The 72,089-nt window shown below is 35.9% G+C and overlaps 5 protein-coding genes and 1 long non-coding RNA gene across 7 annotated transcripts; 2 read left to right on the forward strand and 4 right to left on the reverse strand.

Annotated features, from left to right (window-relative positions):
- Positions 1 to 3,567: 3,567 nt before the first annotated feature.
- LOC139777300 (uncharacterized) lies at positions 3,568 to 6,707 on the reverse strand. The gene is made up of 5 exons (XM_071714633.1): positions 6,483 to 6,707; positions 6,261 to 6,412; positions 5,491 to 5,612; positions 4,641 to 5,386; positions 3,568 to 4,398 (listed from the first exon to the last, which is right to left on the reverse strand). Exons 1-5 carry the CDS (start codon positions 6,575 to 6,577, stop codon positions 3,993 to 3,995), a joined length of 1,521 nt encoding a protein of 506 aa, XP_071570734.1. The 5' UTR covers positions 6,578 to 6,707; the 3' UTR covers positions 3,568 to 3,992.
- A 438-nt stretch (positions 6,708 to 7,145) lies between these two features.
- Positions 7,146 to 10,775, forward strand: Exd2 (Exonuclease 3'-5' domain-containing 2). Its single transcript, XM_071714632.1, has 7 exons — positions 7,146 to 8,038; positions 8,619 to 8,760; positions 8,847 to 9,146; positions 9,232 to 9,356; positions 9,443 to 9,855; positions 10,021 to 10,391; positions 10,467 to 10,775. The coding sequence occupies exons 1-7, from the start codon at positions 7,761 to 7,763 to the stop codon at positions 10,665 to 10,667; spliced, it is 1,830 nt and encodes a 609-aa protein (XP_071570733.1). The 5' UTR covers positions 7,146 to 7,760; the 3' UTR covers positions 10,668 to 10,775.
- A 238-nt stretch (positions 10,776 to 11,013) lies between these two features.
- On the reverse strand, positions 11,014 to 11,779 carry Blp (mitochondrial import inner membrane translocase subunit Tim16). The gene has a single exon (XM_071714634.1). The coding sequence runs from the start codon at positions 11,517 to 11,519 to the stop codon at positions 11,106 to 11,108; it is 414 nt and encodes a 137-aa protein (XP_071570735.1). The 5' UTR covers positions 11,520 to 11,779; the 3' UTR covers positions 11,014 to 11,105.
- A 1,302-nt stretch (positions 11,780 to 13,081) lies between these two features.
- On the forward strand, positions 13,082 to 46,234 carry Dsd (attractin-like protein dsd). 2 transcript variants are annotated; one of them, XM_071714630.1, is made up of 12 exons: positions 13,082 to 13,918; positions 31,445 to 31,792; positions 32,976 to 33,157; positions 33,766 to 34,163; positions 34,657 to 35,255; positions 35,344 to 35,815; positions 36,064 to 36,487; positions 36,575 to 36,718; positions 36,807 to 36,956; positions 37,059 to 37,446; positions 37,645 to 37,882; positions 38,178 to 46,234. In XM_071714630.1, exons 1-12 carry the CDS (start codon positions 13,476 to 13,478, stop codon positions 38,421 to 38,423), a joined length of 4,032 nt encoding a protein of 1,343 aa, XP_071570731.1. In that variant the 5' UTR covers positions 13,082 to 13,475; the 3' UTR covers positions 38,424 to 46,234. The 2 variants fall into 2 exon arrangements, with proteins under 2 accessions (XP_071570731.1, XP_071570732.1); XM_071714631.1 differs by having other exon boundaries at positions 13,085 to 13,918; positions 37,666 to 37,882.
- Positions 21,307 to 24,022, reverse strand: LOC139777289 (uncharacterized). Its single transcript, XR_011719307.1, has 3 exons — positions 23,169 to 24,022; positions 22,508 to 22,684; positions 21,307 to 21,675 (listed from the first exon to the last, which is right to left on the reverse strand). It is a non-coding gene; the product is annotated as an uncharacterized lncRNA (long non-coding RNA).
- A 2,988-nt stretch (positions 46,235 to 49,222) lies between the features above and the next one.
- On the reverse strand, positions 49,223 to 55,039 carry LOC139777288 (F-box/LRR-repeat protein 4-like). Its single transcript, XM_071714620.1, has 8 exons — positions 54,899 to 55,039; positions 51,797 to 52,024; positions 51,578 to 51,704; positions 51,033 to 51,486; positions 50,747 to 50,948; positions 50,265 to 50,631; positions 49,853 to 50,186; positions 49,223 to 49,700 (listed from the first exon to the last, which is right to left on the reverse strand). The coding sequence occupies exons 2-8, from the start codon at positions 52,013 to 52,015 to the stop codon at positions 49,340 to 49,342; spliced, it is 2,064 nt and encodes a 687-aa protein (XP_071570721.1). The 5' UTR covers positions 52,016 to 52,024; positions 54,899 to 55,039; the 3' UTR covers positions 49,223 to 49,339.
- Positions 55,040 to 72,089: the final 17,050 nt, after the last annotated feature.

Here is a 72,089-nt window from a genome sequence, read left to right on the forward strand (position 1 = left end):
GAAGAAAATATTTCTGGATTTATCTTTTTATTCATTTCTATAATAATGATGCACGTGTCATCTATTATAACTTTATCAAAACCGAACGTTCTCCATAAACATATGAGAATGTCCACGTTGAATCGAGAATACGCTCCCCGACGGCGAATGTTGGTTACTTTGACGCGTAAATTGTATATTGCTGACTTTGTGATCGAACAACCCTTTCCACAAATATCGGGAAAGTGCCGTGCAAATTTATAAGTATCGCCTTTCGGAATTTTTTCCGAAAATCTCTTATATAATATTCCACCAGAAGATCGCTTGTTTCTTTACTGTACTCATCCACTTAAAAAGTACGATTTAAAAAGTATCGTGCTTTTTTCAATAAATCAGAAAAAAAATTATAAAGACAATATCTCGCAGCTCGCTACAGTTAGATAAAAGTTAGTGATACTGTGTGTTACGCCTTTATAGATGGAAGAGATAAATAATTAATATAGTCGTTTTTTTATGTGTAGAAAACAATTTTCAAATCTGAAAATTAATTAAGATTCAGTTTTTGTTTTTCCTAAAACATTCTTCATGATCAGCTTTCGTTATAAATCGTATGAACTGAACAATACTTGCGAAAGTACATTAGATACTAAATGGAATCAAATTGAGAGATATCCCCCGAACCTACATTTCGAGGCCTATTTTCACGAAGTGTCCATGGCGAATTACGTGATTTGTCACGCAACGACCCTATGTCGCTCTTAATCCTCTGATTTTGAGTCCCGTGTGTACGCACACCTCGACGCTTAAACGAAAGGAACCATATCGAATTAAAAACCCAAACTTTTTCAGGGATGCCTGGCGTCTTGCTAGCCGTTATTCTAAACGTAACAAAGCGTTGCTAAACGCCATCACGCATTCTATAATACAGGACTGACAGTGGGATTTGACAATATCTCGAGCTTGTGAAGAAATGACAAAGTCATAAAGAAACTACAGGAAGAATAAGTATTATCACTTAATTCATAATAAATTAAGCTTTAAACATAACATCTTGTAATTGAGCATTTACATCTGATTAACTCTTTGCAATTTCGTAAAAACTGTTACTCTATTCAATAATTTTGATTTAATTCAATTTACTGTCGTACATGTTATTCTTTAGTTCAAAAATATTTTACAAACTTGTTTTATAATATAGATATAGAAATTAGAAATTATATTTTATAAAATATTAAAATTTATATAATCCCTAAGTTTTATTCCCTATATTTTCAATTAATTTTATTAATACTTCGAATTTAGATAAATTTATAAGTGTACGCAGATTTTTTAATATTTAATGTATCTGCAAAAAAGAAGCTATAGCTGTGGTTCAAAAAAAATCTATTTCTATGTATTCAAATCATTTCAAATGGCTGCGTAATTATGTAACTTGTAGAGAATGTAAATCTAAGAATTGCCATGGATACATAAAAAATATTTTGAGAGTTATGTACACAATATAAGAAATATACAGAATTCGAAGACCTTGACACTTAATTAGCCAGGCTACCAATTTTCGATTTTGATTTGGAATGATCAAGATAAATGTATATATGCATATACGTACATTTATTTATCTACCTATTTATTTGTTAATTTTTTTATTTCAAATGATCACCAATTTTCTTAAAATATTTCACACGCTATCAATTCTATATGTTTCGTAACAAAACAAATACCTCATTTATTTTAATGTGCAAATATACTTCTTTATTCTGACATTTTTCGTTCACCGCTTCGCACGAAATCAAGTACCTAAACAAGTCGAAGCATATAATTCTTAGAATATAATAACAATAATTAATCAGAATAAGATTGAAGAATGCATTATTTATATTTATGGAATAACAAAAATGATATGAGTTTTCGTAATTGAATGTAAATGATGTTCTATTCGTACGTCAGATTTATACGAAACCTCGCAAGACGAGAACTCGCAATCGTTCCACGGGACCTTCCGATTCTTACCGTTGCAATAGACCGACGGCAATCGGATTTTATCGGATTACTACGCCCGTGCTCGATTTAAACTCGGCGAAAGTCAAGAGCTTACAACGGGGTTACACGAGCCACGCCCCGTGACTGCGGGGCGAATCCCCCGCGATACAAAACGATCGGCTCTCTGTCTTCTCGGGCGACAGGGAAACAGAACGGCGAGATGCTACCGCCGTGTATACCCGCGGCCGGCGCGGCGCGGCGCGGCGCGGCGGCGGCGTATCGGTTTCGAGCTCCCCTTTTCCACGAGTAAATTTGACGTTGGCCAAATAAACACATTGAGGCCGGCTACGTTTGAAGTGGTCCGCGTTGACAGTGGGCGACCCGTGAACATCGGCGCGATTGTTCCGCAGCGGGTTGCCGTCGTCGGCACCTTTTGGGCCCTAGGCACCGGGGGCGGTTTCCCTTCTCCCAGGTGCCCCCTTACGCGCTGCCGGTGACTTCTGGACGTTCCTTTCGTTTGTAAAAATCAGGATCATTCTGCGCGCGTTTTCACCAGAGCATCGCGGCACCTCAAAGGACACTATTATCGCCATTCGTTCGCTCATCCATTCGTTCATTCATCCGCGGTTGTATCCCTCTTCACGGTCCCGAGTCTCTCTATCACTCGTCACTCGTAACTTGTCATTCCGACTAATATCCTACGAAAAAAATAGACGAATAATTCAACACACGGTCGCTAATACGAATAATTAGAAATCGCTTTTGAAACGCTTATAACTTTCTATTGTTTTAGAAAAGGATTGGTTCGTCCGTCAAAAAAAAAAAAAAAATCGAAAAATGCTGTATTAAAATTAAAGAATTATCGCATTATCGTGAATTAAATTTCATAATTTTCCTTATACGACACACCGCGCACCGCGCACGTGCTTTAAGATTTATAATTTATAAACCAAAATTACTGACACAATATTTCTTGATTCTTTCATTATTTATTTTTATATTATCATCTTGGCTCTTCATTATTTCGAAAACTGAAGTAGCAAAAATTGATTCCTTTTTGTTCATAAAAAAAAGGTTTAATCAGAAAAAGTTTAGCAAACTGCTAGAAACGTCTACAATATAAAAATTAAACTACTTATTCTTTAAAATTAGTATCTATAAAAAAATAAATATAAACGTATAACATATAAAAAATTAATAAAATAACTTTCGACAAGTAACAAAAATTCTTGCTCGTCGCGTCGCGTAAGAGTCACGGTGCGTGTACTTGGCTCGAGACACTACCGTGTTTCTTGATAATTACGTTCGGAAATATCAATAAGTACAAACATATATAGTTATATAATACTTATTTATTTATTTCTTGAATAGAATAATACACATATACACTATGTATGCTCTTAAGTTTTATTTTATATAGAATGTATACAATATACACACATTAAAAAATACTAATATGACTATTAGAGAAATTGTAAAAAAAAAAAAATTTATTTATCTAATATAATTTTGATATTTACAGGAATATGTACTTTACATATTCTCTTTCTGGTGGCATAGTTAAATCATATTTCAAACGTATAGTTATGTAAAAAAAGATAAAGACAATTCTATCAAGGAAATTTATTCACTGCATACATAATCTACATAAAACTAAATTTCTTAAAACTTATTCACACATGCCAATTATTATTTTAAAATAGGCGATGTTGTATATCAGTTAATAAAAATGATTTTAACATGAAGAATCCTGTTTGCATTTAATTATTGATTTAATATTAACGAGCAAACATTAAATGTTTAAATTTTCGTAATGTTGCATGACTACTAAAGTTCGATGTAAGTATCACACATAAGTGACACACTGGTTGATAATAGTCGTTGATAATAATCCTTGATAATAGAACATTACTTTTTAAACATAGTTCTTTAAACAAAAATAGTTCTTCAAACATTGTATTTTATATGTAATAGCCTTGTCAAGAATACGTTTACGAAAAATATCCATGATGAAGTGTCAACATGAAATCGTATTACTGCGACGACACAGGATGCGTCTTTGACGACACAGGATGCGTCTTTAAGTGTATGTTTAAAGTAGTTTTATTGATAAAGGCTTTCGAGCAAATTGGGCAGGGATGTGCGAGCGACAAGTGATGTTTTAAATGTTCCTGGAACGCCGCGCTGCTCTTGAAAAGCTTCTTACATATATTACATTTGAGATCTTCCTCAGGTACCTCCAAGTGAGTCCTTGTGTGCAAGTCAACTTCCCCAACGTTGTCAAATTCTTTAGAGCACACTCGACAACTAAACTTCACCGCTTGAAGAAAACCTATTTGACTCCCGGTTAAAGGATTTGGTACAGGTATTATGTTGTTACCCTCGCTTGCAATGTTACATGTAAAGCCCTCTTTCTTTCCATGAGAACTTATGTGATTCCTGTAATATTAGCACAAAAATGTATAAAGAAACACATATGTAATACATAAATATTTCGTAAAATAAAATCTTAAGTGTTATTTATTATTAGACTGTTATTTATTAAATAATTATTATTTACTTTGTACTATATAAGCACATTTTGCATGCTTATATAATTATGCTTTATATATATACATAACATTTACAACAAAATTTTCTTAAAGACCAATTATATTCTTTCTGTGAAAATATAAGCTCACCTGTAAGCTTGATCGCTTGTGAAACTAATATTGCAGTTGATACAGAAATAATCACTTTTTTGAGGGACTATTGCAGTTACAGAAGGTGGAGTAACCTGAAGGACAGTGTTTTGTAAACTAATTTTAGGATGCTCTAGTAGGCAATGCTGCTTAACACCATCTTTCACCTCAAATGTCTTAAGACACTGGTGACATTTGTACGGACATTTCGGATCGGTACTGACGTGCAATCTTATATGTTTGTCATACGCCATTTGAGAGCTACATTCTGTTAGGCAGATATCGCACATAAAATGTTTTCTGATGTGTAAATATAATGACTGCGGATTAGGGAAAGTCGCGGAACACTTAGTGCAAGAGTAGCTCTTGGCATCCTCTTTCTTGGTTGAGTAGCATTTACCACACACATCACATTGAAATGCTAGTGCTGATTTATATAGGCATCTTTTCAGCTTGCAACTACCCATAGCACAGGGCTGTCTAATCTGTAACGGCCGAAGTTTCCTCCCCGTTCTGCTTTCACTCACCTTTGTCTCTTTCGTCGTGTCATTATCAAATTTGCTCGAAGGCGGTATCTTTTTACACTTCGGGCCTGGTTTACTTCGTATTTTATCAATCTGTATTATCAAACGATATGTTTTTACACTAGAATTCTGTGTTATGGATGTCGATTTGGCAGAACCATTTATAGCTATTACATGATCTATTGACATATCTGCTTTATTTCCGCCAAATAAATCCTCAGTCTGCAATATAACAAGAGGAACATGAATGTAAATACATATCAATGACTTATTAACGTTATATATAAATATATATTAGTGTCGTTAAAAGTAAAAAATAAGCTTACATTATCCTGCATGGATGGACTCTGCGGTGGTGTCACTAAAGCATGCGAATGTTCATCTAACTTTCTCTGTTTTGGTGGTGTTGTCTGTGATATATTCTCTGCTTTCTGTTCTTTCGGTGTCTCTGCAAAGAGATACATATATATATTATTATGAGGCTATACAATAAATTATAAAAATCTTATTATAAGAATAAAGAAAGCTTTGTTTGCTTTCCTTTTCGAAATAGAAAGTTTGAAATATAGCTTTGAAATAATTGTAAGCTAGGTCTATAAACCATTACAAGTATTTTTACTGTTAAATCATTACTTGGAAAACTAATAGAGAAAAATGTATATGATTGTTAAACGTCTGAATACTCTGGTAAAAAATTTTTTTTATTTTTTCAGTTATTTTATAAGAATTGGGACTTATGAAAAATTCTGAAAAATATATATACTTTCTCAGATACTTTCAGAAATAATTGGATGAAGATTTTTGGAATATTTCAGTATCCGTATATATAAAAATTTCTGATAAATTGCACAGATTTTCTCATATTTCAGATTTCCGCAAATATTGGCAAAAAAATATTTTATTCTTATTTTGTCTGAGTTTTTCTGAAAAACGTTCCAATTTGTATGAGAAATCTGAAAAAATCTGAACATTCTGAGAAAATTTTTATAAAAATTCTGATTAATAATATGAAAAATTCTGAGATTTTTCCACCAGGGTAATAATCATTAATATTTTCATAGAGAGAGATGTATACGTTCGAGCTAGGCTCACAAACCTTTTATTCTACCGAACAGAGTGGGAACGGCGCTAGGCTTCAAATCTCTGGACGCGGTGAAGTGGACCTTCTCAAAGTGAAGCTCGCAAATGTGCAACGGTTCCTTGTTACTGGACGCTAAGTCGCAGTTACGAAGCCACTGATTCTTTCTCCTAATATTCAACAGAGAAACATTAGCGGTTGCCAATTGCGTTGATCGTCAATGGTAGAGGAATCACTCACAGATCGTCCTCCGGAAAGGGGAAGAACGTGATCGAGTTGCCGTCTATCCTCGTACGTTCAGTGGAGGTACAGCTTTTGATCACGCAGGTTATCATTATCCCACGGAAGAGGATCTCACGGAAGTTATCTCTTTACCTTCGGGATCATATACAAATACTGCTCATAACCTAAAAGCGAAATTGGAGTAGCGCCGAAATTGACGTTGACGCGCGGAAACAAGGTTCACGAGCAACGTAGATTGGAAACCGTACGAGAATATCAGCCGGAAATACAGAGCGCAACGCGGGAAATCGCGGAGATCTCTTCCTCGCATCTGCACCTAGTTGCACTCGAAGTGAAACAGACGCGCAGCCTAATGTGCTAATTAGCGGGAAAAATGTAAAATATTTTATTATTATTTTGTCAGAGTTTTTCTAGAAAATCTTTCAATTTATATTTAAAAAATCTGAAAAATTCTGAATACATTCTGAGAAAGTTTTTATAGAAATTCTGATTAATATAATTTGAAAAATTCTGACACTTTTCCCACCGCGGATGCGAACTTACGATTATTCTCGATTGCAGAAATCGATCCTCTAGAATCGAGAGAAAGAGAGAAAGGGAGAAATCGAAAGAAGTCATCGTACCACCACACATATGAACAATACCGGTGATTCGTGATATCGCACCAGCAGAATCCTACCGGGTAGATAAACGTAGCCGAGCGGGAGGCGGTTAGTCGTGCGTGATACCCGTAGCCGCGTGCGCCGGTCATTCTTTTAGCTACGGGGTCCCTTGAACCTCGTTCGCGTCGAACATTTCAATGGGATCGGAGCTGGTCACCGAGATGATTGTTTTATACGGAGCAGTTTCGAGCAGGAGCGACCGCGACTTCAGATAATCGTAGATTTATCTAGCTAGTCGAATGATTCCGCGCTTCTTGCCCGGTTACGTTAATTTTATATAAATGCCTTCGAGACGAATCTGAGAGAAAGAGAGAGAGAGAGAGAGAGAGAGAGTTTATCACTGTGATCGCGATCAATTCTGCCGAGTGCCGCGAGTTGCCTGAAAAATCGTTACAATCGGTGCGGATATAGTTCGATCGCTCGTCCGAGCGATCGACATTTATTTGAGAATTGTATAACGCGAAACTGGAGTAACTCGCGCGCGCGTGTATATATCTATATATGTATATCGTGTAACGAAGGAATTGTGTATATATATAACGTTGATTTTTTTAATCGAATTTTTTGCGCGTCTCCAAAGCGTTCCTCCCCCCCCCCCCCCCTCCTTGGATTAATGGTTCCCGCACGTAACAACATGTTTCTCGTTTGCGTGACCGTGGGGCTTGTTTTTCTGGCGTCGAAGTATCGCGACAACGTGCTTCGCAGCGTCAAGAATCTGTATAAGAATATAAAAAATCGGGATGGCAGCAATAAGGCCAAGCGCGATAAGCAAGATACCGATGATAATAATAATGAGGATGCTAACGACAAGGAGATTAAAATTGTATTAGACAAGATTATTCTGGCGGACTCTCCGGAAAAATGCGATTACGCCATACAGCGTATTCGTTGGTAAGCGCAGCGAAATTTTATCGTTATTACCGGGTTTTAAGTGTTTATAACAGTAGCACGTCAACATCTTATGAACCCTGAGGCATCACAATAACGGACATACATTGTCGTCTCTTGTGACTTTCCCCGTGATGGAAACGACCGTTTTCACAATTACTGTTTACATTTTTTTCTCTGGAGGGACTACATACCGAATACCAAGGCGATTATCATTGTATTTGAAAGACGATGTATAAAGTGTCCTTGGGATTCTCCTAATACCTATTACAGTGGCTGGCAAAATTAGCGATCGTTATAATATGAAAGAAAATATGCCTTAATCTATGTCTTAATTACCTATCTTATAAAGGAATTTTCTTCCCGCAATAAAATAAATCTTGTTACAATTGATTAGAAGGGATAAGATAAATTTCTTTCTCAGTTTCCCCTTGCAACAGAAATTTACACTCGCTCTGCTTCTATACGTTGATTGTTTCTCAAATCTGCTTTATGAAATATATTTTCTAGAAGAAGTAGGAACGTTATTTGTGATTTCTTATTCAATAAAGTTATTAATTTGTTCTATATGCTTCTTTGATAGTGATCTGTCTGATGGCGTTTTGGGTTTTGATTGCGAATGGGTCAAAGAGGGACCCGTCTCTCTGTTACAACTGGCTACTTTCAATGGAGTAGTTGCTTTGTTTCGCATCGGAAAGATTGGATACATTCCGCTTAAACTTAAGGTAACGTTTCAAATAGTTCATAATCAGATTATCCGCAACTGTGCAATAATATTGAATTTTAATGACGTTACATTTATGCGTTCTAGGAATTATTAGCTAGTAAGCACATTCTTAAAGTGGGGATCTCTTCATTCGAAGACGGACAGAAAATTGTAAAGGATTATGGATGTAGAGTTAATGGAACTCTTGATTTAAGAACCTTAGCTGAAAGTCTCGATCTACCGAGCCGGAAAAGCTTAGCTGCCATGAGTTTAGAATATCTTAACATTGAGATGGACAAAATGATAGAAATCAGATGTGGTGACTGGGATGCTAGCACCTTAACCGACAAACAAGTTGCGTATGCTGCTTGTGATGCGCTTGCATCTGTTATCATTTATCATAAGGTAAGAAATTTTTGTATGTCCCTTTTATACGCGAATTGTAAATAATTTTAAGTTACGCTTCTCAATATCTGGATTTTATTTGCAGATAAGGCAAAAAGAAAAAGAAAAATATTCATTATGGCAGAGAGTAGGAATTTACTTATATAATATATTTAGTAGCGATATAAATGTGCGGATTCATGGTGTACCTGCTAAAACAGTCGATACGAGGTATAAAAATTTATAAATTACAGTTTAGAATTTCACATATATGTATGTAAGAGAAAAATGTACACATAAATATGTGTCTGTTTAAGGTTCAAGGTTCAGCGATCACCAAGTGCAGACAGTATTACTAGTAATAATGTTTTAAATGCCAAGAGTAAATCAGTAGTAGTAGATAAAAACACTATTAACGATCGTAAAAATGCGATACCTACTAGAATCAAGCCGTTATATCATAATTGTTATTTACAAGCGCCTGATGGAGATATATTGTGTACATGCGATCGCAAGAAGGCGGAGTGGTATATTACGAAAAATTTAGGAAAACTTGTGGAGACAGATCCATATACAGTGAGGTTAAACTTCGAGCCATCCGGCCGAGCATTGGGAGAGGTTGGACAATATTATACACAGGTGAAACTTAATCAATGTGTAGTCTGTGGATGCACTGAGAAATTTATTAGGAAAAATGTTGTGCCGCGAGAATATCGGAAGTACTTTCCACGTAAGCATTTTTATAATAAAAAAAATTTATTCATGTAATAAACATAGCAAAAGTATAATACTTGCATTGATTAACGAATTACAACATTCCAAGATAATACATGTATAAGAATATAGTTCTCTCCATGTCTACATTTATAATCTGAAATGTGTTTATTCTTTTCAGTGGTAATGAAGGCACATCAATCACATGATGTATTACTATTATGTCCTGCCTGTCACGAAATTAGCAATAACCATGATCTGCAGCTCAGAAGAAAGTTAGCAGACATGTGTGACGCACCACTAATTGGGCCGATAACACACGTACGAGACAACTACTTGCAAAACCGTCGAAAGTTGCATTCGGCTGTCAAAGCGTTGAGGGAAAAATTCACGATGCCTCAGCGGCAACGCGAAGAGTATGAAAATTACATACTGGAACATACGGGACAGCAGAAAATTACGCCGGATCTGCTCAATGCCCTGACCGAGCAGCTGAAGAATGCACTGATCCAGAAACCGATACCTAACAAGTATCAGCCGCATGGCTTAAAGGTACTCGTTTTGAAAGCATTAAGACAAATCTGTGAAATCTTTGTACTACTTTGTTTTTCGATCTTTATTCGACAGGTTGTGCAATTCTTTCAAAAGCAAGAAAGTGGACTCATCGAGTTGGAACGTATGTGGAGAGAACATTTTCTCTTCACGATGAAACCGAAGCATCTGCCAAGTTTATGGTCTGTACGCCACAATCAAGAGCGATTGATTATACGCCAAGCACAAAATAGAATTGATGAGGACGATGCGAAGGCAGCTGGATTAAAACAGTAGCGCTAGAATTTGAATATTATAACTGAAAAGTCTCGTATAAGAGCGAGAACTTCGAAAGACTGTTATATGAACCAATATATCTCCTGAATATATATACATATATATGAATATTTCTACTTTTATTTACCGTCGTACTCAATATAGAATGATGCAACAGTATAAAAACCCAACAGTATGCAATGATGCAACAGTATATTCCTAAATATATGTAAACTATTCTATTCTCACAAAAGTCAACATTGTATGCTCAAAATATACATTTTAAACTCGATGTTCTCATAGATCATATTACATATTTACAAGTTTTTATGTATATTGGACAAAAAAATGCTATACTTTGAAACCATTCTATAATCGATATCAGAATCTAGTATTTATTATGACGTTATGTACAGTTGTCTAGAATTAGAGTAGGTAAATTTAGACTAGGGGCGAATCTCATGGCTGCTTGGAAGCTTCCTGACTGCTCGTCGAGCCTTCCTGCGGCGTCGGTGGTGTCGTTCCTTTCTGATTTTTCAGCTCCTCGTCGATGCGTTCCTTGGCACGAACGATCTTGGACTGCAGGTAGAACGAGCCGCCCTTCACCCTGTCATTAGCCTCCATGAGGTACTTGTAATTTCGCTCGATCAGATCCGTCTGATCTGTACGCTCCGCGTTCAGGATGCGAAGGGCCTCCTCCAGGGTGAGACCGGTCCTGGTGTTGGCGGCGACGTGTTGCGCTCCTTGCCTGCCGCCGCCCGCCCGCCGCGCCGCCTCCTGGCTCGCCGCGATCTCCTGGCGCAACGCGCGCGCGAACGCCTTGCCGACGACCTGCGTGCCCATCACGATGATCTGTATCAGGTACTTCGCCATGGCCTAACCTCACCGCGGCACCGTTCGGCACCTCGTCGCGCCAACTGCGCGGACGGCTGTCACGATGTCACGCTGATGGATTACGGATTATTTTCTTCTCGTGTCTGATCGGTCACTGCTCCAGAAGGTCCCTTACGTTCGCCGGCGTAAATCTGTATCTTTGTCCGCGCATTTAGCAACACGACGTCTCGCATACCATGAGGAACCTAACCTAGCCGCTACGCATGGCGCTCGACGGCCGGCGGCGCCGGCGCTTTACGAAACATGTCGCAAGTCGCAAGTGGAGTGAATTCCGTGAATTCGCTTGTGGAACCTGCGGGTGGGTGGGTCGGGTGGGATGAACGAACATCAGGGATCACTCTCTGCTTCCGTGACTTATTCAGAGTCTTCCATAACTTGTATTAGCTTTCGTCAAATATACAATATTGTTCTTCTTTAAGTTTAACTTCTTTATAATAAAATTACAGTAAATTTTATTCTGATTTTATCTATTTATTTCGTCTGCGGTCTTCATTTTTTTCACATGCATTATTCAAGTCTATCGCTCAAATTTTCTTATTTGCATATAACTCTGCAATTAAAGGATATAAGTGGATATTGCCGTGGTACAATCATGAAAATTCTCTTATAAATTATTTTCTATTTATTTTTAACATATGTTTTATTAAATTATTAAATAGTTAATTTTAAGATTTTATATATATAATATTTATATAGAATATCGTATAATTTAATCGCTGCAATTAAGTTTACTGTTTGTAAAAGAATATAAAAGTTATTTTTCTAATTATCTTTTAATTCTTATTATTTTCTTTATAAATAATTTGAACAGAGATTATACAAGAGAATGAAAACATATGGACATATTTTATATATAATTATACAGGCCTCCGGTGGCTCATTTTTAGAAGGAAACTTTTTGAACAAAAATGTTATGGAATGACGCCCTCCAAGATCTAACTAATAATATAATATTCCTATCTTTTTTCCCCCTCAGAACCAAACAATTTTTGTTTAAAAAGTTTCTTCTAAAACTTACCTAGGTTTTGAGATACTTGAGTGGATAAATTAAAATGAGCCATCCTGTATATATACAATTTTTTTCCGTTAACTATATTAACCGCTAATTTTAATGAGTGAGATAACAATTATATTTATTCTCACTTCAAGTACAGAAAATATATAGCAGGATATCAATAAAAAATAAATCGTAGGCGGTATTCATAATTCTTACATTTAAGATCGAAAGGAATAGGGAACAGGGAACAGAGAATGGGGAACAGTTTAATATTAACATATTCATTGTGCATATGGCATACAGAAATAGAATAAAATTTCATCACTGTTCCTTAGCGCTATTCCTCTGTTCGTTTATTCTGTGTTAATAAATTACATATGTTAATGAATTTAATATATTAAATAATTTCGGATCGTGAATAATATGTTGTTCCTCGTGTTCGCGCGAAATGGCAAGTCGGACGGTGGCGGTCCCTCCCGAGAAAGGAAAGTTCCGTCGACCCGTCGAGAAAGTGTAGCGCGCACCGCGTGGTGCAGCGTGGCGCGGCGGTGGCCGCGCGCCGCGCTCCCCCTCGATTCTCGAGCAGCGTGTACGTGTAGTCGCGATGTGCGGTGCGCGGTGCGGCGCGTAGGCAAGCACGGCGACCACGGCGTGCAACGGAGCAGCGCGGCGCGAGCAGTAGCGATAGCGAGTGGTAGCGAGTCGCCGTCGCGCGAGTTCGCCGTAGGGCGAGTCGAGTCGAGTCGAACCGAGCCGAGCCGAACCGACCCGAGTCGAGTCTCGAGTCTCGAGTCGCGCGAGAACAAGTACGGGACGAGGGACAAGCCTTGGTCCCGGTGTCTCTTGCCCGTCGGTACTTCGTCGTCGTCGTCCCGTATTCGCGTCCCTCGTCGGCGCGTCGCCGTCGGCCATTGTCCCTGACATGGAAGCCTACCAAAATGGCAGAGATCGTGCAGATGTTTTTGTTTCTATATAAGTCCAAGTACCGTCGGAAACGTCGTCGCAACGGTAACGACAGCGACGGCGACAGTGACGGCGGCGACGACGGCGGCGGCGGCGGTGGCGGCGACGGCGGCAGCGGCAGCGGCGCCGCATGGCGCGGTCAGGATCGCGATCGGCGGTGGCGGTGTCGGTGCGGCCATGGCAGCGGCGGCAACGCGACCGCGACGGCCGTGCCGTGGGCGCCGTTCCTACTGTGGGCGGCGCTCGTCTGCTGGGTGGTCCACGTAAGCGCCGCCACCTCCGCCTCCTCGTCGTCGCCGACGCTGGACGCGGGCTGCGACCCCAACACCTGTGAAAACGGCGACTGTGTCAACGGCACCTGCGTGTGCCGCGAGGGCTGGCAGGGCGCGCTCTGTCAATTCTGCGGCGGGAAGGTCAGGTAAGACACGTTCGTCCGTCACGGCCGTCAATTCGGGGAACCGCCGCGCCGGGGTTCCCCGAAACACCCTTCTTTACTCCCTTTTCATCCTTCTATTTTTCCCCTCTTCTATTTTTCTTTTAATTACGCTCCGTTCGGTCTAGCGACGCGCCGCGCTCCTTGGAGCGCGAAACGGAGCAACGCAACGCGCGCGTATCGTCCTCCCGGAGAGTGTTCCGAAAAGCACGCGTGCATACGGGAGATATACTCGAAACTCGATACTCGTGCGAGAGCTCTTGTATATTTCTCGCGCGGACGTACGCAGTGTACGCACACGCACGGCGTCGTCGCGTCGCGTCGCGTCGTGTCAAGTGCAACGGGATGCCGCCGCTTTCTAGGTCGTCCTCATCGGCTTCGATCGCGCGTTCCGGATGAGCGGGCGACGCGACGGAGGGTCCCGTCCGCCCCCCTCGCGCGCGACCGACGTAAATAAACGCCTGCATACGTGCGTACTTGCTTTCGGTCGCCCTCTCTTCACGAGAGAACTCAAAAACTCGCTCCCGGCCTCCCGCTGGCCACGCCGCTCGACCGCCTTCCGAGCTTCTTTCTCTCGCTCGTCTCTCCCGCTTCAAGTTCAATCGAATTTCTATTCGACTAGTCGAACGACTACTTGTTATTGTTTTTGTTTGTTTGGACTGTTACGAGGAGAAAGCAGCGGTTTTTTCCCCTTTTTTTCTTTACAGTGATTTAATAAGGATGCTTATTAGCATCAAAATTTAAATCGATTAGCGATTTAAGTATGTGGATTTACTGTTCCAGCTAGGAGCTGTTTTTCAAAGGCCGACAAAAAATCGGCGCGCAGTTTACTGAGTTTGGGAAAAGTATATACATATATAATTCACACAATATTATTATTATTAGGCTACTAATTGTAAGATTCAGTCTGGACCGTAAATGACGTTTTTCTCTCTAATTGATCAGATAGAAGGTACTCGTCGAATTATACCGGAGCAGATCGTCGGTGACACTGACCGAACGCCGCCGAGAGGCAGGTCCGACAGCCTCTTCGTAGGAGGATCTGAGATTAGATTCCCGTGTTGGCCGGCCGACCGACCGACAGACCGATCGATTTGATCGTCGCCGGCGTTGAGCTCTCGCTGCCCCGACGACGCGTCGGGGAAAGTGCTCTCTGTCAAGGATGCCGATTACGCCGCGTCGTGACCGGTCGTGAAACTTTGCCCGATACTCGGAAAACAAAAATATCCCGCACGCTTGCGTACGAAAGGGCACGACCCGCTTATCGTTCGGGGATCGTTCGATTTGGATGCACTGTTAAAGGATGAAATTTAAATCAGTACCTTGAGTTAGATAATATTTTGTTAATTTTTAACTACCGCGTGTGTCGAGATTTATTATTTTTTAACGCAAAGTAGTATTATTTTAACACTGCGCGGACACCGTGGGCCTTTTGAAGCACACGATTTTTTATTCATGATTCCCAGGGGAACGGGGGAAAAAAAAGTTGCAACAGTTCCAACCTACGTAAGTATAGAAATCACTTTCTGAAATCTCAAAGATGATACATGAATTTTTATAGATTTTTGTGTAACACAGAAACCCTTTCAAAGACTCTTTTGGACTTGAAAAGTCCCAGGGCGTCCGGGTGAGTGCTCCAAAAACACGGTGTCCGCGCAGTGTTAATATTTAAAGTAACAAGACCGTTATGACATACAATCAATTCAGAAGAGAATGCCATTTCTAGTCTCAGAGTTGGATCTTGGTAGCCTACACTGTTAAAAGATAAAATTTAAACCGATACCTGGAGTTAAATAGCATTTGGATATTTTTAACTACCTTGTGTGTTGAAATTTATTATTTTAACTTAAAATAGTATTATTTTTTTAACTGTATTGGTTTAGTTAAATTAACGACGTATTGAGTAGGAGCAGTGGCGACCTACAGCTAAGAATAGTTAAAAATGACTCAAATTGAGTATAATTTGACACTACGAATTTAATAATGATAATAATATTTCTATTATATGTATATTTATATGTACAGATATTTTCAACATAGTAAACTGCGCGCCGATTCTTTGTCGGATTTGAAACACACAGCTTCCGTTGGAACATTTAAAATCCTCTTTCCTCAGTTTAAATAGTTATCGATTTAACTTTGATGCTAATAATCAGTATTATTTTAACTTCATTGGTTTAATTAAATTAACGACATATTGAATAGGAGCAGTGGTGACCTATAGAAATGGTTAAAAATGACTCAAATTAAGTATAATTCGACACTGCGAATTTAACAGTGTGTATCAATCAGAAATACCAGTGCCAATATTATCGCGAAAAAACGCGGGACGAGAAGGAAGAATCACTCGTCTCTCTCGTAATATGCGAAAGATATATCGTTTCACTTTATTCCTAAATTGATAGCGCGATCCAGCGTTCAGTCGAGTTCGCGCTCCAGCAAAATTTACAACCTTAACAGGCGCGTCGATTCAATATGGGAATCCCTGCCTTGAAATTGACGCTCGTTCTCTTTAAACGCGTTTAAGATAGACGTTTCGGTCATATTTACATTCGAAGCGCTTCCGCGCCGTATAATTATGAGAAATTGACATATAGAAATCTGCAGGTAAAATATTTCCATTCTGCACATTGGGTAAATTTTACACTTACGTGATCGACGCGCCTCGGCTTCCGTTTCAGAGTAGTCGCCGAATGCTCGGTCGGAGTTCCTCGTGGAAAATGTCAAAGGTACATTCGTACATTTCGCCCGATCGTCACGGTATTCGTATCGTGAGCGTACTCGGAGCGATCGGAGGTATCCTGCGAATATATTCGTGGATATTCTTAGATATGTAATGAATATTCCACATCGCGTCGGGAATATGCAGATATCAGGCGGATTCATTCCGTAATTATTTCTCAGCCCTCCTCTTAGATCTTTATCTGATACTTATAAGGATGATTCAACGAATCACACGAATGTTCCGTCGACAGTCCAGTCTCGAATATTTATTTTGAGTGCTCGCATGCCTCGCGATATCCGATTTCTGGACATATTTTCACCTTTATTAAGCCAGCAGGACGAAATCAACAAAATCAAACTGGACCTATCAGGTTATCTAGTACTAATCCACTTTGTACTAATTTGTACTATTAATAGTAATTTTTTATCCCGTCATTTCGGGGGAAAAAAAAACTGGCGCTGCTACCTTAATATTAAGCTAGCAAGGCCACAATAAAAAAAGAGAAAAAAGGGAAAAAAGAAAACTAAGGGCAGAAATGCTAAAGATTGAATTTGGTCATATCTTTTAGCGTTTGTAATGTTATTTAATAACACGTTGAATAATAACCCCACGAGCCCATGTTGAATAAAAAGAATCTTTCAATTTCCAAGATTACTATAAATAGCCACGAATTAGCTTATATATGAATAAAACGCTGAAACTTTAATTGCTTAATACTTAAACAGAAACATCTCGGATTATTTAGACTTTAGAAGCGACGACTCGAGATATCATCATCTTGTTTTCTTTTCTTTTTTTTTATACGTCGCTATAAGTCGAAATATTTATAGATTCTGACTTCAATACCAGGTTTCGTCTCATATGTGTCGCGAAAATTGCGGCAGGAGTTCTACTCCAAACTACGGATAAGACGAATCCTCTGGTCCTCTCACCGGTTTGTCGGTTAGGTGAATATCGACTTTCGAGTTTCGCGATATTTACCGGGAAAGTTCTCGTTGAAGAGAACCGCGCAGTCACTTGCACGCGAATAAGACGGTGTCGGACTTTCGCGTGAGATTTTCTGCCCGTCTGCGAGAAGCTTAATGTCAGTTCGGAGCGTCGCGGTGTCGGTGACAATGATTAATAGACGTCGCGAACGTGAGAGTAGGATCGCAAGGTATCGTCATCTTCTTTTATTTCGCTTTATGTAAACGCTTTATACAATATAATTTCGATATCGCCGCACGTTAAAGTTTTTGGCGACAGTAAAAAAATCCGGAAGATCGAATCGCCACGCGGGTGACTTCAGACAAACGAACCGCATTAATATCCGCCGGTTATTTATGTGGCTATAACTATATAGTCTTAAAAACGCGCGAAAGAATGTTATAAATTAGGGTGTTTTAGAAACGATTGCAATTGGAGTGTTCTTTTCCCATCTTCTTTTAAGTTGAAAAGTTCAAAAGTATAAATCCCTGACAGAGAATCCCGATCAATTAATTACAAATAAAACTCGCATTTTACAGACGATTTAATTCGAGATAATAAGTATAACATTTACATATAATATTTACAATGAATATGCGGTTTTTCCAAACGTGTAGTATTAACTCGTTACCACTGTTATAACGTCGCGGGAAAACAGTTTAGCTTCGAATAAAAATGGCGAATTGTATAATTAACGTGTAACTTCGAACGCCCAATTATACCCACCAATTATAGACCACAGATCGATAAACGAATGTGCAAACAAAAGAAGCACGATTGATCTGGGATTCTATATATTCTCAGTACATTCTAAAGGATTGAGATTGTACATATAATGATAGACGTAGTGATTTACGATAATTTCTATAATTGCTTCGTGAGAAAAATTGATTCTTTTATTCGAGCGCAGCGCTCGCAGTGCGCAACTATTCGTGGATTAATTGTCCGATAAAAGCTACGCGATAATAATTACACGGTGATTTTCCGTCACGCCTCGACCTTTACAATTCCGTCGCACAGACTGTAAATTATATTCGGTGATTACGCTTAATTTGATTTCCTTTCGGCGCGATGAGCACACGAGCGGCGTCGTTCGTTTCACAGCATCGCGTCAATGACTTAGAAGCTATTAAGATAATTATTGCAAATTATCTTCGAATCAATATATCTCTTCGGAGGGATTCCATCTCATTTGGTAATTTAAAGGGAAGATATCGGGATATCTCGTCTTTCGAAAATTCCTTCGACAAATCTATATTTATCGCGAATTGCCGCGATTTTGTTTTATAACTTTACGTTTACAATGTGAAAACAAAAAAATAAAAAGTCAGTTTTCAAGCAATACACGCTCGGTGCTAGCTATCGTCGACGAACATGTTAACAAACAAACTTCCTATCTCTATTACATGCAGTTAACCTTCCGCGAAACGTATATCGTGTAATCCTAAAACTCTTCCATCTCGCTTGTGATTTTCGAAATAACTATGTCGTGGTCGTGTACCGACACGATAATATCGCGAAATTATTCATTAGTAATATCGCATTACGCTGCGAATTTAATTAGAGTCATGCATACCCGCCGCGAACGAACGGTGGCCCGAATCGTTTTAACCCGCTTTGAATCGTCGAACATTAATTTCGTGTCTCTTCTCGATTCTCACCTCGCCTGGCAGCCGCGTTTTCAGCCGTACGCGAAATACGGAAATTTGGCGACGTGCATAGAATATCAAAGCCAGTTTCAAATTTTTTACTTTTCAAGACGAATTCTTGTAAGATATGCAGAATCTTTCTGTCGGATTTTGCCGACTTTGACACGTTGTCCCATTTCTTTTTTTAAACTACCTGAAATAACATCGAAACTTTTTAGTCGACGAAAGGAATACACTCCAATTTTAAGTGACACATTTATAAAATTTTCGACAAATATAATTTTCGATTTTTATGAAAACGCAAATATTACTATTTATTGAATTTTACTGCGATAAATAGGAAATTGATAAAAGTACGTTTCTATGGCCCGTATTCTAAACGCACTTTTATCAATAAAAATGCGGGCATTTATTTCTCAGATGCTATATAGTTCATGTTACACATACTATAGTAGCTCAGAAATAAATGCGCATTTATCGATAAAACTGCGTTCAGAATATGGTGGGCCTATATGTGTTCAAACTATTTGTGCCTCTTTTACTTTCTTTTTCATACGTAGGTATAATCGCACATCTTCATTAGTCATTAAAAAATTCTATCAACTAATGAATACACTTGTATATTGCATGCCGTTCGTTGTTACTTCTTATTACATTATTAAATTCATTTTCCATCTTCATTACTATACTACAATATATAGGAATATCTTTTTACCTAGTAACGTTATGACTGCGACGAGATCTTATTATAAATTTTCTTTGTAATAAGATTATTTGTTGTTGATGCTACGAATGTCTCTCGTCTTTCCGTACTTTCGTCGTTAGATAGAATTTTGCAGTCTTGCTCTTGCAGCTTGTTTGCTTGTTCTATCTCTCTCAATTTCCAGTCTTATCCTCCGTGCATCGATTTTGTTATCGCGGAGGAGGCGTTTTGTTTCATACCACGTGTTACATTATGCATAACTCTACCCACTCATGCGCTATCTTCTCTACGGGCCTTGTCCGAGCACGTGCAACGGCTTATGTACAAATATAGTAGCGATGCATGTAGCGGGCTTAGACGTGCTTCAAGCGCGATTAGTATCTCGGAAAGTACTAAGTCTAGAAAATGCTTAAAATAAAAGTGGCAAATTGCGTATGATGGAGGTTGATTTCGAGGAAAATCGCAGGACTTGGCCGAATCAAAGAATATTCAATTTTTCTTACTGCACCTTCCATTTATAAAGTGCCTCGCTCCAAAATTAGCGCCTCGAAAGAAATTGATATGTCACGCTTTGCATGTTTCGTCCTGTTATGCGCGACACGATTGTCACGCGGCTTAATCTTTTTCTTTAATAATATACCTATATAACGACTCATGGAACTATCATTCATGTTTGCATACCGAAACGCAGAGAGTGATGACGTTGGAGTTAATATTTAAACGTTGTTCCGCCGTTGGCCATTTTTGATTGGCTATTTGTTAAATCCAATACATGTATATGAATCCTTAATAACGGATAAATGCAGAGAATCATGATAAAATTGGTTTTTTGCGATATATCTTGTATATCAACTATATTTCCAATTTTCAATATTGATTTATTATTGCTAAACTTTAAATTGTCATTTTTTGTTAAAGCCCGCTTGAAATTAATTGAAGAAGCAAATTCTGTTTATCCCGAAAAATCAATTTATTAGTATATATTATAACTTATAATTGCATATAAATGAAAAATTATTATTGCTTTTTTGTTGATCAGTTTTTTATCTTTTCTCTATGCGTTAACATTTGAGAAAACTAGTAGTTATTCTATTGCGCTGTTTTCTCTTGTAGGTATATACCGTTAATTAATATAATAGTATAACACACGCATTATTACCTAATAATGTATGTAGATTGTTGAAATTTATCAAAGATATATTTTATTTTATAGGAACAGATAAACTTGACATTGATTTTATTTTTAACTGTTTAATATTTTGTACAGGTTTGCATGAGATTAAGATATCTTATCTAAAAAAGATATCTTGATAAATAAAATTAGTACAGTGTTATCAAATATTTTATGTGTGCGTGTGTGTAGGCGTGAGATAGATTCAAAAAGATAAAACAAGTAAAGTTTGAATCAATATAAAGATGGATAACGGTACCTACATTATAATACACAATGCACGTTTTTCCGATTTATCATGAAAAAAGGTAACGTTCTACAGATATATCTTGATGAGGATTGTAACATAATTGCAATCGAACACTTTGTAAAAATATGATAAACACATGTGATGTTAATTTTAAATTTATCATTCGCACTATCTATGTATTTTACCATTTTTACTTTCGTTCAATGTCATTCTACTCGCTATAATCGGTAGACACAAAGCGAGTCGATTTATAAAGAACATCTCACCGACACAGTTCGCTGTAAAGCAATAAATACTTTGAAATATAATGCATGTCCAAACAGAGTTTTTTTTTTTCGAAAATTTACATGAATTGATAATGTTGAAATGCACCGGATGTCTGTGGAGATGACAGGAATGTGTTGAGAAAGTACAGGTGATTATACTGTACGTGCCGAGTCATTAAATTCTACGATGAGACATACGTGACGTCTCAACTTGCATAACGTATTGACGTATCTTAGAACTAGTCGCATGTCGGCCGTCTCGTTTAGAAGACAGCAGATTCTTCAGAATCCGAAGTTTTATTCATAAAATATAGACACGTATATCGGATCGGTAAAAACCTGATGGAGCTGGAGTCCATTGGATGTGAATGGTTAATTGCGTTTTGCGATTCCGGGTTTTGTCGATTTTGCCGTTCATGGTCATATTCGCAAAACTGCACGGAGAGAATTTTATATTAAATTTTACTATGCTGCCGTACCAACTGCGGACCATCAAGACGCCACAAGTTTAACTGCTATGAACATAGCATTCAATGCTATAACTATACTATAACTAGCAAGTTTAACTAGCAAGTTTAAATGCTATGAACATAGCATTCAATGCTATAACTATAGCATTGAATGCTATAACTATAGCATTCAATGCTATAGTTATAGCATTGAATGCTATGTTCATAGCATTTAAACTTGTGGCGTCTTGATGGTCCGCAGTTGGTACGGCAGCATAGTAAAATTTAATATAAAATTCTCTCCGTGTGTTACTACGTCTCTGACGAGGCGGATAGACTCCGGCGAAATTGGAAAGCGTTCTAAATGTCACCTCGGCCGTAAAGTCTTCTCTCACCTGATCCTGATGCGAGCCTTTTGTCCACTGATCCGTCCTGGATACTCCACGTCCGTCCATAATGAGATCGATCAAGCCCCGAAACGAGCCCTACAGGTAGCGTGAGATTTCAGAATTTTCTCTTAGATACTGCTGAGTGAGGAACTGTATCTCTCTCTTACAGCTGAAAAATCGTTACTGTAAAATAAAACAAATCATGTTACATAAAACATAACAGAAGCTAGTCTTTATTTTTTATCGTACATTTTTCAAATTTAAAAATTTTTCTTTATTTGCCGTTATTTGCTTTAATTCATATGGCATGTCCAATAAATTCCGCATTTAGATTTTTCATCTTTTATCCATTTTTCGGCGGAAATTTCCGTGCTAAAACAAAAACATTATCTTTTTCGCGGGGATTGGCATAAAAATAGAACGGCGATTCTTTTTCTATCGAGAAACGCAGGTTCGTTATTCTCGTAGCCGCGACGTTGCTAAATTTAATTATCGCCGCGAGCAGTGTCACTCATATTCCCTTTTTTTCCTCCCCGTAGAATGCAGCCGACCCACGCGGAAAAGTTACATAGTTGCATTTCAATGCGTTTATTGATGCATTTGAAGCGTGTGTCAATACGTTTATCGACAAGTCCGTTACGTTTGTTCGTGCAACGAACCGACTCACCGTTAATCAAAGTGCTCCCCGTTTAAGTGGGAGATTATTTCTTTTTTTTTGTTGTTCAAATGCAAGCCGGCGAAATCCTTCAAACGATGTCACTTTTCGCGTCGTTTGCCGACTCTGGCTCGAGTTCTGATGAACATTAATGAAAGAGACAAAAACGAGATTAGTTTGTTGAACATTATATAAAATTATTTTTTACATTTACCCTGACCCACTAAAAGACGTATAATCGCCTTCTTAAGAAAAAGAGGAAATATCAGAAAAATATGATACTTATAGGTATTTCCAAGATTCTATTTCTTGCTTTGATATCTGCTGTAAAAAAACGCAATGGATCAAGATAACGCGATTCATATCTAAGTTATATCCATAAGTTGTATGAAAGGTACAGAGGGAAAAATAGGATTAAAGTCAACTTTTTGTCGAAATTGATCTGATCATGCTATCTTGTGGCATTTTCAAAGAACTTTCATAATTCTTATCTGTTTTGATCAAGAACAGTTTATAATTGGAAATAAGGCCGAAAGAGATGTACCGTGCTGGAGAAACCATCTTCGTTGTAGGGAAGAATCATCAGAGTCCAACATTACTCCGGGTAGACACTGATCGTTTTTCTCCTGTACCCTTTATATATGTATAATCAAAATTTTGAAGATATAAAAGAATATATAAAAGATGGAATGCTGACATATGTACAATATAAATATAAGTTACATATAATTGAAATTCTCTGAAAATGGGATATTTTTTTTAACGTTACCTGCATAATTACTGCTGTTCCGAATTTGTTTTTCAGCGATTTGACCACGACGTCAATATTACTACACGTTTGTTACTCAAATTGCTAGGCGACAAATACTTTGAGATGTACTATCGGTCTTCGCAATATATGTATAATCTATAACATAAATTCCAAGTCATGTTCGAGTTACAATTATAATCGAAATTCTGAAAATGGAATGTTAACATATGTAAAAATGGAATACTAATACGTGTAAAGTATAAATTTACATATATTATGGAAAATCTGAAAATGGGATGTTAACAATTCCAAAATAATTATCGCGTTATTCTGAATATGCTTTTCAGCGATGTGACCGTGCGATGTCAATATTGCATCCTGTTGCTTTTGAATTGCTATAGAAATCGAAATACCTCGATATCGGCCTCGCAATATACGCGACAATTAAATGAGCCGCACATTCCGTTGACGCGGAGCAACTTTTATTACTTCTCGGGAAGGGGACACTTTTGCGTGGAATTCTCAATTTTACACGCCACGCCGTTTATTTCGCTCGCGGGTGCAATACGGCATAAATCAGCTCGATGCGAGTGTCGAAGCGAGGATTGAAATCGAAATCTGATCTCGGCATGTTCAGTTTCCGATGCTGAGATACGCGAAAAAGAACGTTATGCCGATCATCCCGTTCGCGGATAATATTAAGAATCGCGGAAGAATCAACGAAGGATATCGCACGAGCTGCGGTTTCAATTTCTGACGACGAACATCCTAATCTTAAGTAGAAAATGCTATCCTTTTTTCCGCAGTGGTTTGCTCATTCGAGAGCGAAAAGGAAATCTTTCACGCGGTTCTTGCGAGACATTTTATTATCCGGCGCCTGTTCGTTCGGCGTCTGAATTACGCGCACCACGAGAAGCTGGCCGAGAGAGGAGAGAGAGAGAGAGAGATGCTAATAAAAACCGGATCGAAAGAACCGGTAGAATTCGCGATTTTTATGAGCTACACGTCCCGGCGTCTGGTACGCGCTTGTGCCGCCTTCGCGATTTTCGCGACAAAAATTTCGCAAGACTCGCCGCGGAAAATGAAAATGGGTAGGTACGACACGGCGGGAATACCCTCGAAAGAATTTCAAGTCGATGGCGTCTCCCCATGAAAATTTACGTAACTTCTACACAGCGTGGCGCAACTTTTTAATCTGCGATCTAAAGTGATCTACTTAAGGTCCATTAAGGGGAAGATAAAAGTGATGAGTAACTTGCTAATTAAGCCTTTGATGGAAATTTTGTGGATGTTGAATGTGAGAGTTCCCGCAAAGAATACAAATCCTGTAAATTTGTTATGATTCTGTGACGCTACTGCTATAATGAAACGAATGAAATTGAATGTATGCGCAAACGGGATTAAAGTTTTTATGTAGAATTTAAAGTAATATGTTGGTTTTGTGCGAATATATATCATATTTAAACGCGTATGAATTTATTTTGAGATGCTGCGTCCATTTTCTGCTGAAGCGTGTTCCAGTTCTCAGAAAAGATTGGAAAATATTATTATACATTCATAAAATTAAATTCGTAGCATTGCCTTTATTTTCTACTGGAGCGTGTTCCAGTTCTTAGAAAGATTGGAAGACATTATTACACAATCGTAAAACTAAATTCGCTTCTTACTATGTCATACACTGAAATAATCACAAAAAGGTCGAAAAATTAAAGGAATTAAAATTAAAAGAATTATATTAAAATACTAACGGTTATGATTATATTTAATGTTACCTATTTTTTTAAATAATTGCCATACGTTTTTCGGAATTTGCGAAGATTGTTTCAATGTAAATGCAAGATGATCGAAAAAGTGTGTTCGAGAAAACCTTATTTAGAGCGGTGTCCGAGACGTTAAGCGAGCGTGAGAAAATGGCCTTTGAAATTACACGATAAACAAACGATTGTAATAAAGTCGAGCTCAAAATAATGGCTTTACTTCATCATGTTACAACACTTGGAGTAAACTTGGAGTAAACTTAACATTATCGCGCCGGTAGAAAAATTTTAATTACGTAAGAGAGACATCTCGTTAGGTCTGTTCTTGTCAGCTGCACCTTCCCTTGCATTTGTTACCTTTTCTCTTGGTCTCTTCAAACGAGCGTGCACTCATTTCGTTCTACGTACGGAGGATGTTACGAAGCGAGAGACGAGTGAGGCAGTTACATTATAATATTTTTCTTCACGCATATTCGAATCTCGCCTTCTGAATTCTGAATTATAAGAAAGTTTGAAAAACTTAATGTTTTTCTCGTGTCTACACGGAAAGAACGGTTTTGCTGAAGTATCTAAAACGAGATCTAAATTAAAATTTAGTTAGATACAGATCTGAAAATAATTTTGTTGCACCATCTCAAAATAATTATAGTAGGTCGCTGAAGTGTGATGACAATGCTGTAAAAAATTTTGACATTTTAGCAAACAGCTTGAGTGTTCTACATTATTATTTTAAGATAGTGCAACAAAATTATTTTCAGATCTGTATCTAGCTAAATTAGATACTTCAGCAAAACCGTTGTTTCCGTATATATACGAAATTCAATATGGGTAAATGAAATTTAATCGCTTGCGAGGCCCGTTGCGTGACAGATATGCACAACATATGCATCTTTCGTTGCTTTGCTTTGTACTTTCCAATGACTTGCTATTTTTTTCTTTTTATTTTATTAAGAGAGACCCTCTTCTCCAGTAATTTCTTCTCCGTTCGAACATTTCTGATCAATTCTCCGAGTCATTCCGGCGCATCACATGCAAATGAACGCAATTTAACGACTGTGTGACTTCGTCGTTCTATCCTGCCTTGATTCCGAAGTCTCGAATCGAAATCCAGTTATGCTTTTTTTCTGTAAATTACGAAGCGACTTCATTTTACAGTACGCGCTAAGTACTTCTCTCACTGAAGTAACGAGATCCCTCCTTAAACTTTCTTTTCTTGCTTCGTCTTCTTTTTTAATTTTCTTTTACTCCTGATGCTCTTGGATCTTGTTCTCCGATCGTCACATCTCCGTAGCTATACTGTTACGTAAGCAGAGATTCGAGAGAACTTTCACAGAGATTATCTGAAGTGTGTCTCATGGCAACATATTATTTTGAGTCCCCGTTCCAGGTTAGCTGCGCCTTATTTTAATCTTCCCACCGTGACAGATTGGAAATTGTGCCCTAAATGTGATTATCGTCTTCATTTCACGTTATCTTAATTCGGCGGATCGATATCTCTGAACATCGATAATTGACTAACGAATTGACTAACATTTTCATCATTTCGCGTTTTGTTCGACCGAGTTGCATAATCAGTGTTCAAAATTTCATGCGTCTGCTAAACCGGAATCGTCGTGATGTCGAGCAATATGCTCGTACTGATGTCACCGATATTAATAACTTTCTAGTGCACTATGCTTTCTATATTAACTTGCCGTTCTTGCTCATTGATTTATAATATCATGACAAAGTCACGTTTTCCGGAAGACTAATCGATACTGACGGAGAGGGAAAGAGAGAGATACTTATCCGCGCGATTATGTATTTACATAATTCAAAATTTTATATAACTGGGAAGTGATTTTGAAATCGATTTTGAAGCCATGCAATTTTCTTTGTATCAGGAAGAGCAAATATTTGATATACAGATATAAAGAAACGAATTCACTCGCGCTCGTTCACTTCTTTTATAAAACGAATTCGTGCCGCTTGTATTGTTCGACATCAAATAATAAAGAATAAACCGGCCGGTCGTCGAACTTGACATCCGAACATGATTCATCCGTTTTATTAATCATCATAAAGAAATGCGTTCGCGAGAGCGGGCCCGTTTCTGATTGCGGTGTTTACGAGGCGCTCTTAATAAGACGCGGAATTTCATGCGCCCGTGTGTCGCTCCGATAATGATTGATCACTAATGTTCGACAAGAATCTGAAGTATCCTCACTTCAGATCCACTTGTATAATTCTTATCGTAGATAATTATTCTATCGTAATCGTATAGATCTCATACAATTGTATTAATGTAAATGAATTAAGATCAGAAGACTATTTTCTCTTTTCTTCTTTTCACTTTTTTTATGAATATTTTTTTTTCATGGAGATTTAATCGAAAACGCTAATCTTTTTAAATACCAAATATATGTTTGCTCCAATTATTTTACGTTGTGGAGAACAGTACAGTTTCTGAAGGTGTTTATATAACCTCCGTCTGTCAATGATTAATCAGTTGTTACTTACGATGACTCTCGGTCTTCCATTCGGCGCTTTAAGTTAGCAGTCGCGTGTGCTTAATCTCAAACGCGGATATTTTCGTTCTGTCTTTTATTCTGATGCTCACATTGCAATTTCAGTAAAAACCGATAATAATACGCATTGCGCAATCCTCGATGGAGGCGTAATCTACGATCTCATTTATGCCGCCTTTGTTTTAACATGCAGAGTCATTTATCAGGTTTCTGTCGAAATTAAATTTTATCGCGTTGCATAGTGGAAAAAAGGAGCTGCAATTAAGACTTTAATTCTGAGCGGTAAAATTTACTTTGTTTGCTGTGTTGTGATACAAAACTTAAACATAAAAATTGAACGACTTTTCAAGCCGAGAGTTTATTAATAATAGACAATAACTAAGTTTAACAATAATTTGTATTTATTTTATAGATATGTATAATATAATGATAATTTAACTCACCGTCGACAAATATAGAGCGAATGTCTTGCGCAAATGTCGAACAATCGCAACACAATGGATTATTCATTGGAAGAAGGTAAAATGGAAATGAAACCAGCTCGTAAAGAAACGTACAAGTCGCCTAAGCCGTCGCTTTTATGTCTAGCGTGCCCTTCATATTTATTATTACCGCAGAGAGAGAGAGAGACAAAGGTATCTTTCTTGCTGCAAACCGCAGCGTCCTTGTTGCTAAGCTTCTCCACGGTGAAGTCGTGATCGAAAAGAAAACGAACTCCTCTGTCGTGAAAATGATTAGATAAACTGATAAAAGATGCGTCCTACGCTTCGTGCTATCCTTGAAATTATTTTCTAAAGCCAGGCGTTTCACCAGCGGCCTCGACGACACACTGAACACACGATAATAGCTATTCTTCTCGGTGTTGATTCCCGGTTCATTTGTCCGCGGGAAAAAGATGATTTCTCCGCGTAGGTATTTAATCGAAATTGCTCGGAATAATACGGTCAAGGGTAAGATCGCGGCTAATCGTGAGAATTGTACGCGTATAACGCTACCATGCGCATCGCTATGCGGGTATAAATACACGGGCGGCATCGCGCGCGTAGCGTAGCGCAGCGTCGCCGTGGCATCACGCCGTTTTCTCGTGTCAATCATTCACGATATAGGCGGATGCCGTTCTTTTTGTACGGCATATTGTTATTCCACCGCCGTCGCCGCGTATTGCTCGTAGTCGCAAAAGCGTGTGCGCGTTACTAAAGCGCAGGTGTTTCTCTATCCCGCGATGTCGCGCTGGTAGTCAACACCGCTCACTCAATTAAATTTTCGTTGGGTTTCCCTTAATTACACGGCACGCATTCCTCATGGCGTCGTGGTTAATCATGGGCCGTTATCTTCAATTGTATTAATGCCTCTTGGTCCTCGATCAATGGCATCCGTCGCCCCCCAGCATTTGACATTTCTAATAAAATCTTGATTGATTGATTGAATATCGCGAAACTGGTCTTGTTATTTTAGTATAGCACTCTGACATTCTCACAAGCTGGTTATATTATATAGGATCTCGTTACGTGTCCCTTTTATTCTGCAACCAATCGGTAATTGAAGTCGGGATCAGAATTAATATTAATCTTCGGAATTGATGGTAGCCCATCATTTCCTATTAACACTCATTGTCAAATGAAAAATAATTTCGACAAATAAGTCGACTGCTGTAAAATAATTTAATTCTCTATTTGAACGTTACATTGAAGAAGGACAAAGTTTGATCGATAGTATTGAAATTATTTTAAAAAGAAGTAAAAAATACTGTGAGAGATTCTAAAGATTCTCTTTTTCCAAGGATTGGCTTAAGTTCTTTTTTCCTTCCTCTTTAGATGTAAATTTCAAGTTTAATATCTTTTCACATATCCTCTCGTTTAATTACGTTATGCCCGTTTCCGCATCTTTGCGTTCGAGCGCGGAAACATATAGGTGACTCGCAGCTTTAAGATGCACCGCACTTTCTCCGAACGTGTCGAGGACGTCGAACGTCATTTTTCATTCTGCCGACTTCCGGTTCGTCTCGCACCTCTGCACCCCGTCATTGTGAGCTTGCGAGCGCGGTCGTCGTCGTACATACCTATGTGTGTATATATATATATATATATATATATATATATATATAAAGGGAGTAATTAATGAAGTTAGCGTGTTAGGATCTCGTTGACGATGATGTACCCGCTTGACGTTGCTCTTCCATGTCGCGCCCGTTGCATCCGCCCGATCTGCATATCGATGCAACACGACGCAACGATGTATATGCGACCGCTCGGATTATTCGGATTATGCTACATTATTCGCATTTGATCGAATTAATTTTAATTTTATTACGCACTATAAACAAAAACGGAATGAGAGAGAGAAGGAGAGAAGACTCTAATAATTTACATTTAGGACCACAAAAACACACACGCTCCCTCTTAAAAAAACATGCATGAAATATCACGATTTTAACGATACACATACTTCAATGTTGAACTTTGCGCTCAACGCATTTTACGAGATACGTTTCTCTCCTTCGTATCGCTTACATTTATAAACTTATTTACAACTAGAGTTATTTTTAACTGTTAACGTAGGCACATTTAACGCGCGTACAATTTTATATCGTTAAAATCGGTAAAAATCATATACTTTGTGCAATCAATCGATAAACTATATATATATTGTTTATGAAACAGCAAATGATTATAATAGACAAATATATATACATATATATAGTGATGTGACAATATACGTTAATATAAAAATCAATGTTATTTCTGATGATATTACGTAAAAGAAGTTAACAAAGAAACAAGAAATAAGTTTGATTTTCATTATCGTATATTGTCGTATTACCATTTTGTGTTAGATAATGCATCTTCTTTTTTCATCATAGCAGCATAAACAGTGGTTACTTCGTGACATAGCCTTTTTCTTCATTCTTTACGTGAACATTCTGTCTCTATTCATTGCTTCTCATTGTCAGTATCAATAAGATGCTAATTTATCGCATTGAGAAGAAACAAAAAATAAGTTTGATTATATATTATTATGCATCTTCTTTTTTCATTATAGTAGCGTAAACAGTGATTACTTCGTAACATTTTTCTTCATTCTTTACGTAAATATCCTGTCTCTATCTATTGCTTCTCAGTATCGAGAAGATGCTAATTTATCGCGTTGCACACGTTATCAAAGCCGTATCAAAAGCCTATCCACGCTTCGCCAGATGATGCAAAATAATTTACCGTAAAATCTAACGCTCGCTTCGAAATTATAGCTCATAATCATGTCTTGTCCTTCCCGCAGATTATCAGAGAGGATCGGGAGCATCCATGATGGCACAGGCAACTATACTGCGGACGTGAGATGCTCCTGGCTGATCGAGAGCAGCCCGAACACAAAAATACGGATGCACGTGGAACAATTCGCGACGGAATGCGGCTGGGACCATCTGTACATCTACGACGGCGATAGCGTCGAGGCGCCGTTGCTGGCCGTTTTCTCCGGCCTGATGCACAAGGATAGCTATCACATACGCCGCGTGCCGGAAGTAATAGCGCGATCCGGTAGCGCGTTGCTGCACTTTTATTCCGATGTCGCGTACAACATGAGCGGCTTCAACATTACATATAAAATCAACGCTTGTCCGAGCAGGTGAGCGCGACGCTGATGGCTGCGTTCTCCCTAACTTTTCTCCCAGTCCTCTATCTTCTTTTTAGCTCTCTCAACCGCTTATTTTTTAACATATATACGCATTCGCCAATTTATATTTAGACTTTTACTATCGTTGGAAAACTATACTATAAGAAACGGTTCAATGCGTTTGCTAAATATTTTAAATCAGTGTGTTGAAGATACAGGTAGCTATTGATACATGGTTGATATCTTTCTTGGTAAAACGGCTCTCGCGTGATAGAGAAAAATGAAACGGGTCGTTTTACGGAGTTGTCCATAAGATTATGGCACAAGTTGATAGACTGTAACACGTTAGCTGACCCTAAAACACGAGCGACTATCACGCAGTGGCTTTTAGCGAGTAGAAGTATAATCTGACACACGATGGATTATTCGTGTGATTTGCAGCGGTATTTTACCGAAATGATGCGAATATAAATTCGCTTCGCGCGCATCTATTGAAAAAGAAAGACGTGGATTTCATACTCGGGCAAGGTAGCGGTCAATCTGAGAGACTCAGAATAGAACGAGAGGAGATTACATGGAGAGTGGCAACCGCCGATAACTCGTAATTGGGTCGCTGTCGGCTTAGAAACTTTATCGAGCTTCCTCTGCGGGCCGGAAATACGCGTAACAATATCTGCGTCATATTTGATAACATTACCTACGGTCAGAAGACGACCTTTGGCAAAAAGAAAACTTGAGATTTTATCCGGAAGAGAGCGGGGAGTCTCTCATTTTTGAGACAGCTATCATTTGGCCATGTTTTGCTGGTCGTTTTGCTTCGATTTTAGACATGATACATGGGGAACGAGGGTAATTTCCTCCTCTCTCGATATTGTTATACCTTTTATAAAGTCTAGGAAAATCTGACTCCGTCAAACAGTTCCGTCAAACGATCCATCATCCGAGCTACCGTGCGTTACGACGCATACTTTTCCAGAATTGTTTGCTTTTCCTTCTCACACCGTTCAAATATCGAGAGCAGTCTTTTTTCTGAGAAATTAATAGAGGCAAACACTTATTGCGCGATCGAGTAAATAGCGCATGAGAGCATTTATATTTGCCTAAGGGTGTTAGATCATCGTGGTGGCATCGCGTCCCTCGAAGACAAGATTGACACAATGATATCTCGTGTACACACGTGCGTTGCTTCTTGTAGGTATTCCAATATCGACTGTTCCGGCCACGGTGTGTGTATTGAAGGCACGTGTACCTGCGACGCTACGTGGACCGGTGAGGCCTGCGACGTACAAGTATGCCCGAACAATTGCTCGTACCATTATCAGCAGGGCGAGTGTGACCGCGAGAGTCATCATTGCCGCTGTTTTCACGGATTTAAAGGTGAAGAGATAACGAAGACACTATAACGATTCGGTGACTTATAGTTAATAATGAAATGCTAGAAGTTACATTTTACATGTATCTGAAAATAAAATAAATTATAACATTTTTCGGTAACTATTGAGTAAGATCGCTGCATGGAAGATCTGTGATAAATTAATGCATATAACGACGCGATAAAATTAAGATACATTGGTAAACACATTCGAGATGCTATCTTTCAGATATCCAGTCTAGGATAACAGGGTACTGACGTAATAGTATTTAGCATCACGCGATCGATAAACATCGTGATATTCGAATGTGACGTTAGGTATTACCTGACATATCCATTACTGTCATAATTATAAAGCGTAATCCGTTAATATATTGAGTATTATTATTATTATTATTACGTGGTATATACTTTTGAATACTTACTTAATATATACTTGTATATATTTGTTTAATATATTTTCCAGGACAAGTATGTTTTCGATCTGGAGTAATTATCAGTGATCACATTTTATGAGCTATTTCTATTTGAACTCGAAATATATAGTAATAAATACATGTTGAAATGAAAAAAGGTCAAATAAAATAGGCTTATTTACGCACGATTTCCGCAGGTGCGGACTGTAGCCAAAGAGGGGACCATGGATTTTGGGAGAGTGTCACGTACAAGGATCTACCGCCGGAAGGCTCGGCCAGTCACTGTTCCATCGTTTGGAAGGATTCGCTGTACGTGGTCGGCGGCGAGAGTTTCCATCGTGCCAAGATGATATATGTGTACGATTATAACGGCAATGTTTGGGAGACACCTCACGTCGAGGGCCGAGTGCCGTTACCGCGGTACGCGCACTCGTGTGTGCTGTTCGGCGACAAGATATTCATGTACGGTGGCGTCGTGCAGAACTCTACGGTGACCAATGAGATCTGGGCGTTCGACGTGTCCGCCAAGGTCTGGGAGAACGTCACTGTGCACGACGATGATTGCTACAACAAAACGATATGTGGCCCACTGAAGGTGCGTACATCTATTTAATCCGAAGAATATAATGATATATTTAAACCGCTTGCCTGAAGATGTATACGCTTTGGAGAACTGTGGCTAGGTCAATCTTCCCGTATTCTATTAGATAAACAAAAATTTGCCCTGCGTATAAAGTATAAATATGGTTCAAAACAGCAGTAAAAAGTGGCAGTTTTTGAGTTTGATTTTTTACGCCCTTGCAATGTAAAGGAGATGTATGAGTAATCTTTGAAAACTAACGAATACCGAATCTCAAATGATTCAAGAATCGTCGCCAGCCAAGAATTAATTAAGAAATTAATTTTGGATTTATAAGATAACAAATTATGTTTATTATAGTCGATATAATCTCGATTTAACAATCTTAAACTACTAATTGCTGGAAATTTTCTAAATAGCGTTAATCTAATGTTATTCACTCTTATTTTTTAACTCTCAGTTGAGTCTCGTACGATATCTCGATTGTTTTAACAAATCGTTTTTACAGGTAGCAGGACATACCGCGACTCGGGTGCAGAATTATGACAAGAAGGAGAAGATGATTGTGATATTCGGCTATTCGCCGCAATATGGTTACTTAAACACCGTCCAGGAGTACTCTTTGGGTACGCGCGAGTGGCAGATCGTAGAGACGAAGGGCTTTCCAGTAAAGGGCGGCTACGGGCACAGTTCCGCTTACGATCCCCTCACAAATCTCATTTATGTGTATGGTGGTTATGTGTCGGAGTCACAAAGCACGCATGTTTTGACCAGCCGGCTGTACTCGTATCATCCTAATGATTACGAGTGGCGGCTGCTTACGTCAGCGCCATCGGCGCGTTTCTTTCATACGGCCACTTTCGTCACGAGTGGACTAATGTTGGTGTTTGGCGGTAATATGCACAACGATACGCAGCAATCGCACGGCGCGCGATGCTACTCGGCTGATACCCTCGGTTATGATGTCACGTGCGACACGTGGCACCAGTACACCATGCCCAAGGATATGAACGATCTTCCGCGATACGGTCATAGCGCGACCGTCTTCGAGAAGTCGATGTATATCTACGGCGGCTTTGACGGTGAAATGCTCTCTGACATGCTGAGGTACCAATCTAATATATCTTGTTTTAAATGGAAAAAGATGCTTATTTATCCGCTTATCTGCAGATGCTGAGATATTGTTATTGTGTAGGTATACCCCCGGCAATTGCGAGTATTTCACGAATCAGAATCAGTGCCTGAATGCCAGGATAGGTGTGAAGTGCGTGTGGCATAAGCGGGACAGTCGATGTCTGCACATCACAAAGATACCGCAGCACGTGCTCAACGAAAAGGAATACGACGAAGTTTTGAAATGTCTGGGCGTCGGGCCGCCACGCGGCATGACATCGCATGGAGAACTCTGTAAGCTGTTCACCGACTGCGTCGCGTGCGTACAGACCTCGTATAATTGCGTGTGGTGTGGCAAGAGTTGTTTCCACGAGATGTGCCGGGACAATGTAAACTCGCCGAATTCGAAGGCCATTACGGAACTGAATCAGTGTAACATGAAAACCGGCGTCGAGTGTTTACAACTGCATACATGCCATGCTTGCTTCAGCAATCCGCATTGCACTTGGTCATGGTCCAACGGACCCGACCGTTGCAAGCCGAAAACTCGAGAGGTGCGTATGAGAGTATTTTAACACTTTACTTAACACTTTATTATACAGGATTAAGGGGGGGGGGGTACGAAACATGGAATATTTATATATTCACAAATATTTTCTTTCGAAACATTAAACACATAGTAAATAATTATAAGCATATATTCTAGTGAAGTATATTTAACGAAGATGCAATATTTGATATATTTCTTATGACAATCCCAGCTTGCAAGAAATTAACGATTGACAATTAATTTTTTAAATAGAGAGTGTTCAACAGCACGATCCCGGGACATAATGTACTGCATGGGCAGCTTTTGACTATGGACACATGCCGCAGTCCATGCGTGGAGTACACGTCGTGCCGCAATTGCACAGAATCTGACTGCATCTGGTGTCAAAACGAGGCCAAATGCGTAGAGAAGAATGCGTACCCGGCCAGTTTTCCATATGGACAGTGTCGCGAGTGGACGACGATAGATGCCCGGTGCCGCGCCACGGAGACCGGCAGGGAATGGTGCAGCTTTTATTCATCATGCGCCGCTTGCCGATCGGACCCCGGTTGCGGCTGGTGCGACGACGGATCGGGCACCGGGAAAGGTTCGTGCATGCCTGGTGGAGCTCGTGGCCCTAGCAGCAAAAGTTCAAACACGTGTTTCCTCGATCATTGGTACTTTACAACATGTCCAAGTAAGCAAGTTTTTTTTGTTGTTGAATCTCAGCTCCCTTTATGTCGCCTTATTATAATTATTAATTCGACTTCCTTGATTTTCACAGCTTGTCAGTGTAACGGTCACAGTAAGTGTCTTCCAAACAGTAGCGTATGCATTCAGCCATGCGGAAACTTGACTTATGGACCACACTGCGATAAGTGTATTCCCGGCTATTATGGTAGTCCACTCAATGGAGCTACGTGTCAGCGTACGTAATATCTTTTTTCCACATGCTATGTCATTATTATTCGCAAACAAGAAGACATTTGAATGACACTTGTGTGCTCTTATTATAGCTTGCTCCTGTAACAATCAAGGCACTCAATGCACGAGCGAGACGGGCAAATGTTTTTGCACAACTAAAGGCATTATCGGCGATCACTGCGAGCGTTGTGACGTATCTGGTCTTTATCACGGAGATCCTACGAATAAAGGATCCTGTTTTTGTGAGTTTAATTGATGGAATATACTTTTTATCTTATACTTTAGTAGTTTATTTTATACCTTATTATTAAATTATTCCATCCGCTCATGTATTCGTGTTTTAGATGATTTGGCTATCGATTACCAATTTACGTTTAATCTAAGCAAGAAAGAGGATCGTCACTATCGGGCGATCAACTTCAAAAATTCACCACCGAAAGCCGACATTGACGCCGAATTCTCTATCACGTGTTCCGTGCTTGCCAAGATGAACGTGACCATCAAGAAAGTAAATAGTCCAGAAAAACCGCTGCTGCTCGGCGCAAATTGTACGACGACCATGTACAAGCACCGTTTCAGCAAAGCGGACTACAATTTCGGTAGCGAAGATAATAATACTCTCACTACGTTCTACGTGTATGTCTATGACTTTCAACCGCCACTGTGGATCCAGATCTCGTTCTCCCAGTATTCGAAACTGAATCTGCAGCAGTTTTTTATTACATTCTGCACGTGAGTACCATAACTTAGATTTCCAAGTGATTTTTTAATCCAAAATAAAGCGAATTAAAATTCTGTTAAATGTATAAGCGCAATGCGGGAAGAATAATCTTAAGATATGACAGATCCATTGGTACGCTTTATTTTTTCTAAATTTTCTATACTCTCTTTGCCATGTTGAACCTTAGGCAGTACTTACTTGTAAACTAGAGATTACATGCCACCGCACAGGTGCTTCCTTGCTCTGCTACTGGTGGCCGCCATTCTTTGGAAGATCAAGCAAAAATACGACATGTATCGACGAAGACAAAGGCTCTTCCTGGAAATGGAACAAATGGCCAGCAGGGCGTTCAGTCAAGTTCTGGTGGAGATCGAGAGGCGCGACGTTGACAGCTCGGATCCAGAACGCGGTGATGCCGACTTTACGAATTGTCGTAAAAAGAAGAAGGTAAACGTAAATGATTTTTTAGATATTTTTACATATTCTTAGATATGTTTACATATTCTTAATGACATATGTAACTCTGCACTTATTTCTAATTAAACACATTTAATTACACATTTAACATTAAATGATTTTGTGATAGGGAGAAGGTAAATTTTCTCAGAGAAGATTCTTACACATTTTTTAAGAAATTTAGATATTTTACTTTTGCTGTTACGTGAATTCTTACATCTTGCAACTAGAGTATCATAATTCAATTAAGGCTTATATTTTTATCGGATATGTTATTTTCGTATAGGATGCTCCTAGTCCGATCGCACTGGAGCCTTGTTGTGGCAACAGAGCGGCAGTTCTGTCTCTGCTAGTCAGATTGCCGACTGGCGGCGAGCCTTATACGCCAGCCGGACAGAGCGCTGGCCTAGCCGTGGCATCCGCTTTGGTGACGCTAGGCAGTCCGCGCAGACCATCTCAGGAATTAACGACGAAGGAGCCGAAGAAGACAAGGAAGTCCGCCAGCCAACATCCGGACTCTACTTGCATTTAGCGGTAAATCGACGAGATATCACGATAGGATGTGACTATGATAAGCCTTAGAGTTGTTTCTGTGATCTTGCCCGCGCTTGATACGGCAGGACAATTTATCTTCGAACTCTCACGTAGTGAAAGAAGTGCGAACGATAATCGCGCTGAGATGAAAACGGAGAACATACGCGAAAATTTTACTCGTTGACGCGCGACTGATCGGTGAATCGAACAATTCGGTTATTTTATCCGAAGAGCCGGTTGAGCGTGTAACACTAGATATAGATATATGCTTTCCTTATCGAGTAGAAGGAAACGCCTTTAGCCGAGGAGCGAATGGACTGCTCCGACCGGTTACGTCCGCTAATCATGGTAAGTAACATTTTCTTTTTAGACTTGAGCTGCATGATATGTTTTCATGCATCGAAAGGGACGTGATTGATCACTCGGCTAACATTCGGAAACGTAATCGAGTTCCTTTTAAAGATCTCGATTAACGGTGTACAGTGTTGTATAGATGGTTAGATGATCGTTTTTGTCGAAGATGTTACAATACGATGTGTTGGTCGCGTGAATAAACTGGTCTCGTGCATATTCGAAAAGCTTTTATTCGCTGCATCTGTTTTAGAAAAAAATTATTTATAATTTAGGATATATTTAATTATATATATATATATATATATATATATATATATACACACATATATAATATATTTCATTATCGTAAATATAAAAAAAACATCTAAGAAAACTGTACGATAAAAATTTAGAAATTTATGAAGTAAAATGCCGCTTAAATCTGAAAAAATTAAATAGTTTTTGTTTTAAGTTCTTATATTTTTATTGTTTCTTTGGCATAATTTCTACAGTGCAGTGGATAAAACTTTGTAAATGCCATGAAAGAGTTATTAAAAAAATCTAATGTTACTGATGAAATGATTAAATTCGAAGAAGTACAACGCTTCGACATAAGCTATAAATAGGCTGTATTTTTGTCGGATTCGTATGAAAAAAAATTGATCGTTAATAGTGAAGATAGAAAGGCGTACGAGTGGACGGGAAGGCAGTGAGTACGTCAAAGAATTCACTATTTATGCATCCATTTGTAGCGTGTAAAATTTATATTCTAAATCGATCGAAGTGAGTAGAGATAACAATTGCAGAGCCGGCACACACACACACACACACACACACACACACACACACACACACACACACACACACAGATTTAAGGAAGGTACAAATCGCGTATCCAGTCTTGTGCGCATTTTACATTAGATTATTAGAATGTTGTGCCAAATCAGTCTTTCTTTCTTCGGTGTAAATGCAGATTATTTGTCGAAACAAACTTTGGTCAGTTAGAATCATTTGCAGGAGCAAGTATTTTTACTTTGTTACCTCTATTCACTGTGATTGTGCAATTAATTTTTGTCGTACGACTGAAAATTTGCGGAATTTAAGATTGACACCAATTAACGGCGTAATTTAATTACAAATTTTTAATAATTCGTCAGTCATGCTCGAGCTTTTTGCCATAGCAAGCGAAAAACGGAAAGAATTCAACGTGGTCATTGTAATAAGAATGTCATTTGAAATCTCATTTTTGTTTCATGGAGCAAGTAACGGTGCCAGTTGTCTCGCACGTTGGTTGCATGACTGTTTTTCTGAGCATTTATCTAATATGTTTACGAGATTCGCATGTTTTTTACCTTTTTTTTTTTAAGAATTTACAAGCCTCTGCTTGTATTACGTTTGTATTCTTACATACTTGTGTCGCGGAGTAAATTAAATTAGTGATGAATATCGCATACTTCCATTTTTTATAGTAAATTTATACTTTACTTCTTACCGTTTTAAATACGAGGAAATAACTTGCAACGCGAAAACTCCACAAATTTTGTATACTTTATTAGCGAGAGATAACGCATAGACAAGTGCATAGAGAAAGTTCCAGCGCATTCCGATTCATGCGCGCGTGAAACGTGTTTATATTAAGAAACCGGTCTTTTTCTTCTCGAAACTTTCATGGTAACATGAGAAAAGGGAGTCATTGCCGTAAAATTCATACACATAGGTACATATATTACATATTTCTTCTATAAATATGTTAACTTGCGTTACAATAATTAAGCTTTTTTTTATTGCGTAATGTACGTGCGTGTATATACATACATATATATTTATCATATGTATGTATGGCATTGTATTTATGTAATTGGTGCATATTTGAGCGGGCGAATTATAAACGACGATTTGTTATTACTTGAATTAGCGCAAATACAATGCATTTTATTATGACATTTAATACTCATAACTCTTTGTCTTTATATCGTTTAAAATATTAATTTATATAAAGACGACGGTCAGGAGAGACGTATATACATATATATTATAAATTAGAATCGCTCCCTTTTAAGCGATAAAATGCGCATTCTATCTCAAATATATTTTTCGTACCAAAGAAAGCTCTATAGATATGAATAAAATCGTTATTGCGCACGTAGAGGACTAGATAGCACACAACACAATCAATCGATTATTATGTAACGATTAGAAATAAATTCGTAATTGTTGGCCGCGTTTTTAAGAAATAATTTTCCGTCAACGGTAATGTAGATCTGATTATTATTTATTGTCGAATTTACTTTTTGATACAATCAGCTTTTGTACTCTAGCGTGAGAAGTAATCTCGTATAAGAGAATAATTATTAACTCTTCTCTTATGAGCGCCAAAAAAAAACAAGTATATTTTATTAAAATATATTTTATTGGATATATTATATTGCGAAATACTTTTTATCGTATATAATTTATATAAACTAATGAGCGTCTTTATATCTTTGATTTTTTTGTTGCCACGACACGTGCGATCATTTATTTCCGACAGTTTGATAGTTATCAAAATTATCAAGTAATTTTATCAAGACCTACCGAGAGTACCGCTTTTTACTCTTTCGTATTTGCGTGTCAATAATTTCGGCAACGAAAGGATCGAAATTGAAACGCAAGAGAGTTTTGAAAATATTGTTCGTCTAGAATAAATTTTTACGTCGGTAAAAAGTAGGCGTATACTATGTTATTAGGAATATCGTTTGAATTCGCGATACTTTCAACGTGTAAATATCCGATGCTTTCAGTGTTGATTCTAAATTATCAGGACGACGGTCCACCGGCGCTCATATATACATATATGTTTTTTTTTCATCCCGTTCTTAGGTTGTACTTGAGAAATTTACCATCGAGGGGCGAAGGTCGGCTCTCGGAGAGTAAAGTTTTCAAACGGGATATCTCCATCGAGACTCTCTCGAAAGATAAAACTCTTGAACGAACGGTCGTTGAAAGTCGCTCTTTCAATTCTATGCTAGACTAGATATTATCACCGTCGAGAGTCTCGCCCTCGGAGGATAAAACTCTCAAACGTACGCCCCGGCTTCGACTTTCTGTCTGTCGCGTTTGTTGTACACTGTAACACTGCCAATATAATATTCCTCTACTTCATTGATCTTTTACATACAATATGCTTCGTCTTCGACCCCGAGACGACGGCCGGTCTCCCCCACCGCGCCGATCGATTTCTGCGACTGATAACACGTGCGAACCATCGATATTCCGCAATCTCTTCTTATCTCTCTCTCCCTCTCTTTCCGACGAAGATCACGCATACTTGTATTGTTCGGGATCGTGACGGGACTAGCATTGTTCGTCGCTCTTAAGAGGCTCTCTTAGAAAGGCTTAAATAATATATAAAAATAGAATAGTATAATACGTCGCACATATTCACTCTTCTTGCCTTTATTTATCTGGCACAAAAGATTAAAGGACAAAATAGGAATCTTCTATCGTTATTTTTTCCAAAGAATCTTCCAAATTCAATGAAAAATCTGTCATATATGTATTAGTATATATAATTGAATTAATCTTATATAATATATATACACAGTAAAAAATTTTGTGTATTTTTGTTAAAAATGGACCTTGTTAAAATTTTTGTGTTAAAAATGTAACATACTTATGTGTTAATTTAACTAATTTTGATTATATTATGTAATTTTTTTGTGTTATATTCATATTTAAGTAAATCAAATGTTAAAATAACACATTTTATATTTAATCGTAAGATTAACATAAAAATAATGTAGTTTTGTTAAAAAAAATATCCTTTTCATTTATATTTAACATTATACAGATGTCTATTGTACATACAAAAATGTTAAATTAACATGTTTTTCATTTATCTTTAACATTATATAGATGTTTGTTGTACATAAAATTTTCGTTCACATATCATCAAACTTTTCTTTATTTTGTGTTAAATTATGGATATAATATTTGTGTCATAATTTGACATATTCACATTATGTTGTTATGTTAAATTAACACAAAAATTTGAGTGGACCGTTTGGAACATGTGAAATGTGTTGAATTTAACACAAATTTTTTTACTGTGAATGTATATGTACAGAATGAGGAACGATCTTTCGGTCAGATAAGTCAAGGCGTACTGTGTATAAATTCCAATACACATGTTTTCAAATAGGTCATATTCGAAAGCAGAATAAGTAGAATAAAGTAATTAACTGTATAATAGAGACTATTAGAACTAAATCGATAAAATGCTATTAGAAGGAAATTTGTAATTACGTGGATCGATTCAGTCGCGTACTAATTGTCCCTTAATTCCCGCGTAAGACGTCTCGCGTAGGAGCGAACGAACATCGCAAGTACTCCCATCGCGATCCCACAGAGTCCCTTCGATTTTCTTCTTTCGAAAGAGGAAAAAGGAGCAAGAGAGGAGAGATCTCTCCTTCCCCGCGAAGACTCGAAGAACATTTGCGATCTTTCCGAGAAGCGAGATCTTCTCGAGATCTTTTAATCGTAAAATGTAGATCTTAAAGTTGGAGGGCGTACGACGATGTAAAATATATATCCATTTCTACGGATACTCGAGTCACCGATCTTAGCCGTTAAGGATTCTTAAGCGCCGCCGGTATGTGAAACTCGGACGATGCTTATCACGAGCGCACCGAACGGGAAGATATCGCGATGCGTCAGGACACGACTAAAGTTCGAATTTACAGAATAAGAGAGAGACTGTTCTCGCATATATATATATATATATATGTATATATATACAATATATATATCTATATATATATATACATACATACACACGTATACATATACGCAGACACCCAGAACCGGGAACACAGACGGGCGTATAATAAGAATACTTAATAATCTAACTGAATAAGTATACATGTGATTGTGTATATTATACATAGCTCGCGACGATTTTTCTAGGAACACAATCGAAGATATTTATTTTTATTCGAGCGTAAGCGTAAGGCACACAAACTATTTGATAAAAATCTGCAGGTCGATGGAACGATTTAAATCTCTTCGACGCGAGTCTCGCAAGGATCTTTGAGAAACGAATAAAATGGAAACGTGATGACAAACGCGCGTTCAATGTAACGCGTATGTATTATACAGTGTAAAGTCTGAGAAATATTTGTAACGCGCGATATTAGCGTCGCCTTCTTACTTTGCATCGACATCGTCGTTAGAGAGAGCGAGGTGTGTATCAAGTGTCAAAGCGATTTTGAATTATCCTCACGGAAATTTATCGCCGCCCGTTACGTTCTTCTTCCATCTCCCAATACTATGTACATCGTACTACAACGTTTCTCGCCGAGAAAGATTAAAGTCCCAAGCTTTTGTAACACTCCCATGTGGACCCTTGACAGTCTTTCGCGTGCTACAGCCGCTCGAGCTTAATAATCGTTTTCATCCTATACATATAAGCTCATTACTTGTGTATATAACGTCATACGGAGGAACATTATCTTATTTCAAGCGATGGAAAAGAAAGCAACGAAGAAAGGCTTCCGAAACGATTGTATCTCAAAGATGTTAATCTGTTCGTTTTCAAAACGCGCGCAAAAAGTCGAAGATAATCTTCGATTTTTTTTTTAGTCGAGTTATTCTACGTTTTAATTGAATCGTTTTAAGGGGAGAAAGTGGCTCGCTCGCCTCACCACATTTTGCCTATTCAGCTTACTTTTTTCAACGTAAGGTATTTTTAGTCTCGAGAATTAGACTTTCCCGGCCGAGCTTGGCGTGCCGTGTGCTGAACGTTTGGACTATTTTTAGATTTTATACGTGTGGGTGGTATCTCTCTCTTTTTGCATTAAAAACCCTTAAAAAGAGGCTTTAACTCTCGTTTCTTCATTTTCTTTAAAATTGGAGCGTAGCGTGCCGAGCGGTAAAGAACCATCAAAATTTCTCAATTGATAAAAACGTATCGCGAGCGTAGAAATCTTTGGATTTTCGTTTCATACGAATAATTCACATGCGACACTTAAACGATCTGTCAAACATAACTTGAAAAATCTCAGTTAAAAGCTTTAGGTCTTTTCAATTTTCGTTACGGATTTGATAAATTAAAACATTGATTAAATCGAACGAAATTTTATATTGCCGACGAAACCAGAAATTCCGTATGATTTTAACGTCGGGCACATCTGTTAGCTTGTTAGCTATTAATTTGTTACGTTATATTGTACATGAAAATATAATAATTTACTTATTATAAATTATATAAAATAAAATTCGTCACATCTGATCGTAGAAGACGAAACTTCTTAAAAATATATATCGCAGCAGAAATTGTACGTCTCAGTTGAAGCTTGAATTAGTTCAACACATTTAAGCACGTGTGCGCGTCACGCTGTCGATATTTACAATAGAACCCAGTACGCATCATACCCTGTACCGTCGGAAGTTAAGCCGAGAAAATAATTGCGAGAACGAGAATTGTGGATATATTTTTAGATTGTCGCGCAAATGCATCGAACAAGACGAAAAGAAGCGTGAACGATTGCAGCTCCGTGCACGCGCATACCTTATCATCCAATCACATATTCAGCTTTATCTAGTCTACAAGAAATGAGCGTGACCGCTTGCGAATGGATGGTTGTAATATCGGCTAGAGTAAAAGATTCTTGCTCTCCGAGAGACACATTTTTTTGCAACAAAATTCTCGAGTGTTCAGTCTAAGTAAAAGAAATTATTTGCTCTTGAATCGTGCAATCAGATACCGGCTGCGTCTTTCAGTCTTTTTCCTACACTTTTCCTATATTTGCAAGGATAACTTTTTATAATTAACGATTCACAAATGAGAGATGTAAAAAGAATTCCCTAACTTGGGAATGCAGGATTGGTGCAGGATTTATGCAGAATTATTTGTGGAATTTTTAATGATTTCATGTATCTGTAATAGTAACTTATTTTTTTATATTATATTTTTTACATATCACGATGTGTATCACGATGTATAATCGAGATTCGTACTCCTAAGCAAAGTTTAAATTTAATTTATCGCACCATCGATTCGCTCGCGAATGGTAATGACGTTTGAAAATCGATCACGTGATGAAGTGGACAGTTATGTGTTTAAGGAAAAAAGTCATGTTAGTCAGGAGAAGAATAACTTGGATTGTCAAAAGGTCTGGCGAATGACACATTTTTCCTAGAGAACTTATCTTATATAAAGAACAAGAGAATTATCTTGAAGAAGAGAATCGAAAGCGAGGTTGAGGAGAGAATGAGAAAGGGAGAGAATGCGCGTGCGTATGTGCATATGTGCGTATGTAAGTGTGTGAGATCGTGTATAGGTGACTTGAAATTATGCCCGTATTTTTGTGCTAGAAGTTAGAATGCGTAGAAAATTATTGCGAACGTCGTGCGAGCTTGTGCAGACGAATGGTACATATTGTATTATATCAAATAAAACAGATATTGTTTAAATAAAATTGATATACATAAACTTAATCGTGCATGTGTGCCCGTGTATTTATTTATTCCCTGTCAAACACGTATGTTATTTTCCCCGAAAATTAAATTAATGCAAGTGCGATCATGATGTAAGAAGACAGGTGTAGCAAGTCCAAGGATTCGCAGTAGTCATTTTCTTTAACCAATCAGAAACTGGTCCGAGATGCGAAAAGGAACATGGTTCCTCCCATGGTAGAAGACAGATACCCAAGTAGCAAAATGACGTCATAATGACGGTAAATTTTGGTCACAAAATGACCAATCAGACGTCCTAATATGTGTACATGCTTATAGTAAAAGCATACCTTTCAAATTTTTGCATATCTGCAATTATCAAGAAAATTTACGAAATCCTTAACATCAAAGCTAGTTGACAACAATAAAGTAGCTTCCTGTAAGATCTAACTGTTGCAAATATTTACATCTAGCTGTAAAGCATGAACGAAATACATTGCGCGTAATATATTTGTCAGTTATACATCGCATGTTCAAACGTGTATAAAGTAGAGGGTCCCGTGTTAAATTATTGAAGCGCTTATATACTTTATTCATGCGGCGTAACCTTATCAAATCCAAGTTTTTAAATATTTTTAGTAGTATTTTATCCTGTAAAGATAAAATACAATAAATAGGTATAATATAAAATTAATTCTTTAATATTCAAAGTACGAAATAACATTGCAATAAATATTATGATAAGAAATAGACTTCTAGGAATACTTTATATAGGAAGCGCAGAAAAACTGCAACATGATAGCTCCTTGGATTAGTTTTTTGTTTAAATTAAATACAGTAATGAAAATAGTAACGATTCGTTACTTTTTGAGTAACGGTAACAATAACGAGTAACTTTTCAAAATTATAAGTAACGATAATCGTAACGAGTTATTTGTTTTTAATCGGTATAAATGAGTAACAGTAACTATATTTAAAAATGTAATTTTCCCAACTAAGAATGAAAGTCATATTACTAATAGTTCAAAAAACTTTTGTAATTCCAATAATATCAAAGCAAAGAGTGACAAGCGTATGAAAGTAATAAAACTTAACAACAAATACTTATATATTCACAAAATGAATGTACAACGTACAGTTCTTTACATCACCTTACCAGATGAAATTCCAGCTTTCCGGTATTACAGACGCTTATATATTGGCTACATTTGGTGCAATACGAATGAATAATTTTATATCTATTCGCAAAACAGCATAGAAAATCTATTTGTATGCGTAAACACGTTGATTGTTGATTCATTGATTCGACGCATTATACTTAACACTGACTTTGCTTCGTGCTTACGGTATCTCGTATGATACATTTTTTATGTACTTTAATCGCATATTAAGATTAATCTGTTTTTATATTGTAGTATGAGAAAATATGCACAAGAGGCAGTTATTGAATACAGCGCAACTGAAAAGAAATAATGCAATACTTATCTTAACAGCGAGGCGCCTATAGCACGATGTTATCATCTCGTTTTCCCAAAAATCAAATAGTAAAACCATAATATTAATATACATGGATGGATTTGGCATTCATCAATGCTCTTTAATTTTTGTTCTTACAAAATTTTTAAATTTTACAAAAATAATAGGTGAAGATGGGGGTAAATTAAAAAATTTGACATTTTTGAAAAATGTGAATATATCATTGCAAAGAGTATAAAATGTCATAAAACTTTTAACTTTTGTATAAAACGCTTTATTCATATATTTTATATTTTCGAAGATATTCGTTAATAATGAGAAAATCCGTTATTTTCGAGGAGTTGTTTCAACCCCTAAACGTTAAGATATGCAGCTAAAAAATATATGGGTCTATAAAGGCCATCAAAATCAATGAGGGACACTCCTGACCATTTCCTTGCAGACAATATTAGAAAAAATATATTTGTATCTCTCATCTCTTTTTTATGTATTTTAATCCATTAATCAAATTATTTTCTATACAAAATTTTCTCTATAAAAAATATTTTAGTATTGGCTTTTACAATTAGACACAAATTTCTCGACAAATTTAAATAAAGGACTATGCCCAGTTTCATATGAAAAATTAGGCCCCCGATGAACAGCAATCAGACATGGCTAGAATTGTAGGGCATCAAAAGATGATTAAAAAGTTCCATGGACAAAACTTTGTAACGAGTCCCCTGAATGCTAGAGCTGTCCAAAGTTTGCTATTATGACCATATTATGACCATGTACTATTGGTCTCGTCCGATTTCTCTGCGTCCAGACCTTCTCGCGGTGACGGCGATAACGGATTGTACTAAAGACATTGAAATAATATGTCTAGAATGTATTTGGTACAGTTCATTAACCTGGCTAACAAGGAAAGGTACGGAAGTATTCTCCTCCGAGTTTTTGATAAGCTTTTAAAATGTTGTTTTCTAGACAAAAATATAAGGGACACGTATTTTTTATACGTGCCCGTTTTTCTTTTTTTTTTTTTTGCACATTTGACCTCAATTTTTTGAGGTCAAAACCAAATGTAACAGAAAAATTTCACTGACAGATTTGAATTTCAGCGGCTAAAAATCAGGAAACGATTCGAGAAACCCAATCCGCATCTGATATGTCGACCAGTATTATGTATCCCAGTAAGCAAGTAACATCAATTAACATTTCAACTATATTGAATTAACGCGTTGCTGCAATGTAGTTGAAATGTTTCTTGCTTACTGGGATAGCTTTGATGAGTTGTTTAGTTTCAGCAAAATATAAAAATTTACAACACAAACTTCACAGAAAGTTATTTAAAAACTGTGGCTATAAAAATTAAAGGTATCACAGATCAAATTTTAAACGAATTCTTGAAAGAGACATGTGGTTGCGGAAAAAAACCAAGAATTTATACTGACGATGTTATTGTAGCTTTTGCAATATTTCTAAAAAAAAAATGACATTATTGCCCAAAAAAGTCAAATTAAGAAAAAAAAGAAACAGAAAGAAGTGTTCGAAAATAACAAAATTATAAATAAATACGACTATTTTGTTTTTATTAGGCATTAACTTCTTTTACAATCTTGTGCACCGGATAATTTAAAAAAAAATTATTAATTTTTATATTTCAAAATAGTAGACATAAACTTCATTTTATCAGTCGTCGTCGTCGTCGTCGTCGTCGTCGTCGTCGTCGTTGCATATGTAGACGGACACGTGCGGATATCTTGCCTTCCATTGATTAACCAATTGATCACTTATATTACAGCACTTGAGATAAAACTCCTGCAGTTTAGGACATTGTTTCAAAATAACGGAACAATTATCAGGTATATCAAGTTCCGCTTCACAAACTAACATTTTCAAGTTTTTGCACTGTGCTAATAATTCCAACCGGTGATCAGTGAGGACAGCATTGAACAAATAAACTTCTTGCAAGTTTTGATAAGAGGAAAGTAATCTAAATATGCTTTCAGTATTATCGTCAGTATTATTGTCAGTATCTGAATATTTGAATCTGTAACAAAAATCATATAATTAGTACAGTATTTTAATTGCAAAGAGAAAATTCATATAACTTTTTCAAGATGCTCGCAAGAGAAGCAAACAAATTTAAATAAAGAATACAATAATATGTATTTTAAAAGAAAATGTAGCACACACACTTACAGATCAAGGTTCACTTTGCGTAAATTCTTACAGTTAGCGAGAGCATTAATACCCTGAGATGTAAGAGTATCTGCGTCCAGTGAAGATATTACTTCCAAGTCACGACACGAATTTCCCAATTCTACTACAACTGCGTCTCCGCCTATATAATTCGAATGTAACTCACGCATCCGTTGATTATTTTGCAATATTTTGCAAAGGCGTTCAGTTCTTATATATGTAATATTAAATGTATCAGATGTATCAGTAAGGTTTAAATGTTCCAAATTATTTAGCCCCTCGAGATACGAAAATCCTTCGTCGTCTATGCCAGAACAATAACTTAGATCCAATTCTAAGAAAAATTTGTATTAGTTGTTATGCTATTTACCCATAATCTTGACAATTATATACATATACTATGTGCATATACCTTTCAAATTTTTGCATGTCTCTGAAGTTTTAAGTAGGACAGGATTTAAGTCGATGCAGCCACTTAACGGCAAGTCACTTAATCTTAAATGCGTTAAACGCCTGCCGCAATTATCAAGAAAGTTTACGAAATCATTAACATCAAAGTCACTTCTTGTAAGATCTAATTGTTGCAAATATTTACATCTAGGTGTAAAATAACAAAATATATCGGACATATATTTCTGAGATTTAATATATCGCATGTTCAAACGTGTATAGAGTAGAGGATCCCGTGTTAAAATATCAAAGCGCCTATTATTTACTTCATTCATGCGGCATAATGTTACCAAATCTAAGTATTTAAATATTTTTAGTAGTATTTCATCCTGTAAAGATAAAATATAATTAATATAATACAAAATAAATACTTTAATACTCAAAGTACGAAATGTCACCGCAATAAATATTGTGATGAGAAATAGACTTCTTAGAATACTTTACAGGAAGCACAGATAAACTGCAACGTGATAGCTCCTTGGATTCATCCAATGAGAGTTTCATACGCTTGGCACAATTCGAATAACCTTTCAATAGAATACGACGCGAGTATTTCTGTCCAAGAGGTTGCACATATCCAGGGATTACCTCTTGAGATGCCTTTTTGTGCTTCAAATTACTTTTATAATTAATCTTTCTTATTACGCTACAAATATCATCGGAACAAATTGATTTTCATTATTAACAAGAAAAAGGGATTTAAATATTACCTAATGTACAATAGTAATACCTTTTATAAATAACACAATATTCAGGAAAATTTCGTTGCAGATGAACTATATCCAAGTGTGCACTTTTTAAATCTGCTGTTAAATTATGAATATCGTCGTGGTGTGGAGAGTACATGCTGTTAATTCTTTTTAACAGATTACTTAAACTCTCGTTAGGATTTCTAGGAAGGATCAAATCTGATGTACCGATAAGCATCACAGCATCCAGTTTTGTATTTGAGCTGTCCTTAAACATTAGTCTGAGCACTTTGGTTTTGAAGTTGCACGGATGCGATAACGGTGGAGAAAATAATCTTGATTCCGGGGGTACAATCTCAGACTTATAGTCAGTTTCCCACAACTGAATCCAGTGATTATGGGAATCTTGAGCCGAAATTTGAATTACGCTTCCAGGATTATATATTTCGTAAATAGAGACTCTGACTGGATATACAGCTTCATGAAACTCGATATCTTAAAAATAGAAAATATAATTATACTCTCTTCTCAACAAAAGCGTATCTTCTTTAACAATATCTTATTTATCGATTCGAATATTACATACCAATATAATTATTTTCGCTCGTCATATGGTCCGGTGTATACCAGCATGGAAAACTATCAATATTCTCATGTCTCATGAAATCTCTGTTTTGCCACGGAGATATTGAAATATCGAAATCCTTTCTCGACTACATTAGAAAATCGAAATGTGTTAAATAAAATCTTGTAACATAAATTTATAGATAGTGATTACTTTGTACAGGACAATAATAGATAATACCTGGAAATACACATAATTAAAATGTTCGGGTGGTCCAATTATGTCAGGGGCAGTAAAAAATATGCTACGATTCTGGATTCTTATTCTCGTGGTAACAAATCTTTTCTTCACAAATTGATAGACAAAGTCAACACTACCCTCTTCTCCTACGGATACTCTGCCGATGTAGGGATATCGACTACAACTCTCGCAATATAAAGATTTATTGTGGGTTGTCATATTGTCTCTCTAAAAGAAGACAAAAAATATGGAGAATAATAATCTTTTCTTTTTTAGCATATGCTAAAATGCATTATAATATTATATATATTTATAATTATAGCGTTAAGATTACCAAAAATCTTAAATGGTAAGTAGCTTTATTTCTTTCTAACAAAATAATTCACAAAATTGCGTTACCTAACTCAACCTAAGTGATATGTATTTAAAAAAAAAAAGATACGAAATCTTTAAATTGCGCCAATAAACAAAGAGAATATATATATATTGCTTTGAAAAATAATTGTTGTGCAACTACTTTTAAAAAATAAAACTCAAGTGGTATGTATCTTTGTATTCCCATTCAAGGGTCTTTCCATCCCAAGCTTTAATTCTCCTTATGAAAATTATAATATTACAAAGAATCATTTTAATCACAAAGAATGAAAGAGATAACAGTACAAAATAAAAATATTTAATTAAAATAAAATAAATAAATTTTTCTTGTAAAACTTGGCGCTGCTTTTTTCCTCCCACCGCATACTTCCCTAAATTATGTTTATTGCTTTTTTATTCAATCAAAAATTTGATACTTTATTAAATTCTATCAAAATTTTAGTAGGTACTTTATTAAATTTCGAGATCTAGCAGAGCCAAGTTTTTTTAAATAACAAAAAGATCCGAGCAACAAATTCCTTTACTTAGTTTTTAGACATCGAAGTCGCAGATAACGGTCAATGCGGAGATAAATAATTTGTTTATTTGCAGTTAGGGGCGAGCAACAAAATCATATGTTGCATATTTTGGTAGTGCACAATCCATAGAATATTTAAATAACAAAAAGATCCGAGCAACAAATTCTTTTACTTAGTTTTTAGCCATCCAAGTCGTAGATAACGGTCGAAGATGCAGTATTTATTAGTGGCATTGTTTACAGAACCTTATATTTCGAAAATTTGTTTACGCTATCTTAAAGCAACAAAAAAGCAACAAATTCTGGTGTATTTGTTTTTTGGATTTGAGCACTCTATATAGGTTTTTTATTATGGGGGGGGGGGGCTAGCTTGACGACAAGCTGGCCCCCCCATTTCGATCGCCATTTCCTGCTAAACGGCTTGAGCAACAAAATCCGGACTAGAGCAACAAATTAGCACATAAATAGCACTAAATTTTTTAATAGGTGCGGATTTTTTTTGCGATGGTGGGGGGGCTAAGATAGAGGTTACCAAAACCCTCTACGGACTAATTTATTAGACAGTAGACGATGTTTTTTCCCGGAATAGTAATATTTACCCCCCCAAATTTTTTTTTTAAAGGGACCTTTTTTAGATAATTTTGTATGAGGGCTTCTTTTTTATTTTTTTTAGTTTTTTTTTATTTTCTCATATTAATTTATTCTTCATCGACACCATCCCCGAAAAATTAAACAAATTTTGGCACCGGTTTCCAGAAAATCGGTCCATTAATGAATGAGTAGTTCGCGGTCAGATAAACAAACATTAGAAAAATTTTGGAACCAGTTTCCCAAAAAAACATTTTCGTGAAAAATGAAACCAATCGTTGCCATCCCCAAAAAATTAGATAAATTTTAGGCCCGTTTTCAAGAAAATCAATTTATTTATGAAGGGGTATTTTGCGGTCTAAAAATTTAAAAAAAATTGGGCACCGGTTTCAAGAAAATCGGTCCATTAATGAAAAATTAAACCCATCGACACCATGCATTTTCGAAAAATTAGACAAATTTTGGCACTGGTTTCCATAAAATCGGTCCATTAATGAGTGAGTAGTTCGCAGTCAGACAGACAAACATTAGAAAAATTTTGGAACTGGTTTCCCAAAAAATCGGTAATGATGCGGTTCTCAAAACAATTTTGTATGTGGGCCCCTTGTCCGGGCTCAGACCCCTTTCCAAAACCTTCTACGGTCTAAGTTAGAGTATCATGAGACAGTATACCAAATTTGGTTGTTCTAATTGGAAAACTGTAGATTTGCATAGAAACACTACCGTGTCTCTTGATATATATAATCTAACAATAAGTTTATCTTGCTTCCATTCGCATTGCATTGATATTATTACATAGTCTGCATATGTGTGTTGAATATTAAATAATTAATTATTTTAAAGAAAATAACAGTTATTTTTTAATTTTGTTAACGTAGAAAAATGTTCTTTTATAAATCTGAAATATTGGGAACTATGTGTTCTTCTACTACCACGTGGCACACACGTGCACGAGCACAAAAGAAAGAACAAAAAAATTACACAATTTAGATTGCTCACATTCGCCAGACTTACGCTTAATTTCTAAATGACTATAAAGTTCCATTCTACAATAGTCGTAAGAGTAGATGTAAGACGTACGCGTAAGCAATAAGCTATTAACTAATAAGATTTTTACAATCCAAGAATAATCGATTGTAGTTGGTCAACTTTTACTGCTTACGTCTTACCGCATACTCTTACAGTTATTGTAAAATAGGTTTAAGATTTTCCGAAATGTATTTTTTATCTTACTCAATGTATCTTTTATCTCATTTTCCGATACACGTTATAACATGTTCCACCACGTGGTAGTGTGTTTCACACGGTAGAAGAACATACGGCATACACACGTTCACGTGCACCAAAGAAAAAAATTGCAAAATTTAAATTGCTTACGTTCGCCACACTTACGCTTACGCTTTTAAATGACTAAAATTTTTCAACATGTATTTTTTTATTTATTTAATGTATCTTTTATCTCATTGTTTGATATAGGTTATAGCGATTATAGCTAACAATAAGTTGCACAAAAGATCACACAGTGAATTAAAAGAATTAATTATCTACCGGAAATTTAACTCGGAACTGAATCAAAAAATTAATCAGAAAAACTAATTTCTATCGATTTTCATACTACTTACTGTTTATCAGCAAGGCAGTTTTGATTTTTTCCGTATAAAATGAAAAAATCATGAAAGAGAAGAAATGTTGGAACACGTGGTGAGGTTTCTCTCTGCTATTGCATACTATTTCTGTGTAGATCCACACAGTGCTGTTATTTCGTGGACGCTGGGACCCCCCACCATCTGGCACGGACGCGCGCACACAGCTTCGAGCAGCCGAAAAGCGCATACATCTGCAGTCTCTTTCTTGCTCGAGCTAGCGTCGCCAGCCACGAGAATCGTAAAATCCTATCGTACTCGGCTCGCGCGTCTTAAGCCTTGTGTCCACGATGCTAGAACTGCGTCCGAGTTTCGGTTTAAGCCAATGAAACTGCTGCTTTTCTGTAAGAGCTGCAGTTGATTGGCTTAAACCGAAACTCGGACGCAGTTCTAGCATCGTGGACACAAGGCTTTACTCGCGTCTTCGCGTGTCCCTTTCTGCACTAGGCGCGAGACATTATCGTGTCTCTTGATTATGTCACAATTAAAACGTAAAAATTATTAATTAAATAAATCTTTTAATTATATTGAAATTTATTCTGTAGTACATAAAAGATATAAATAAATACATTTATAATATCTACATTTATTTAAATACATTTGAACAAATGATTTTCTTCAAATATAATAAGAGCCAGTAAATTTCATTGAAATCTCTGCTGTAATAAACTTTTTTAACATATGCATTAAAGACTTATTGTTAGTATAATAACTTTATCTTTATCTATACATATTCTGAGCATTTTTGAATATTGTTATTCTGAAAACAATATTTGAAAATATAATTAGTTGTACTTATTAAAGTACATGTATAATGTTTTCATAAATAATTACAAATAAATGTATTAGGTGCGCAACTAAGTTCTCGCTGTTTTTTTTTATGAAAATGCAACTTTATTGTGAAAAAATGGTTACAAGTGAATCATTCAAAGTATTGCCCATCGCTAGCGACAACTTTTTCCCATCTTTCTGGCAGAGCTCGAATACCATGACGGTAGAAATGTTCGTCTTTTGAGGCTATCCACGAATCAAGCCATTTTGAGATGTCTTCATATGAGCGGAACTGCTGATCAGCCAGACCATGTGCCATCGAACGGAACAAGTAATAATCGGACGGCGCAATATCTGGGGAATATGGCGGGTGGGGTAGGACTTCCCATTTAAGCGTTTCCAAATAGGTTTTGACGGGCTTTGCGACATGGGGTCGAGCATTGTCATGCTGTAGAATCACTTTTTCGTGCCTCTGCTCGTATTGTGGCCGCTTTTCGCGCAGTGCTCGGCTCAATCGCATCAATTGAGTTCGATACCGTTCCCCAGTGATGGTTTCGCTCGGTTTCAACAGCTCATAATAAATAACACCGCTCTGGTCCCACCAAATACACAGCATAACCTTCGCAGCGTGAATATTCGGCCGAGCCGACGACGTAGAAGCATGACCGGGCTGTCCCCATGATTTTTTTCTCTTTGGGTTGCTGTAATGAATCCATTTTTCATCACCCGTAACGATGCGATGAAGAAAACCCTTCCTTTTTTGCCGCTGGAGCAGTTGTTCACAGACGAAAAAACGACGCTCAACATTTCTTGGCTTCAAATCATAAGGAACCCAAGTTAAATTCCTTGCTTTTGAATCATTCCCAACGCATGCAATCGCTTGGAAATGGCTTGGCGGGTAACTCCTAATGCTGAAGCAAGCTCTTTCTGCGTTTGGCACGGATCCTCATCGAGCAATGCCTCCAATTCAGCGTCTTCGAAGGTTTTTGGCCTTCCTTCACGCGAACGGTCGTCAACATCGAAATCACCGTCTTTGAAGCGACGGAACCAATCACGGCACGTTGTTTTACTTAGAGCAGCAGATCCGTAAACTTTTTGCAGTTCTCGATGCGCTTCAGCCGCCGTTTTCTTCGAATGAAAGAAGAAAAGCAACACTTCCCGCAAATGACGATTATTTGGCACAAAATCAGACATTTTTACACAATCAAAAGTATATGACGTAAAAACAAAATCACTAATGTGTCAAAGCGGTTTGTTTACCATATGTCTAAGCTTGGTTCATGACGTGTCGGATATGCCACAGTCGACCAGCGCTTGCTGCTGGCGCCATCTCTTAAAAAACAGCGGGAACTTAGTTGCGCACATGTTTGAAAATTAGTAAATATTATTTTTTGTATTTTGCTCACCATATCTTCTCTTAATTTATCATCATCTTTGAGTCTCTCATTAAATTTTATAAGTTTAGTTAAATTGTTAATTAAGAGAGAGAGAGAGAGAGACTACGATTTTGAAGGAATTTATCAGCGTTATAAATTGAATTTCTTTTCTTTGCATTAACTTGTTACAAGTGCTTATTGCTTTTCTTTTAAGGAATTGGATATTCGTCGCACTTTAAATTTACTATATCTTTTGCTAGTGTCTTTAGAACTGATAATTTAGAATATGTAATTCAGTTTTTCTGTATTAATAATTAAAATAAAAAAGTTTATTTACATAAATATTTATTACCTAGGTGGGATATAGTTCACAAAAATAATATGAGAAATATAAATATATTTTTATACATTTGTTTTCGACGAGCGTGATGAGAGACAGAGTCTCTTACAAATACACAGTGTCCCTTACAGACTCTCCGAAAGATATTTACCGAAATAGCGAGATTACTGAGCTTCTATCAATTCACTCTCTTGTCATGATGTAAGAAGACAGGTGTAGCAAGTCCAAGGATGCGCAGTAGTCATTTTCTTTGACCAATCAGAAACTGGTCCGAGATGCGAGAAGGAACATATGGCTCCTCCCATGGTAGAAGACAGATATTATTTAGTCGTTGCACGCATTTCGTAATAAAGATTCGTAAATAAATATCTCTCTACCGTAAAACATTATAAATATATATTTATTAATAAATTATAAAACATGAACTTAAGTCAAACATACCAAAATATCAAATTTATTAGATTGATTTTTTTAGATATTATATGTAATATATTGTATAGCCGGTGGAGTAAACACAGACCGGTGGATGGTCGGTGGAAAATCGGTGGATTAAACGCAGGCTGGTGGATGGCTGGTGGATGGCCGGTGGAGTAAACGCAGGCCGGTGGATGACCGGAGGAAGATCGGTGAAATAAACGCAAGCCGGTGAATGGTCGGTGGAACGTTTACTACACCGATCTTATAAAACCGTATTTATAAATCTATACCATGATGAGGTTGAGAAATCGGTATAGTGATTTGGGAGTCCCCACCAAATCTTTGCCTAATCCATCAAACGACTGGCTTTGCTCACTGTCGAAAGGAAATTGTATGTATCCGTCTGCAAGCTTCCTTCATGCAGCAGAAATAATAAACTACGAATTTATGAAATTTCATGGCAACTCCTTTAGTAAAGAAGACAAAATATTCGATAAATTGAATAACATAGTTTATATAAAAATTTATAATAACTTTCGCTAAAGAAGTGATTGCTTATGCCTTGTTCACACTCGAACTTACATAAGATTACGAAAAATTAATAAAGAAATCGTAGAAAATAGTATTTTTAAGAAAAAAGCAAAAAAAATTTATAAATTAAGCAATAAGAAAAATGTAGAAATATTTAAAATAAAATAACATATTCTGGAAGAATGCGTTCCTTTATTTATATAATTGTTTTAATATAATATTACTTCTCTATACTCTTACATTTTCTTTTGTATTATAAATTAGACATTACTACAACTTTAGAACGGTATTCACGGTATACAAGTCCAATCTGAAATGTTAAATTATAGAAAGATTCCTTAAAGACGCTGCAAGAGCTGTTTTATTACTATAGCATCTTATAATAAACTCAAGACGATTTTAAATATATAAGATAATGTCAGGAAAATTGTTCTTACAGTTTGCAATACAAGTTAAATCATTTTTGTATACTTCCTCATTAATAATGTTTTTCAATTCCTTATTCGCCGTATTTAATCTTCCTTTACTACTTATTAATCAATGTAGAAATTGTTCTTTTATCATCAATTTATTATGTATTACATATTTTTATTAATTTATGAGTTTTCGTATTATATTTACAAATTTTTTAATGTTGTTTGCATTCTTGTCACGGACCTTGACTAATACATTTGAATGTGGCGCGATGTTCCGGACCAAAATTTGATTGGCTGTCTTATTTTTCGGCCGCCATTATGCGCAATGCTACACCTGTCTTCTTACATCATGAGTGCGATATCGTTATGATAATATGTTGAGATATTTGCATTCGTGTGCAATAGCGCATTTTAAACATTAAAATTAAAGCCGAGAATTTTAGTAGGATAGCACCATTGCGATAAGGTCATAATAATTTCAAATTAAAAATGTGAAATGATTAAAATTAATGATTAATGGTTAATTACGATTCATACGTTGATGTATTGATGTATTATTTATTACTAGAACTATATACCGAAGATTAACCTATATCTATTTTTACTGAAAAGTCAAAATAAAAAAAATTATAAAATTAATTATCTGTATATTTCAATAAAAGTTAAAAGTCAAAGAACATTGTGGAAATTGTTTTAAAAATAAATAATAATTAATTTTAAAAAATGTCAAACAAGTTTCATTTTAACTCCCTTGGTAATTTTTAGTGTTAATTGAAATTGATTAATATTATATCAGAAATTTCATAATTACGGAAATTATTTCTTTCTTTAGTGGAAATTTTATGAAATAAAATTTATCTTTATCTTAAATAAAAAAAGTATGTGTGGAATTTAATTTATTGTTACCATGTCATTTTTTACAGTCTGCAGAGTTTTATTTATTAGTTTTAATAAATCAAGGAAAAAGAATGGAAATCAAGGAAAAAGAAATTTAAATTATACACAACTTGAATTATTAAGTCTAATGTTTAGTTGTATTAAAGAACGAAATTTATTGATTTTTGTCTCAATCAAAAAAGTACCTGTGGAAATTGATTTAATTGCTATCTTATTTACATCTCGTAGTTATTTGATTTTGATAAATCAAGAAAAAAATGGGATGATTTGCCGTGATTGTACACATATACGCATATATCACTACCTTTATAGTTATTTTGACAAACGCGAACACGTGGTTATTTCCTTTTATTTTTTTTATAAAGGTATTTTTATGGTATATTATTGGCTACTTCAATCCATGCGATATCTAAATAAACTTTCTCTAAATTTTAATTATTGTTTGCAGAAAGTAAGTATTTTTCTACAAGTTTGATTTCCCATAACTTTTAACAAAGTCATAATTTTTTAAACCTGATAGTCGAATCATAATCTATTCATATCTCTAAAAAATTTTCTAAAATCCGTTTAAAACTTTAAAATCTTACTTATATGTATTCCTTATATTCACTTTTACACATATTTTCTAAAAAGAAAAGAATTTATATAAGTATAAGTCATAAAATATAACTTTATAAAGAGCGTTTTAAAGATTAAAAATCAAACATATAAAGAACGAGCCTAGTGTTATATTATTTTTAATAAACAACATATTTTCTAACCGTAGTAATTCTAATCGTAAAAATTCCGTTTATTTTGTGTAAAATTTATTTAACATTGGTTTATATTTGTCTTAATTATAAATTTTTTTCGGGAAAAAAAGTATATACTTGCCGCTTTGTTTTTTCGTATTTCTAATATCTATTGAACAAATTTTTATAATTCTGTGTATTTTTCTAACCAAGGGAGAATAATAAATACTATACGTTTATTTATCTTGTGACAGTGTCATTTCTTACATCTTAGAACAATGAATTTTTCAAAGATTATTATTAATTTTATAATTATATTATTTCAAATTTATAATGCATAAATAAACTGACAGATATAATTTTAAATGTTAATAAAATTAATTTATTATTTAAATTCGCAATATTTATTTATACTTTATATACCTATTAAGTATATTAAATATCATTTTTATAATAATAATTTATAAATCATTTATAAATAATATAGGTATTTATAATAACTTATAATAATTTAGAAATAGTCTATTTTATTTTATTAATTTATTAGTTAATTAAAACTTATATTAATTTATTAATATTTACTCTTTAATTAGAAAAGTGGCATTGTACTATGTTAATAATTTCTTACACCACAAGAAAAAGAATATTTTTTGATAAACACCTTGACGAAACGCGAGTCGACATTAAGATAACAAGTACGTGATATAAAGTTGTATGATAAAATGTAAATAATGAAATTGGGACTTACCGGTTTGTGATTTATACAAATAGATATTTTGAAAATACGTCTGTGTAATGTTTTGTATAATCAAATTTATTTAGAATAAAATCGCTGTAATCGTGTATTTAATTTTTTTATCATATATTTGATGTAATCCAATAAATTAGATATATAAATTAAAAGAGTAAAATAAAAATTCAGAATGAACTAAATTATAAAAAAGACTGTGACATTTTGTTTTAAACAACAAATCTCTTATTGTAAGTATGCAAAATCTTAATTATATCTTTAAAAAGTTACGTATTTACTTAAAGAATCATTTGATCGTAATTAAGCCACTTTGAGCTGGAATACCTCAGCTTAATTAGAAGACACACAGAGCAAAAGTAAAGTAAACACAGTTTTATTATATACAATTTGACACCAACGAATCGATTGAACCCACCTAGAAACGCATCGATTCATCCGTTATAGCCGAACGATAAATCTTAAATTGCTTGCGTTTAACTATTGTAGTTCGACCGTGCACTACATGAATATAATGTATAATGTGCCTTTGCTTCGTGCATACACTTGACGCGAGACACTCTATAGGTACTCTCTTGATCTTTAATTTTATCTCTTAATTTGCGAAGCTAAAATATTTACTATTTGGTTCTTTACGAAAAAATTTTGTCAACTTCTGTTTTAGACCAACAAATTCACAAAACAAAGCTCGAATCAGAACGCATGATAATAGTAATCTATAAAAATTTAATACGTATATATCAGCATATTCGGTGTTTATTGTATTATATATAATTATATATTGTATATTATATTGTTAGATATTTCGTATAGCTATCTTCTATAAGTATTTCGAACGCCCGGGAAAAAAAAATTATATATAACTATATAAAAACATATAAAATTATGCATAATTATATATAAATATGTATTCTTTTATATAATTTAATATAATTATATCTAGATCCTTATATAAAATTATATAAAATTTTATATAATTATATATAAGTATATATATTTATATATATTTATATATAAGCATACATAATTTTGTATAAATCAGAAAATTTCAACATATATATTTATATATTATTATATATAAATATATATTAAAATATATAATTATATAAAATATATATTATTCTATATAATTATATAAAATTATATCTGATTCCTCACGTAAAATTATATATAATTTTATATAATTATATATATTAATATATTTTTATATAAATGAATATATAATTTTTCTAAATAAGTAAATCCTAAAATATATAAATTTATATAATTATATATAACTAGCTTGATACACCCGCGTGCTTCGCTACGGTATGCGAAGGATTCTATAATTCACCCCCGAATTTAGATTTGCCCCTTTAGGGGTTGATTAGGGCAAAATCTTGAATTATGTTTTTAAACACTTGTATGCGGGTAACCTTTGTAAGCAAAAACCAAGTCGATATCTCATCAGGCCCAAGCAGGGAGAAAGTCGTGAAAACACATATCTTACCCCTATTCACCCCCTTAGGGTTCAAATTTCTAAAAATCCCTTCTTAGTGGGTGCTTACGTTATGAGAGGAATACACTCTCCAAATTTCATGTTTCTAGGTTCAGGGGTTTCGGCTGGGCGTTGATGAGTCAGTCAGTCAGGACATTTGTCTTTATATATGTAGATATATATATAATTATATATAATTTTATCTGTCAAAGATATAGAAATAATGTACATGCAGTTAAGAAAGATGCATGCGCGCGGTAGCTGTCTTTCCGTGATAGTTTGCAACGACGCCACTAGGCGGCGCATAATGGTAAGACTAACTCGTAAGTAAATTTCAGTTGGGGGCTAATATAAGCAGGCCTCCTGCGAAGCAAAATCATGACATCCGCGAGACATCTATCTTTGTCAGCAATACAACGCAAGACTCACCCAACACTGTCTTGATGCAAAATAATGCAAAAATTATATATCTATAATTTTATATAATAATATATAATCCTTTTTGAAAAATTGAAAGTAAACCTTAATATAAAGTTATATATAATTATATAAAATTATATAAAAATTTGTAGAATTATATATTTTTATATATAATCAGATAAAATTATATCGTGCCAATTTTCATATATAATTATATATAATTATATATGATCATTTATATATAATTATATATGATTATATATAATTTTTTTTTCCCGGGCGCGTACAGCGTTACGTGGTGTATACGCAAGGTCGTCGGTTGCCGTGTTGTTGTTCGCGCAGCGAGACTCGAATCTATCATGGTATTGCTCCTTGATCCTTGAAGCGCGGCACGATAGATACATATATTGGGTGAAAATGCCGACGTCGGGCAACCGTTAATTATCGTCGGTTGATTAATTCTCGCGACAGAGAGGAGTCGCGTTTCGGGGCGACGAGGCGCCGCCTATTTCTCGAAGGGAATATATCTCGCGCGGTTTTATTCCCTCGAGGTAACAAATCGCGGGGGATGGGAATTACAAATCGTTACTTCATAACGTTCACAGACGACGATTAATCCTTTAATGACGCCTCGATGAGATCCGGGGTTATATATTTCGCGTCGCGTCTCTTGTATCTTTCGCTTTTTGCAATTTATCCGTCGTTTTCGATTCAATTATACAGAGCAACATGCGGATCGGATGTTTCGAGTGTAAAAAGGAATGCGTATCGATATATTATTAATAATTGATTTGTTTGAAGAATAAAAAATTCAATTAGTATTTATAGTTTGTAGTGCGCATTAAAACGGTGGTACATGCAAGAACATAAACTGTAAGATTTAAATAGTAAACTAATCAGTCAATTACGTGAAATGCCGAAAACGTAAGATTAGCATTTTTAAATTCTCGGCTGGAATTGATTAGTTCGTTTATCATTTAACTCTCTCAACCCAATTTTTTTTATATAAAAAAAAATTAGAAATTTGCACTTGGCTTCCTCATCAAATTGAGATGTGGAAATTTGCACATAGCAAAGTCACAATTTTGAAGTGAGAGAGTAGGAAATTAGCAAATTAAATCCACAACGTATTCCTATTTTTAGTTTTTTTAGTTTTTTTAGTTTTTTTAGAGAATGTACATAATTATGTACACAGGCCCCTAAAGGGTTAAGTGTGAAAGTAGAAACCTTCGCTCACAAAGCTTCCTCTATGAGGAAGCTTTTATTTTATTTAATGTATAATTATTAGTATTTATTTGTATTGGCTTCCTCATAGAGGAAGCTTTGTGAGCGAAGGTTTCTACTTGCACACTTAACCCTTTAGGGGCCTGTGTACATAATTATGTACATTCATTAAAAAAACTAAAAAAAACTAAAAAAACTAAAAATAGCAATACGTTGTGGATTTAATTTGCTAATTTCCTACTCTCTCACTTCAAAATTGTGACTTTGCTATGTGCAAATTTCCACATCTCAATTTGATGAGGAAGCCAAGTGCAAATTTCTAATTTGCACAATTTTTTTTTCAAATTTTTTCATAAAATTTACAAGCTGCATCTTCTTCTTACTTTTTTCCTAAAAGTCTATCTACCTCTATCCTTCCTTAACTTTCTTTAATTATACTTTTTCGTTTATATTAATTGTTTTTGATCACGTATAAAGCTAGGTCTAATCAACCAAATCTTAAAAAATTATATATAAAATGGGGGTAAAAAAGACTAAAAAATATAATAAAATTAGAAATAGATCGATATCTCCAAATTTGCGGAAGTTAGAGCAACCACGGACATTTCTAAAAAAATTCAAAATTTTTTTAAAAAAGAACCCCTTTACCAATCATTGCCAAATTCAATACCAACCTTCGTTGAATGATATTCTATCGATTAAAAAAAAACATCCCAATATCTAAAAAATTACGGAAGTTATACCATAAATAAAAAAAAAGATAATTTAACACCAACTTACCTTTAATGATACTCTACGATTTTTCGACGTTTTCGAACATAAGCAACACATTGGCATCGAAAACTCAAAAAACAATTTTTACTTCGGTCTTTTCTACTACTATTTCATATATAATTCTTTTAAATTCGGTTGATTAGACTTAGCTTTATATGCGAGCAAAATTATAGACATTTGATCGCGTATAAAGCTGGGTCTAATCAACCGAATCTTAAAACATTATATATGAAATAGGGGTAGAAAAGACTGAAAAATATAATAAAATTAGAAATAGATCGATATCTCCAAATTTGCAGAAGTTAGAGCATAAACAAACATTTCTACAAAAATTCAAAATTTTATTAAAAAAGAACCGCTTTACCGATTATTGCCAAATTCAATCCCAACCTTCCTTACATGATACTCCACCGATTAAAAAAAAATGCACTCCGATCTAAAAAATTACGGAAGTTAGAGCATTAACGGACAACAGAAGCGTTACATACATACACACACACATACACACGGACATTTTGTACAAAAGTGATTTTTCGACGTTTTAGAACATTCTAAACACTTTGCCAAAGATACTTAAAAAAAATTTTTTTTCACGAAAACAAAGCTTCCTCTATGAGGAAGCAAAATTATATAACGTAAAACACTAACTTCGGATAAAAATAACAATTAATTTACGATTGTGTAATTTTTTATAATAAAAAATGGTTTGTAACTTAAAATAAGATACTAGACGCTAAATTGTGATGAAAAAATTAAATAAGACTTAAAAATACAGATATTTATATAAATGCGTGACTTTAAAGTTACATAACGTTATAAAGGATTAATTTTATAGCGAATTCGTCTGGACGCATTAGTGCAAATTAAAGCCTTTATGCCCTCATCTAATCGGAGTGTAAAGTAAAATGCAAATATCTCGAATGATAAAATACATATTTTTTCAAACGGCACAATAAAGTGCTGTAAAAATATTGAGAATTTTAAGGTTTAAACCGTTTTATATATATTTATATTAAACGCACATATTTACATCGATTTGTATACCACGGTTTTAATGTGCACCAGTGCGAACAAGTGTATCCAACCGAATTCGCTATTACGTTTTTCCGTGTGCTAAAGCTCTTAGATATTTCGCGGCGATGATAAACCGATGCTTCTTGTTCGTGTGGCTTAATCATGCTTATGGGTTTTTTCAAGTTTTTCTTATTTTCTTTTATTCTGGAACTATAAACTGCCTTCCAATTATAGTTCTATTACGTTACAGGAATTAATATAAATATATGAATTATATGACTTATGCAGGTCAAAGACTTGCTCGTGGGGACTACGCAGCGCTGGCATCACTGGAGCCATTAAAAAAGGGAAAAAAACCTCTAGGCCGCGCTCGCGCATTGTTTGTACGTACGCGGTCACACCTTGTTTATGTTAGCGAGACTCGAGCCGCTCAGACGCGACGTAGTTTCCGGCGCATTGCTCCTCGAGACGCGACACTGTACGGATCGGGCGATCGTAGCTCGTCGATGCTCGAACGATCATTCAACTCGTTCAGCAGCCGCGACGACCGACTGATTGTTATTCCGTGCGATCGATCGCAGGCGTGCCAGGGCAGCTATCTTTTTTATTAGAAGCAGATATTTCGCACGATCCTCTTATCCGAAATAGACATCAAGCAAGAAGAAGTAAGAATTATTGTAGTTTCTCTCGCGATATTCGCGACCGACAATTTTTTCGTTAATAAATAAATTTCAACCTGGTTTTAAACATATGAACGTTCTAAAGTAAGATAGTTTCCAACCTTTTTCAAGGGCTATATTAAAATTTTTGTAACGACCAGGGGACCGGATAAATTTTATTTTTAAAAATTATATAAGAATAAAGTATATTTATTTTAAAATTCTTTTATATTATAACGTCAAAATTTTTTGGTGGGCCGGATAAAACTACGGGAGTCAGATGCTCTCGAGCCGTAGGGGGTCCCTATTCTAAAGAATTTGAGTACATCGAGTCGAATTTTCCATGGATTGAACCGCCGCAGTTCGTTCGCATCAGATCGTCAAAGTGAGTCGCGAGCTCAAGTAACGACAAGTCGTGGTCGCGATTACGGTCCTTTGTTACAAATAACACGTGTGTTTTGCGAAATGTATGCGATCGGAAATCATATTGTGCTGAATACTAAATTCTATATCATTTTCTCCCGTCATCTTCAGACGATCCGTCATAGTTAGCTGCCTCTATTCGACATCTTAACCTCGCTTGACTCGCGTCGTACGTGTCGCGCGGTAAATCGGAGTGAAGTTGCCGACGTCGCTTTTGGAGTTTTCAATCGCCAACGGAACGCTGCCGGGACGGGACGGAGCGGGGCGACTTCGACTCGCGACGTGTTTAAATTGGGAAATACGATCGCAATTAGCCTTAGATTTCGGTAATTAGCGTGCGAGTGTGAGTGCGAGTGTGAGTGCAGCTGTAGAAAAACGGAGGATTCTCGAGAGGAGGAGCCGATCTGGGAGGCGTCGGGCGACGGCGGAGCAACCGTGGGGTGAGTAACCTATCATTTACTTGTTATTTATGACTGCCACGGTGCTAATCGCTCGTGACGCTCGCGTCGCTCGTTCCACCGATAGTTTTATGCCGGGTACTCACTAGGACCGTGCAATGCAATAACGGTTGCTGCAATTTTGACACAATAGTTGCTTTCCATTTACATCAAAACTCAGATAATTCTCACTTGTGACGTCATAACTCAGTTAAATGCACGTTCTTTATGCATGCTGGCAAGTGAGATTCAACTGAGTTTTTATCCACAATCGAGACCATGTGCTTTAATGAATCTAATAGACTCGAACATTAAAAGTGAGGCTATGGATCTGTATTATTATGCGATAGCTTTGTCACCAAAATAAGCAGGTAAATACAAAATGACATCACTTGAGTGTAAACGGAAAGCAACTAATGTGTTCGTTCCGGAATAAGACGTACTCACTAGTTGCAGCAACCGTTGCGTTGCACGTTGCACGGTCCTAGTGAGTATAATGCATAATGTGATATATGAAATATCTTTTATTTTAAGATTATACGTAAATTATTTAATAAAATATTAATTATATATATACATATAATTTTTTTAATATTAATGTTAACGTTTGATGGTTATTGAACATTATTATTATTAATATTATTATTATTTAATATTTATTGAATTTTGTAAAAAAAATTTTTCTTATAGAAAAGCGTTATTTGTGAAATTATATAATTGTTTTATGTTTTATCGAATATCTATTTAAATATATTGTATAATATATTTGTATAAACTTTTTTATTTAATCATATACACACATATATAATAAAACGTAAATAAAACAAAATAATTTTGTTAAATATATCTGTTTAAATATGTCTGTCAATATGAGTTTGCATATTAAAGTAGATATTTAATAAAATATTAATAAAATAAAATTACTTAATCGAATATCTACTTGTTATTTCATTGAATAGCTAGTATAGCTACTATCTAAATATGTGGCGATAGTGGTGCAGAGATGTGCGCTGTTCTAATAAGCCTGGATTCAAACCCAACTAAAAATCGTCGGTTTTTATTCGATCGCCACCTCTCGGAACGGGTAGTAGCGAGTAACCACCGACATGCAGTATCTTACCACGAGCTGATGGATTTCACCCCCTCTATTTGAGATCAGTGAAATCTATCAAATTTTCAGTGGATAAAACAATTTGAAGATCTGCCTGCTTATGAGTGCGTCTCACGAGTACGAGTACAATTTCTCGAAACAATGGGCAAATTCATAAGCTTGACATGATACTTTTTTTATTGTCTACACGGAGAGAATTTTCTCTTAAAATTTACCCTGAAATGGTAGTTGTGGGACAACATGTACCACCAAGAATTTTATGCGAGCTATTCTGATTAATATTTACCATAATAAAAAATATTAATATCTATTACATTAAAATATAAAATATGTTTGATTAATTTTACTAAAATATATCTAGGAAATTTCAATAATTTTTCAAAATTTACCAATCTGCTTGGTAATTTTTATCACGTTGTTTGTAAAATGTCTTTTGTATATTTTAAAAATTCCTTGGTGTTGCCAAGTTGTCCCAAGTTTGTAGTGAATTTAAGGGTAAAATATAACAAAAAATTCTCTCCGTGTACAATTTGCATTTATAATCATATCTTTCCTCTACTTGTGCTGATCTTAGTAGTAATTTGTCATTTTCAGCAGTGAACATTTCAGGCTGTTGCTCGACCCCTGAGGCAAATTTTCTTTTTTCTCACATTAATGTCCGATCGCTTGTACCTCATTTCACGTTGATTAAGGACCTCGTGATCTATCATCGGTTAAACATTCTTGCTGTCAGAGAGATATGGTTGAGCGACATTATTGACTCCAAATTAATCGTTATCAATAATTACACACTACTTCGCTCTGACCGTATACCTCTAGCACGCGCGGAGGTGGCGTCGCCTTGACGGCTTGCTTCTGTTATCTACATAAGATCGACCTCGGTGCTCCTTCCCGCCTGGTTTATACGTTGATATCGTCGCTGTCTCTCTGCGCTTTGAGCGTTTTGCTCGTTTGCGACTTCTCTAGCTTTTTCGTCACATTTTTACTACCTCTCAAAAACTCAATGTCTCTTAGTCACTAGTTATCTTTCGCCACGAGCACCCCCCTCTATTTAAGGTCGGTGAAATCCATCAGATTCTCAGTGGATATAAGAGAATTTGAAGATCCGCCTGCTTATGATCGTCCCACGAGTGCGAGTACGATTTTTCGAGACAATGGACAAATTTATTTTGTCCATATAGGGATAAACCTTTACGACTATGCTGACATTGTACACGTTCCAGCACTTAGCCAACAATTGTTAAATCGTATCCAGCATATCCAAAATTCGTGCCTCCATTTCTCCTACTATATCTGTAAATATGACCACATATCTCCTTTGTTATTATACTTAATCTCTGGATAGCTTAGAATTTAGAATACTTTCACGTTTTGTCTGAAAGGCTCCACCTGTGCTGTCTTGTGTGTTCTCTCTTCTCCGTTGCAATGGTTCATCTTACATTTCAATTCCGAGTTCCATTCCTCTAATACCCCTGGCACCCATTATCTCAATCTTTTATCCTTTCTCCTGATATCACACTACTAAGTTCCGTGCTGCTTTTTCCTACATTGTAATCAAATATTACAATAATTGCCTTCTTCCATATAATCTTCCTTCACTCTATCTTTATTTTGCACTGCTGCGGCTCGTTTCACCTCATCGCCAGCTTTATATCTCACCTGGCTAGTCTCAGATTCGTTATACTTTAATTAAATAAGATATTACGGATGATTTGTGTGTGTGTGTGTGTGTCGTGTGCGATTATGTGATTGGGCGCTGTTGTCGTTTCGTACGTTTATAGTACGTTTATAATGCACTAACTTTCTCATTATCTGTTACTGGTAGGTTTTATAACAATACTGTATGGTGCCTTATCTTTTGCATGTATACTTTTTTGACTCTTACATTTTTTTCTATCTTGATCTCCTTATAGTTTTCAGAAATGTTATACATTGCAATAAAAATATTATTATTATTAAATATGTGGATATAAACATATTAATACGTTTAAATTGGCATTTAATAAAGCATTGATCAAAAAAATTATTTTATTAAACGTGTAAATATAAATATATGTATATATTAAAGTAGATATTTAATAAAACAAATTATATAATTTCAAGACTTTCCTCAAGTAGAAACTGTAAATAGTAAATTTAATGCGCGCAAGAAATATTTTTCCGATATATTAATTAACCGATATATAACTTGGATAACTTCTAACTAGTATGTATTTTACAGATCAACATTACAACGTTTCATATATTACTCCGCTGCTGCGCATCGTATCGGTGAGTGCTGAATTATTTTTTAATGTGAGGTAATGGATCTGTGAGGAAGGAAATAGTAGAGATAAATGTAACATCCGCGTCTCCATAGATCCATTGCCTTAAAATGGATGGGCTAGACTAGTACTTGTGCAATTATTGGTTGATGTAATTATGGATGCCAGACGCTTAAAGCGCATAAGATAAGGTATAAGCAAAAAACATAACACAGGAGGAGTTTCCTGTTAAATATTTCGCACTTGGATCGAGCTCGGTAAAAAATAATGACAGAAAGATTAATAATGCTAGAAAAATTTTCGCGAAAGAAAAATTATCGTTGTAAAACTAAATAAAGTTTTATAACGATATTATTGTTCTTTACACTTTTTATCTTTTAAACACACTCTAAATAAGATTTATAATAAATCCAGAGAATACCATGAGAGTACGATATATTGATGATATTATTTGAGCAATTTTATGTATATTATAATTCGTTAACTTTTTAAGTTGACTTGTCTATATAAAAATAATGAAGAATAAAGCCGAAAGGACAGAAAGAAGCATCATAAGATTAAGACAAATAAAATATTAACATCTTTTCAGAATATAAAATTTGTATTTGGTTTTATTCCCTTCATGGAATTCATATCTTACGGATGATGAAGATCAGGAGAAAATGTTTTTGTTGTGTACATTTACGTGAAATAAATGTAAATTGAGAGATATGAAGGAAATACGAAAGGGAACGAATTTTAATGTTTAGATATATTTCTTATTTTCCTCTCTTTTTCCAAATATCTTTTAGAAATAGCAATATTATGTAGCAATCAAAGTCTGCGTTTGGCTTTCCTATTTCCTTCAAAGATCAAACATAGTATAAACTGTTGCAATATTCAGAGACTCTTTTTTAACATTTTTTTTAACATTCGTACTTTTGACATGAATATGTAACGAGCATAAATAAAAAAATGAACGGAAAATATTTTGCAGTCACAATATTAATCGCAATATTTTGCAGTTACATGATTTATACATACGTAACAAGAGAAACGCGCTAATGATTATTATATTTGTATTTATTCTTGTAATGTAATTTTGTACTAATTTTTTACAGCCTGTCCATATTTATTGATAATTTTATATTTACTTGAAAC

Source organism: Temnothorax nylanderi, unplaced genomic scaffold, assembly GCF_030848795.1.
Source record: "Temnothorax nylanderi isolate EJ_2023f unplaced genomic scaffold, tnyl_v1.0 TNYL_tig0143_pilon, whole genome shotgun sequence".
In the NCBI taxonomy this organism is placed as follows: Eukaryota; Metazoa; Arthropoda; class Insecta; order Hymenoptera; family Formicidae; genus Temnothorax; species Temnothorax nylanderi.

Coding starts and splice junctions, on each gene's coding strand:
- LOC139777300 (XM_071714633.1), bottom strand. CDS start 6,577: ATGATAACCTGCGTGATCAAAAGCTGTACCTCCACTGAACGTACGAGG. Junction 6,413..6,482: donor CCCTTTCCGGAGGACGATCT/GTGAGTGATTCC, acceptor GTTGAATATTAG/GAGAAAGAATCAGTGGCTTC. Junction 4,399..4,640: donor ACAAGCGATCAAGCTTACAG/GTGAGCTTATAT, acceptor CTAATATTACAG/GAATCACATAAGTTCTCATG.
- Exd2 (XM_071714632.1), top strand. CDS start 7,761: ATGGTTCCCGCACGTAACAACATGTTTCTCGTTTGCGTGACCGTGGGG. Junction 9,147..9,231: donor CTGTTATCATTTATCATAAG/GTAAGAAATTTT, acceptor TTTTATTTGCAG/ATAAGGCAAAAAGAAAAAGA. Junction 10,392..10,466: donor ATCAGCCGCATGGCTTAAAG/GTACTCGTTTTG, acceptor TTTATTCGACAG/GTTGTGCAATTCTTTCAAAA.
- Blp (XM_071714634.1), bottom strand. CDS start 11,519: ATGGCGAAGTACCTGATACAGATCATCGTGATGGGCACGCAGGTCGTC.
- Dsd (XM_071714630.1), top strand. CDS start 13,476: ATGGCAGAGATCGTGCAGATGTTTTTGTTTCTATATAAGTCCAAGTAC. Junction 31,793..32,975: donor ATCAACGCTTGTCCGAGCAG/GTGAGCGCGACG, acceptor TGCTTCTTGTAG/GTATTCCAATATCGACTGTT. Junction 35,816..36,063: donor GCAAGCCGAAAACTCGAGAG/GTGCGTATGAGA, acceptor TTTTTTAAATAG/AGAGTGTTCAACAGCACGAT.
- LOC139777288 (XM_071714620.1), bottom strand. CDS start 52,015: ATGACAACCCACAATAAATCTTTATATTGCGAGAGTTGTAGTCGATAT. Junction 51,705..51,796: donor TTAATTATGTGTATTTCCAG/GTATTATCTATT, acceptor TTTCTAATGTAG/TCGAGAAAGGATTTCGATAT. Junction 49,701..49,852: donor CGCAAAGTGAACCTTGATCT/GTAAGTGTGTGT, acceptor TTTTTGTTACAG/ATTCAAATATTCAGATACTG.